The sequence below is a fragment of the Nycticebus coucang genome, chromosome 18 (genome assembly GCF_027406575.1).
Source record: "Nycticebus coucang isolate mNycCou1 chromosome 18, mNycCou1.pri, whole genome shotgun sequence".
Classification (NCBI taxonomy): Eukaryota; Metazoa; Chordata; class Mammalia; order Primates; family Lorisidae; genus Nycticebus; species Nycticebus coucang.
The window spans coordinates 22,419,882-22,489,084 of record NC_069797.1 but is presented as its reverse complement, the minus strand read 5'-3'; the positions used below and the strand labels follow the sequence as shown (position 1 = coordinate 22,489,084).

General features: G+C 48.1%; 2 protein-coding genes and 1 pseudogene across 10 annotated transcripts; 1 reads left to right on the top strand and 2 right to left on the bottom strand.

Annotated features, from left to right (window-relative positions):
• The first annotated feature begins 15,310 nt into the window (after window positions 1-15,310).
• On the top strand, window positions 15,311-42,557 carry DDX11 (DEAD/H-box helicase 11). Of its 7 annotated transcripts, none has more exons than XM_053567607.1 (28): window positions 15,311-15,434; window positions 19,688-19,768; window positions 20,133-20,280; window positions 22,957-23,205; window positions 23,728-23,814; window positions 24,063-24,220; window positions 27,353-27,398; window positions 28,298-28,405; window positions 28,973-29,060; window positions 29,446-29,654; window positions 31,147-31,299; window positions 32,360-32,406; window positions 32,713-32,792; window positions 33,659-33,703; window positions 33,825-33,892; window positions 34,893-34,931; window positions 35,109-35,217; window positions 35,332-35,457; window positions 35,963-36,075; window positions 38,364-38,436; window positions 38,766-38,869; window positions 39,766-39,915; window positions 40,158-40,226; window positions 40,343-40,446; window positions 40,855-40,939; window positions 41,209-41,287; window positions 41,458-41,612; window positions 41,699-42,557. In XM_053567607.1, exons 3-28 carry the CDS (start codon window positions 20,137-20,139, stop codon window positions 41,726-41,728), a joined length of 2,718 nt encoding a protein of 905 aa, XP_053423582.1. In that variant the 5' UTR covers window positions 15,311-15,434; window positions 19,688-19,768; window positions 20,133-20,136; the 3' UTR covers window positions 41,729-42,557. The 7 variants fall into 7 exon arrangements, with proteins under 7 accessions (XP_053423582.1, XP_053423581.1, XP_053423578.1 ...); XM_053567603.1 differs by lacking the exon at window positions 15,311-15,434 and adding an exon at window positions 15,599-15,800 and having other exon boundaries at window positions 31,168-31,299; XM_053567602.1 differs by lacking the exon at window positions 15,311-15,434 and adding an exon at window positions 15,599-15,800 and having other exon boundaries at window positions 31,147-31,284.
• A 25-nt stretch (window positions 42,558-42,582) lies between these two features.
• On the bottom strand, window positions 42,583-67,866 carry WASHC1 (WASH complex subunit 1). Of its 3 annotated transcripts, none has more exons than XM_053567611.1 (11): window positions 67,674-67,866; window positions 56,166-56,319; window positions 46,679-46,790; window positions 46,329-46,475; window positions 46,027-46,163; window positions 45,648-45,783; window positions 45,323-45,524; window positions 45,066-45,227; window positions 44,275-44,433; window positions 43,107-43,175; window positions 42,583-42,967 (listed from the first exon to the last, which is right to left on the bottom strand). In XM_053567611.1, exons 2-11 carry the CDS (start codon window positions 56,312-56,314, stop codon window positions 42,918-42,920), a joined length of 1,323 nt encoding a protein of 440 aa, XP_053423586.1. In that variant the 5' UTR covers window positions 56,315-56,319; window positions 67,674-67,866; the 3' UTR covers window positions 42,583-42,917. The 3 variants fall into 3 exon arrangements, with proteins under 3 accessions (XP_053423586.1, XP_053423584.1, XP_053423585.1); XM_053567609.1 differs by having other exon boundaries at window positions 42,583-42,954; window positions 67,674-67,849; XM_053567610.1 differs by lacking the exon at window positions 67,674-67,866 and adding an exon at window positions 67,322-67,666 and having other exon boundaries at window positions 42,583-42,954.
• LOC128569521 (gem-associated protein 8-like) lies at window positions 47,136-56,303 on the bottom strand (annotated as a pseudogene).
• Window positions 67,867-69,203: the final 1,337 nt, after the last annotated feature.

Genomic DNA, 69,203 nt, shown 5'->3' with positions numbered 1-69,203 from the left:
AGTCTGTGCAGCAAACCATATCTAGTAGTATATTTCAACAACATATAAAGTTGTGGATTGAAATGTCCACATTAAACAAAGTAGCATTTAACATCAAAAGAAAGAAAATGGATAGTAAAGGAGGTTAATGAACCAGTCCAAGGAATGTAACCTGGACAAGGAGAAGGTCCCAGGCTGATCCAGTCAATCATCAGTGAAGCTGTCAGCGTCTTGCAGGGGAGAGTCTTTGATTGTGGCAGAGGCTTCATCTGAAGATACCTAGTTACTCATCACCAGAGAGAGCAAGGACTTCACCATGGAGACAATAGCCCCTACCCAGAAAAGTCCTCCTGTTCATTTTCTAGCTCTTAAGTCACTCGGTGGGGACTGAGAGTAAAGGGTTATGCCATTATCTGATTGGTGTGGTCTGTGAATATCGGGCGCTTGTTGGCATGATGCGTTTGAAAATGAACTCTTTTTCCTAGAGTCAGTGACGTCAAGGATGCTCACTACACAAAGTCTCACTATGTTGCCAGCCTGATCTCCCACTTATGGCCTGTGAGCCTTCTGGTTGGCCTCCCAAAGTGCTGGGATTACAATACGCTTATTTTCTTATTTTACAAAAAGATGGCTCCCTTCTCTGTTCTTAGGGATTAGGGATAATCCCAAACTCTTTCAACTTTCAGGAAAGGTTTCACATGACAAAAAGGAGAGGTAGGGTGGCAGAACCACATGGTACTTAGTTTTCAATCCCTTTTCCGCCTCCTCACGTGTTGGATGAGACTCAGAGGCTCCACACACTTCCATGTGAGAGCATAGGAAGGTGGGCTGTGGGTTCTGCACAGAGGAACGTGAAGAACTCCAGTCCACCCTCTCTCACACAAGAAAGCACAGAAGTTGGGTAACTGGAGTTCATCCTAATTTATATTTAAATTGTTCTGAAACTTCAGTTTGAATCCATATTCCCTGTACCACATAATTGTTTTAGGGTTCCCTGATGTTCCCCACTCTTTTTTGATTCAGAAACACAGGGTGCCTCAACTGTTCTATGACCTGACTAGCCCCATGCTTGAGTTCAGCAGGCTTGGATCCAAGCTGGGACCTTGAACATTCCCAGACACGGATAAAGGTGTTTTCCTTGTTGACCAAAACACTGAAAAAAACTGGTCCCAGCCCTGAGTCCAGTTCCTTAAGGCCTCTTACAAACTCTGCACTGTAAGCCCCTGGCTGCGGACATCCATAATAGAGTTCTTTCTCTCCTGTCTACTGCATGGGGCTGTGCCGCTCTGTGTGCAAGCTCCCCTTGTAACTACTCTGGGCTCATCAACCCGGAGTCCAGGGATCTTCCTTTGGAATCCCAATCGGCTCCAACTCGGGATGGTTTGAGGCGCCCCCTGGTGGAGACTCTCCTGCCACTGCTTTTAGGGCGACTACAGCTGTGGGTTTGACCAGGATAGAGCACAGTGATTTCTGATTAGTTCCTTTTTGCTATCCCAGAGCTCTGTGCTTAACTTCCATGTGCCTGATTTTTCATCTACAAAATGGTATTTATAATACCTCCTGTGGGATTGTCCCCCAATGCCCACTCTCCCCTTCTTCCTTTTCTTTAATGCTTGGTGACTAGAATGTGGGCAAGATGGCTGGAGCTAAACACCTACCCTGGACGGTCAGGAGGAAGTGATAACATTAAAGATGGCAAAGCGAAAAGACGGACGGAACCTAGATCGCTTACCATAGCAGAGAGCTAGCTGGCAATTTGCATGTCTTACCTCCAGACTTTGTTCATATGGCATGGAAGTTTATCTCACTTTTTCTGTCAGAGGCAAACCCAATCCTGATGGATTTAACCTTTCAACAATATTCTAAAGCAGTGTTTTTCAATCTTTTTTATCACACATCATATTTGAACCTATAGTTAAACTTCTGTGACACACAAATTATGTTGATAAAAAAAAGTAAAACAGCACAACATTTATAAATGGCTGATGGTACAGCTGGGATTGAACTGTAGCAAACGTCAGCGTCTGACGGTGCATTTTCTGATGCTGATTGTCCTCAAGTTTCCTGTAAGTCAATCTTACTTGAAAAATGTTAGGCTTTTTTTGTTTTTAATGTGATGTCCATGATGTTTTTTTCTCATACCCTACAATAGTGCTTATACTAGAAGAAATGCAATAACCTTTTGTTATCCAGAAGCACCAACTAGTTTTATCCTGGGACTCCAAGGCAGCAAGGAAACTTTTTCACCTGTTCGGAAAGGAAAGGAAAGCTGTTTAAATAATTTTTGTTACATTTGAGGCAAGGCCTTTGAATAACTTAAGTCAGAGATCTCTAATTGTAGCTTCACCTACGGTGCCCACATGAGAGTGTCCGTGCCAGTATTCCCACATCATTTCATTCTCATGCAGAAATTGTGTGACTTCTGAAAATTATAATGTAGCAGGCCCAATTTGCAGTACATTTTTTTTTTTTAAGTAAAAAACCTTTACCTGTCTTCCTGGACATGGCCTGGAGGATGCACTTCTCATCATGTTTGGTATATAATTTCTGGGGTGAAACAAATAATTTTCTTAATGGCTTAAAGAAAACCAAGGTCAGTGAAATGCAAATGAACTCTTAGAAAAGATAAAATGAGTTTTGGGAGCACATGTCTCTTCATATTCTAGTTGAAAGGCGGGGCGGGGAGACAACAAAACCAAAGCCTCATAGCACTGTGTGTTCCTGCCTCTGATCAACACAGAATGGACCATAAGCTAAAATAAGACACAGCACTTTAAGTGACCCTTTCCAGAGCAGGTTTTCACACGCACCTCCATGAGTTTTGGACTTTACCAAATGGCCTACTCGGTCCTAGCTCTGAGGGGTCATCGGCTGCAAGAAGAGGGCAATAATTTATTTTCTAAACTGTGTGCAACATGGGAGACTCTTTTTCAATCGTTTTGAGGCATATACAAGAACAGAATCTTTGGTTACTAGGTTCTAATGTCATTAATGTTATAATCTTTATACAGGATTTCATTGCGATACTGTATTCAACCCCTCATGAAAGAAAAGAAAACTGAGATGTTGAGTAAAAAGTAAAATCAGAAAAGCCGGAGAGAAAAATGAAGGCAGATTTATTGCTACCTTATAAAAAATTCTATTAAGCCCATGGTTAACCCAGCAGGAATGTTTTCTCAAACAGTGGCCTTTGTTTTCATTTTAAGTAGTTGTACATTCTGTGGCCCTTCCCTGTCCTCTCGGTTTCCATTTTAAAAGATATTATGTGTAGGGAAAGGGGTCAGGGTTTCTCATTTAAAGGTAAGCAATTATATTGAATAATTGTGACATCATGATTCTTTTCCTCCTTTTAAGTCCTATGCCACTTAACTGTAAAAACGTAAAATGTGACATTCTTATCTTACAAATAGGTACTTAACACATTTGTTTTTAAATGAAAAAAAAACCCAAGTTTATTGCTTCTCCACACTATTCTTACAGGTTATAAAGCAAAATCTGTATTGAATAACATGTTTCTGGAAACATCCCTTCTTTCATTGCCTTCATTTCAAGATAAAGACGTATCAGAAAAGATAAGCATCATAAGAAAGTATGTTCTTAGACTTGCTGGAAGTGTGTTGAAGTGCATTTGTATTACTTATTAAAAAATGTTCCCTGACTCTTGTCCCGGGAATGCAGTTTCCCATTGTTTGCTTCTAAGTTGGTATAACCTAAATTCCAAAAACCCATAATAGACACTGTTTCAGAAATTATTCTTCACACCAGTGTCTGATACAACTTTGATGTCACCAACAGGAATAGACCCTCACTGCACAAAGGTAGCTGTCTTACGGTATGTTCTTAGGTTCTAGGACAAATCTGTAGTTTTATAGATCACAGATTTTGAGAGCTATGTATGTATATAATCGTGTTTGTATTTTTCCTCAGAGTTATCAAATACTGGCTTTTGTTTAAAAACAGTTTCTTCTGGAGGTAGGATGGGGATGTATGTTAAGGGGAAGGAAAGTTGTATGGACTTAAAAGTATGTCAAGTTCATTCTTTTTAGTTTCCTGTACTGAAGGTTCTTTTTTTTAAGTTCACTTTTCACTTATTTTATTCTTAGTGGGGAAAAATTGCATCTAGGAAAACATAGTTCAAAGACTGTGTATAAGATAATAAAAGTAATTCTCATTATTTAAGTTTGGAAAGTACAAGTTAAAAAATAGAGTAAAAAATGAATATACTTACTATGTTTTGAACGTCTCTCAAAAATAATTTAATTCAGCAGGGTGAAGTGGCTCACACCTATAATCCTGGCCCTCTGGGAGGCCGAGGTCAAGGCAGGTAGATTGCCTGAGCTCAGGAGTTGAGATCAGCCTGAGCAAGAGTGAGACCCTAGTCTGTACTAATAATAGAAAAAGTAGATGGGTGTTGTGGTGGGTGTCTAGTTCTAGCTACTCAGGGGTCTGAGACAAGAGGATTGTTTGAGCCCAAGTGTTTGAGGTTGCTGTGAGCTATGACATGAAGGCACTAAACCCTAGGAAGACTGTGACTCTATCTTAAAAAAAAAAAAAAATTAATTAAGGATCTTTAAAAATTTTTCGCAACACACCTAAGACCTCTCACAGCACACTGCTGCAGCACACCAGTTGGAAATCACTGTTTTAGACCCATTGGAGGTAGAGAAAGACTAATAAGTCCTGTTCTTTTTTTAAGAGTCTTGCTCTGTTGCTGCAGGCTAGAGTGTAGTATTCTCATAGCTCACAGCAAACTCAAACTCCTGGGCTCAAACAATCCTCTTGCCTCAGTCTCCAGATCAGCTGGGATAACAGGTGCCCCTCCACAAAGCCTGGCTAGTTTTTTAATTTTTAGTAGAGATATGGGTCTCACTCTTGCTCTGGCTGGTCTCAAACTCCCGAACTCAAACAATCCATCTGCCTTGGCCTCCCAGAGTGCTAGGATTATGAATGTGAGGCCCCATGCCGGGTCTCAAGTCCTTTTTTTTAGAGACAGAGCCTCCCTTTGTCACCCTTGGTAGAGTGCTATGGCATCACAGCTCACAGCAACCTCCATCTCCTGGGCTTAGGTGATTTTCTTGCCTCAGCGTCCGGAACAGCTGTGACTACAGGCACCCACCACAACACCCAGCTATTTTTGTTGTTGTTGTTGCAGTTTGGCTGGGAATGGATTCAAACCCACCACCCTTGGTATATGGGCCGGTGCCCTACTCACTGAGCCACCGGCGCTGCCCCACAACTCCTATTCTTTTTTTTTTTTCTGGTTTTTGGCCGGGGCTGAACCTGCCATCTCCGGCATATGGGACCAGTGCCCTACTCCTTGAGCCACAGGCACCGCCTCACAAGTCCTATTCTTAATGAGTGTTTAGCTAATCCCCACCCCAAGTGTTTAGACCTCCCAGAGTTAGAGAAAAGACTAACACTCGTAAATGACTCTCTTTACAAATTAAATTAACCTAAGAGATAAGTATTATATTGAAGATGATTTAGGCCAGATCTGGTTGCATTCCTGATCATCTTTTCTGGAACTGAAATAATAAGGAGGGGAAAGGAAGTCAATGAAAAGCCAAACTCTGTAAAATAATTTGAAGATGTTTATTCTGAGCCAAATTTAAGGACAGTGGCCTAGAGCCATGCTCAAGAAGTCTTGAGCAAGTGGACTTGGCTGTGGTAGGGTTACATTTGGTTTTGTACATTTCAGAGAGATAGGAATTACAGGTAAAGCCATAAATCAATACAAGGAAGGCATATATTGGTTTGGCCTGAAAAACGGGGATATCTCAGAGTGGTGGGTAGGCACACAGGTAGGGTTAAAGATTCTTCAGTTGGCTGAGCATGGTGGCTCATGCCTGTAATCCTAGCACTCTGGGAGGCCAAGATGGGCATATTGCTTGAGTTCAGGAGTTTGAGACCAGCCTAAGCAAGAGTGAGGCCCATGTTACTACAAAAGAAGGAAAGAAAGAAAGACAGAAAGAAAGGAGAACTAGACAGATGTTGTGGTAAGCCCTGTAGTCCCAGCAACTTGGGAAACTGAGGCATGAGGATTGACTGAGCTCAGGAGTTTGAGGTTGCTGTGAGCTATGATGATACCATGGCACTCAACTCCAGGATGACAGAGAGAGACTCAAAAAAAAAAAAAAAAGAAAAAAGAAAATCTTCAGTTGACAATTGGCTGAAGGAATGAGGCTCCATCTCAAAGACCAGGAGTTGAAAGCACAGGTAGTGAGAATAAGATGGAGTCAATCAGTCAGGTGAGGGGCAGACATGACACTGCTGGCCTGGTCATTTTTTAGGTCCCCTGTGACCTTCACCTCCTGTTGCTTGTCCCTATTGTTTTACAAATTTAGTTCCCACCCTAAAGATGCCCATCTTGAATAGTTTAGAAGATTGATTTAAGATATTGACTTTTTTTTTTGGAGATAGAGTCTCAGCATGTCGCCCTTGGTAGAGTGCTGTGGCATTGTTGCAGGAAGACAAGGCCCAACAGAGAGAAAGAGCACCCAAACACCACGTTTATAAGAGGAAGGGCTTTATTCACCAGCCGGGAGCTTACGGTAGAAGAATTCCAAATGGCCATGCTCCCCACCGACTGCCTTGGTCTTTTCCTTTTTACTGACAGTCAAAAAGTTCCACCCCACAGGTACCCTTCTCATTGGCCAGTTTGAATCAAGCAAGAGATGCTATTCCCACCCGTACAGAACTACAGGATTTCACAGAACTTGGAAATTTCCAAGTTTCAGGAAGTTAAGTTTACAAATTCCCAAGAGCTGAGTCACTGTGGAGAGGACCCTGCATGTGTATCCTTGTGGTCTCCTTGAGAAGACCTGTTCTTCTAGACCTCACCCTTCTCAGCTATCCTCCCTCATTCCCCCCTTTTGAGACTCTAATATATTTTAATTTGGGGTCTCAATATCAGCTTGTTTCTGCAGGTGCCAATATTAATTACTTTTCAGCACTGAGATTTTAGGGACTGTGACTCTCCTTGGATTCTCTACTCAGGCCTTAATAGTACCATGGTGGTGGGCTAATATACATAGAGTTTTTACTTTTCCCTGTGACATTTCCCCCCTTTTCCCAAAGTTCAAAGTCCAATGAAGACAAGTCCCTCGAGGAGTTTCCTCAGGCTTCAGTCAAGCGTTGACCAGCCAGCTCCCAGTATGTGGCTGGAGCAGGGCATGTTGATTGTCTTAAAAGTTACCTTTACTTTCTAAGGGGCAGTGAAGCCCTATTCAGCCAGCTGTGATGACTCCAGGTGAGGATTCTTTTCACCTTCACTGCTATGCATGTGGTCGGAATGATGGTGTAAAGTACTTTCTACCTTGGTTTCCAGGGGACCAGGTTCTGATTCCAGACCTAGACTTGGTCCCCTTGACCTTCCAGACAGAAAAGATGTACAGACACAAAAAACTAAACAGAACACAGTTAATTACCCCAGTGGAGATTTTCCTTGTTATTCTTTCTAGGGTTTTTGTCTATCCAGTTCAGTCTTTTCCAGTTCTTTTAGGAGTTCCTGCTAAATTGCAGAGAATTAACAGAGGCCTCTTTGAACAACACCAGTGGCACAGGCTGCATCCAGTTAAGCTTTACTTCCTGGCAGAGTTTACCACAGCACTCTACCCAGGACGACAGCTTGAGGCTCTGTCACAAAAAAAAAAAAAAAAGAATGACTTTGAGTTAATTCAATGAATGGCATCATCTCAAGGTGTTTAATAAAAAAATGCTGACGTGGTTCCTAATTTAACCTTTGGAACCACTGGGACTCAGAAACTGATATCCCCAAATAGGTGCTTGGACATGCTGAAGTGAAGAAGCCTCCGGGTCTCTCTGACCTCCGTTTCTCCCGTGTCCCACCCAAAGAAGTTAAAATTTCTGTTTCCTCCTAAGATCTAGAGCCCCCAGGGGAAAAACTGTTCTTTTTTCCTTCCTCTCCCTATAAGACTCAGAATGTAATCACTCCTAAAGTCCTGCTCCTCACGCTCATTCAAATGCCAAAGAGAATTCCTTACCTATTAATTTATGTTCCCCAATCATTCTTTCTAGTTATCATTTATTGCCCCCAAACAGAACCTTGGTTAAGGTTCGCTGAAAGATCAACTCACAATTACGGTAGATTAATGGCTCAAGGAGTAGGGCGCCGGTCCCATATGCCGGAGGTGGCGGGTTCAAACCCAGCCCCGGCCAAAAACCAAAAAAAAAAAAAAATAAATTAAAAAAAAAAAATAAGAGAAAGGTTTATTTCCAAATATGTGCATGTGGGGAACCACAAGAATGACTGTGGTTCCACCCAAAGTCTCAGTGATGGTCAGAGACCTTTATAGATGCCTTTTGGAAGGGAGGGAGGGAAAAATGTGCAAAATATAGATGCAGCAAGTGGTTGGTGGGGGGGGAATGTGAGTAGATGGGTGGAAACAGATTGATTTGTAGATTAACCTGAGAGTTCTCAAGCTTCAAATGACCTTGGGGCCAGATCTATTAGCAGGTAATAAGGAAGTCAGCAGCCCCTTCGGATTCCAAATCAGGTTACTCAGGTTTTACGCAGCTAGAGGAAAGGCCTCCACTAATGCTTCCTGATCATGAATGGCCTTTAATTCAAAATATTCTTTATATCAAGGAGTCATATTTTGGGGCAAAAATTTCCTTAGCTCCTTCATCCCCATCCTTTCTGTGACCTCATCAGGGTCTGTATCTCACTGGGAGGGTTTGGTCTTCATTCTGAAAGCTCCTGGATATACACCTTAAGTAGATTTTTATGCCTTTTCTCCTGTTAATCAAGCTGCCTCCTATCAGTGACTCTCAGTGAACCAGGGCCTTGACCCTCACAAGACAAAGCCCAGGGTCTAATGTTATGAGTGTAGGTCTCTAAATATTAAGCCTCTGGTATTGCAGGAAGACGAGGCCCAATGGAGAGAAAGAGCACCCAAAGAGGAAGGGCTTTATTCACTGGCCAGGAGCTTATGGCATAGACGAATTCCAAATGGCCATGCTCCCTGACTGGCTTGGTCTTTCCCTTTTTATCTCCAGTCAAAAGATGGGGGGGATGATAAAAATGTTCTAAAATGGGGCAGCGCCTGTGGCTCAGTCGGTAGGGCGCCAGCCCCATATACCGAGGGTGGCGGGTTCTAAACCCGGCCCCGGCCAAACTGCAACCAAAAAATAGCCGGGCGTTGTGGCGGGCGCCTGTAGTCCCAGCTACTCGGGAGGCTGAGGCAAGAGAATCGCTTAAGCCCAGGAGTTGGAGGTTGCTGTGAGCTGCGTGATGCCATGGCACTCTACCGAGGGCCATAAAGTGAGACTCTGTCTCTACAAAAAAAAAAAAAAAGAAAGAAAAAATGTTCTAAAATTATATAGTGTTGATGGTTTCACATCACTGTGAATATGCTATAACCATGAAAGTGTACACCTCAAATGAGGGAACTGCATAATATGTAAATTATTTCTCAATGAAGCATTAAAATAAATTTTCAAAAGACAAAAAAAAAAGTTCTAATGCATAGGTACCTTTTTCATTGGTCAGTTTGAATGAAGTGGGAGATGCTGTTCCAGTCCCCACAGAACTACAGAATTTCACAGAAGTGGAAATTTCCAAGTTCCAGGTAGTTAAGTCTACAAATTCCCAAGAGCTGAGTCACTATTGAGAGGACCCTGCAGGTGTATCCTTGGGGTCTTCTTGAGAAGCCCTGTTCTCCTAGACTTCACCTTTTTCAGGTATCCTCCGTCAGCTTGGTCTTTGCCTTTTTATCTCCAGTCAAAAAGTTCCAACCCATAGGTACCTTTCTCATTGGTCAGTTTGAATCAAGCTGGAGAAGTGGTTCTAGCCCACACAGAACTACAGGATTTCACTGTAGTGGGAATTTCCAGGTCCCAGGAAGTTAAGTCTACAAATTTCTAAGAGCTGAGTCGCCATGGAGAGGAGCCTGCAGGTGTCCTTGGGGAAACCTTGGGGTCTCCTTGAGAAGACCTCTGTTCTCCCAGAACTCACCCTTCCTGGGTATCCTCTCTCACTGGGATGGGAGTGAGAGGAGGCTAGACAGACACATCCAGATTCACAGGATAACTATCTTTATCCTGTGAATAAAACCTCTCCAGTTTTATTGACACTCTTGAGGTCCAAGTCCCTGTGGCATGGTCTGATTCACTACATAGCCTAACTTGGTGCTTGTTTCTGGTCTCTTCCAGAAACTAAAAACAAGCCATCCTTCATACTGCTTCTGCCTTAACATTTCTAGGACACTGCAATTTTATCACTCTGTTTAAAAATGTTTCCATGACTTGCAAATGTTTTAGAGTATGAAGTGTAAACTTACTGGCTTGCTGTTGAAAGCAGTTTACAACCAGCTCCTGACAGACTCCCAGATGATCAACTTAAGGTGGAGGATTCATCCCTTATTGCAGTGGTTCTCAACCTTCCTAATGTGGCAACCCTTTAATACAGTTCCTGTGGGTCGTGACCCACAGGTTGAGAACCACTGCCCTAGTGAAGTCAGAAAAGTGGCCTGCAAGATGGAGTCTGAGAAACCAAGTCAAAGCAGTACAGCTGACCTAGTCTGCTCAGCTCCTACCCCTCCACCCGTGTTTATCGAGTTAAGGTTTCACTGTGATTGTGAGGATGTTTGTCTCAGGAGACTCTGAAAAAAGTCACACATAGATAATAAGTAAGGATTACTCTGATGATACGTTGTTTTCTCTGATGATTCTCTGTTATTTTGTTAAAATGAAAATCACGTTTCTGTTATTTAAACATTTTGCATTTTTAGAATGGAGATTACTTGGATGTTACTTCCTACCAGATAAAGTTAAAATTTTTCTAGGTTGGTTTCTTTGTATTTCATTATAAAAGTTATTAGAATTGTAACCGAGGCAGAATAGAATTGAGAGGCTACTCCCTCTGTTCTCGTCACTGGCCTTCTGACAAAATAAGGACCTAAATATCGTCTCTGCATATTGGCTGGACAGTGACAGGCAGCAGGGCCCTGTTCTTCCATTAACACTAGGACTGAGGGAGAGGATGAGGATTTGAAGCAACAGGGTAAAGCCTAGTGTGTCCTCTACTCTGAGGTGTCAATTCACCAGACAACAGTTACTTTAAAACATTTTTTATGGTGAAGCAAGCATAGATGTTACAGAGTGTAATGCAGTGTTTACATGAATTTTAAAGTTAATACTAAGATTAGGCAGCACCTGTGGCTCAAAGGAGTAGGCCACCGGCCCCATATACCTGAGGTGGCAGGTTCAGACCCAGCCCCGGCCAAAAACTGGGAAAAAAAAAAAAAGCTAATACTAAGATTTTACACATCTTTGAATGATGTTGCTAGGCCATGTTCCAACACCCTGAATTGTATCAGTGCCTTGCCCCCTCCAAACTGCCCCAGTCAGTGGTACTTAGAAACAGATGACAAACATCTGACCCTGGAATAACCTTTTGTAAATTCCTACCTCCGAGCTTTCAGACAGCCTATAGCACTGGCTCCTCTCCTTGAAAGCCTTTTCTTCAAGTCCCAGCCCTAGTGGGAAGTCACACCATGGACCAAAGTCAGAAGAGGAATACTTAGCACAAAATGCTCCCTGTGATCATTTGACAGACCAGTTTCAGAAAAGTTCTTGAGGCTGTCTAGCCCGATTCACCCCACAAACAAAGGAGAAACCAAATACAGGGAGGTGAGAGAGATGCATTTTTTCCTCCTGGGGAGCTTGCTAGGACAGGGCTGGTGTTTTATCTGCTTAGCTCTCTGGAAGGTTGTACCTGGCACGCTTCCATAAACTCATCATCAGAAGAATGCTTTCACTACACCATTGCTCCACATGGAAGAGATAATAAGGTGTGCAGGACAGGTATCGTCGGCTTTAGAAGTAAAATAACTGAGGTCCAACCTCTATGTCTTGCCCCAAATCACGTAGGTGGCAGTGAAGAGCGCGGCCTCAGGTTGCCTGTTAGGGGAAGAGTGAGCACAGGAAGAGCTACCAAGAAACACACTCGCTAGAGTCATCAGGTGCTCAGCATTCCCATGTGCCAGTGCTCTGGGCCATGTATCTGACATCCATGAAGTCTGTGGGTCTGGAAGGAGACGGAACCACAGAGGCCCAGCACTCAAAGGCCAAGGATGTGTCTGCCAGGTCTGCCTGTGAACAATGTAAAAGACAAATTTGAACAGTATAAAAGAGACTGATAAATTACCCACTAGTCCTGGGCTCAATGGTGAAGGAGCTAAGAAAATTTCACTCCAAAATATGATTCCTTGGTATGAAGAATATTTCCAGTGGGCGGCGCCTGTGGCTCAGCGGGTAGGACGCCGGCCCCATATGCCGAGTGTGGCGGGTTCAAACCCAGCCCTGGCCAAACTGCAACAAAAAAAATAGCCGGGCGTTGTGGCGGGCGCCTGTGGTCCCAGCTACTCGGGAGGCTGAGGCAAGAGAATCGCCTAAGCCCAAGGATTTGGAGGTTGCTGTGAGCTGTGTGACACCACGGCACTCTACCGAGGGCGATAAAGTGAGATTCTGTCTCTACAAAAAAAAAAAATATTTTCAGTGAAAAGGCCATTTTTGATTAGAAAGTACCAGCTTCTCCTCTATAAAACCTGAGTAACCTAATTGAGAATCAGAAAAGGGGCTGCTGGACTCCTTATCACATAGACCTGGCCTAAGGTCATTTGAAGCACTAGACCTGTTTCTCAGGTTAATCAGCAAATTATGTTTCTACCTATCAACACACATTCCCCCTAGCAACCAAATGCTACATATACTTTCTCCACGCTTTACCCTCCCTTCTAAAAGGCATCTTTAAAAGCCACTGACAGCACCCGTAGCTCAGTGTAGCTCAAGTGGTTAGAGTGTCGGCCACATACACCAGGACTGGTGGGTTTGAACCCAGCCCGGGCCTGCTAAACAACAACAAAAAATAGCCGGGCATTGTGGTGGGCGCTTATAGTCACAGCTACTTGGGAGGCTGAGGCAAGAGAATTGCTTAAGCACAGGAGTTTGAGGTTGCTGTGAGCTGTGACACCAGAGCACTTAACCGAGGGCAATGTAGTGAGCCTCTGTCTCAAAAAATAATTAAAAAGCCACTGGCTATCACTGAAACTTTGGGAAATCATTCTTGAATTTCCACCTATGCACATGGTATTTGGAAATAAACCTTTCTCTTATTAATCTACTGTAACTGTGAGTTGATCTTTTCAGTGAACCAACCTAGGGGAAAAGTGCAAGTTTCCCTGTGACTCCTTCAGTGGCTCATGCCTGTAGTCTTAGCACTCTGGTAGGTCGAGGTAGGTGTATCATTTGAGCTCAGGAGTTCGGAACCAGCCTGAGCAAGAGCAAGACCCCTTCTCTACTAAAAATAGAAAAAATTAGCTGGTGTGGTGGTGTGAGCCTGTAGTCCCAACTACTTGGGAGGCAAAGGCAAGGGGATAGCTGGAGCCCAGGGGTTTGAGGTTAATATGTGCTATGATGCCATGACACTCTACCCAGGGTGACAGAGTAAGACTCTGTATCAAAATAAATAAATAAAGGCTTGGCGCCCGTAGCACAAGTTATGGTGCCAGCTATATACACTGAGGGTGGTGGGTTAGAACCCGGCCTGGGCCAGTTAAACAATGACAATTGCAACAAAAAATCACGGGGCCTTGTGGTGGGCGCTTGAGGCAAAATAATTGCTTAGGCCCAAGAGTTTGAAGTTGCTGTGAGCTGTGACGTCACAGCACTCCACCAACAACATAGTGAGACTCTGTCTCAAAAAAAAAAAAAAATTACCCATCAGTAGTAATAAACCTCAACTATGGGAACAAAGTGTCTGATATGCTCAGGGAATTAGGAATGCTGTCAAGTCTCCCAAGATCTTCAAGTGAAATAAAATAACATAAAGCACCCATTTGCTCTTCATGGAAAACAATGAGTATAGGCAGCCAAAAAATTCATGTGTGTGCATCTACTCCAGTGCATGGGGTGTGATCTGGACCCCTGCCTTTCTGCCTTCCCTTTGAGATTCATGAAACAGAAGGAGGAGCCAAGAACAGAAGACAGGTGGCAAAAAGGAAATTCACTGCTCACAGGTAATGTGCTTACTTTGTGGATGTGGAGACTAATACAAAGATGAAGTCTTTCACCTTGGAGAACCAATGGATGACAGAATATACTAGGTGTCTGACACCAACTGATTAAGATAGAATTTTTCTAAGGGGATTTGTAAAACATTGTTTTATTCTGATGAACATTGGTCACTTACGTTAGCAGCAGGCCAGACAGCTGACGCTATACACATTGGGTTATTTATGAAGATAATTACATTTATTTGTATTTTAATTCAGCATAACCTCCATGTAGACTGATATTTAAGAATTATGTGGGCTGGATGAGGATCATTTTTTCCCCTTTTATCTAGGTACTTTTTATGTAACAGTTCAATAGTTCAAATACATTCCAGTAGATAAAATGCCAATGTATTATGTGTGCAGAATAAAGACTAGTTCCCTTAAAAAGAAAACAAACAAAAAACTGAGGTCTAGACAAGAATTGGGACAGAAACCAGGTAGTGCTTGGAGGTGTTTGCTAAATATCCTATTTGATCAAGTCAATCATCTGTCCAGCGCTTTGTACAGGGTACTAACAGGTGGATCTATCAAACTGATACAGGGATCCCCATTTTCTAAGCATGGGCAAAACGGACGGTTTATCCCAAACCGTACTCTCCGGACACAAGCAGGATTTCATCCTGACGGCCCCTCCCGGAGTGAAAGTCACAAATCCTGCTTGCTTTGTCCAGCACAGGAACTAGGAGGACCTCATTCATTTGCTAATAGATTCTGTCCCTAATCTACATGCACGGGATATTTGCCCGCCGCTGGGCCGAGCGTGACTTACCTTCCCCGGACAATTTCCTCCTCCACCCGCAAGCGGTATATGAACCCCTAGACAAAAGACCACGAGGGTCTACGCGTTTGGGAATTTCTACCCCTCCGCTGCCAGAGGCTTTGTTACCCTTCTATGTTCTCTGTAAAATAAACTTTGTCCTGTCGCTCACCCCTATGCTCTGAGGTTTTCGTTCCTGAATCTCCAAGATCAAAGACCCATCGCAGAAAAAATATTGGTAACAAAACGATCGGTATTTGGCGGGAAGGCAAAGGGAGTGAGTGTGTTAGTAGTTGTGGTCAAGATTCCTTATCACACCCTTAGAAGACACCCCCCTCAAATCCTCCACTGTTTGAACCAGAAAAGGTTTGCCCCCGCCCTTCCGGCCGCCGCGCGAGCGCCGAGATGCAGCTCACATGTAAACCACTCCCCAAACCTGGCGGCCGCCACTACTTGCAAAACACGCACTACGCACGCGCAGAGGGGCGGAGGGCGTGGTAACCCGACAGGCTCCCCGGAGGACTAAAGTTAATTGAGTGCGGCCGCGATTTATAATTTGGCGGGGTTAGCCTGGTTTCTCGCCTGCCTTTCCTCAGCTAAGCAGTCCTGCTGGTGAAGCGGTGAGCGCAGTGCCTTGTGGTGACCGAGCTGAGGAGGAGATGGAGATGAGCAAGGATAGACTGGTGGAAAGGCACAGTAGGGGGCACAGCGTGCGCGGGACCTCTGTGCGAAGGGAGGGTGGAGTGGACCGCGGGAAAATTCCTGCGGAACTGAAGGGGCGGGCCAGCGTGTGATTGACAGGCGAGAGACCCCGGCCGGGGAAAGGGCGCGCTAAAGAAGGCGCCCTTTGCTATTGAGCTGCTATTGAACTGGAGCAGCCGCTAGGAGTAATGACAGCAGGTGACACGTCAGGTTTTTCAGTTTGGCCCAGCGATGGCAAGCACTTTTCATAAAGTATCTTATTTAAGGTCACTGCAACTTGATGAGTGAGTACTATTACCCGTCTCTATTTTACAGATGCAGAAACAGAGCCTTAAGGAGATAGTAACTAAAGCAAGGATACAGCTGCGATTCCAAATTTGGGAATCGCACCCTAGAGCCCATCTATTATTATTTTTGCAGTTATTGGTCAGGGTCGGATTTGAACCCGTCACCTCTAGTATGTGGGGCCGGCACCCCACTCCTTTGAGCCGCAGGCACCGCCCCTTAGAGTCCATCTTGTTAACATCTCTACACTTCTGCCCCTTAGAGCGGGAGTCAAGGCGGAGCAGGGTCCCTTAAAGAGGAATGTGGTGAATGCAATTGACCAAATTGTTGGCTTGGGTGTCACAGAACTGGACATAAATACTAAAAAATAACTGGTTGGGTTCCGGACAATATGGGAACTCAGAGGATGGAGATGGGAGGAGAGACAATGTGGATGTTATGAGCCAGACTATGCCCCAGCTGGTGGAGCATTGCCTGAGTGACTTGGCTCTGGATTAATAGCAGGTGCAGAAAAGCTTTTGTCTGGAGGGCCATGGAGTTTCCAGGTGTGTGAAGTTAAAACATTTTTAGGAGCACAGCAGTATTATAGTACTTGGAACAAAGTTGCCTGGGACTGGGTGGCTTAGAAATTGGTTTTCTCACAGTCCTGGATGATGGGAAGTCCAAGATCAATGTGCTGGCAGATTTGGTTCCTTGCAGACAGCCACCTTATATCTGTGTACTCACCTCGTGGACAGAGATCTCTCTTTTTTTTTCTGAGACTGTCTCACTTTGTTGATCTGGCTAGCATTACAGTGGCATCATCATAGCTCACTGCAACTTCAAACTTCAGGGCTCAAGTGATCCTCCTGCCACAGTCTTATGAGTAATTGGGACTACAGGTGTGCACCACCATGCCTGGCTAATTTTTTTACTTTCAGTAGAGACAGGTTTTTATTTTTGTTTGTTTTGTTTTCAGTGAACAGGGGGTCTTGCCCTTGCTCAGACTGGTCTTGAACTCCAAAACTCAGGCAGTCCTCCTGCATCAGGCTCCCAGAGTGCTAGGATTACAGGGGGGAGCCACTGTGTTCAGTGAAGATTTCTTTTTATTTCTCTTCTTAAAATACCATCAGTCCTGTTGGTTTAGGATCACACCCTCATGACTTCATTTAACCTCAGTTATCTCCTTAGAGACTTTATCTCCAAATGTAGTCACAGTGGGAGTTGGGTCTTTCCCACATGAATTTTGGTGGGGAGGGGGCACAGTTCATTGTATAGCCATAGTTGATAGTAAGTAAGTAGGGAGTGATAATTGTAACTGAAGAAAATGAACACTTTGAGAACTCACATGCCCCTGAAGTGCTCTCACAAATCCTACCTGCATTCTTGGGCACGAGATTTGCTGTGCAGTGGAGGAGCATTCTGAGAACTTGGGTGGGAGGTCATGGTTGTCTGAGAAAGTCACACCTCATGTCCTTGATGACACTTAGTGAATCCATTATTCTCACATTGATCCAAACCTTTCTTCTACTATGCTGCTTCTGAAATAATGAGAGCCATCATGACCTTGCCCACGGATATAAAATAGTAATTACTTTGTTCTGTATTATTCCACATTGTCACTTCGAGTTTGGTAACCAAACCTTGCCTTGTTGGTAGGAAGGGTCCTACTACCCTACAAAGCTGAAGGGCCTGGGGGTCTGGCAGAAGGTTCCAGTCCTGGATTCAGCCTCCTGTTCTGTTGAGTGACCTTGGATAAGTCAGTTAACTTTTCTGAATCTCAGTTTGTTCATCTATAAAATAGAGCTAAGAAAAATACTGACCATACAGCATTGTTGTGAGGTCATATGAAAACAGTCTGAAACCATTAGACAACCCTTGGGCTAGCTACTCAAGTCATGGGACCCCTGTCCACCAGTGTGAACTTGTGAAGAACAGAAACCTCTACCTACAGGCCCCACGTCTGGCTGGCTGTTCATTCGTTCATCTGGTTTTTATTGACAGCCTGTGAGATGCTAGAGCCCCTAGTTCTGGGTCTTGAGACCAGGGAAGAACAAGCCAGACAAGGTCTACTCACTAATGTGGTTTATATTCCAGGGGGGGGAGACAGAAATAAAATGGGTCAGGTAGTTTTAAGAGGTATAATGAAATTAAATATAGATAGTCCCTGGGTTATGAATCGAATAGGTTCTGTAGGTTTTTACTTAAGTTGGATTTGTATGTAAGTTGGAACAGGTACGAACAGCCTCCGTTTGTGAATTGTATGTCAGTCAAATGTTTGCAACTCAGGCACTTACTGCAATAGCCTTTGTTCATAAGTGTGAGTTGTATATAAGTTGGACATTTGTAATACAAGAACTTTCTGTGCAGGATAATATGCTGAAAGAGTGACTGAAAGCAGTGTGTGTGTGTGTGTGTGTAGGGGCGGCCAAGTAGAGGGGGAGACTTCTCTGACAAGGGAGCTGAGTCCTCATCATGGCTGGGCTGGGGAGCAGCAGGTGCGAGGCTCTGCTGGTTAGATCAGATAGGTGCTGACCAATCACTCAGTCTGTAGGCTGCCAAGGGCTCTGTCTTAAAAGGAGAGGAGATGCAGATGTGACTTTTCCCTTGGCACTTAGGACTATGAAATGTGAAAAAAATTTTCACATGGCACTGGGAGCTGAAGCTAAAAGAGAGAGTGGTGAAGCTTTGGGGTAAGCAGAAAGTCTGAGTCAGCTAAGGGAGTGACGTTATGGCTCCATCTGGCACCTGAGCAGGAGAATGAAAATTTGTGGGTATTTAACTGTCAGTGAGGCTCCCAGATAGTCTCCCTCCATTCTTACTCTCTCACTTTGTATCATTTCACTTAACCTCTCTTTTACTTATGCTGATTCTCTCTTGCAACCAGATGAACTTTGAAACAGAACCACGTTGAACCCTGGTTGTCCTTTCGTTAGCTGTGACTTTGAGCAATTATTTAGTTTCTGTAAGCATCAGTATCCAACAGCTGTATCCTTGTGGTGCTATACAGATCAAAGGGGCTAAATTTTCATTGCTGCTAAATTATAACTTAAGAACATCATGTTAACTACCTTTCCTCTCTGTTTTTTCTTTTTTTCTTCTGAGGCAGTCTCACTATGTCACCCTCAGTAGAGTGCTGTGGCGTCACAGCTCACAACCTCAAACTCTTGGGCTTAAGCGATTCTTCTGCCTCAGCCTCCGAAGTAGCTGAGACTAGAGGTGCCTGCCACAACGCCTGGCTATATTTTTGTTGCAGTTGTCATTGTTGATTTTAGCTGGCCTAGGCTGGGTTCGAAACCACTGGCCTTGGTGTATGTGGTCGGCACCCTACCCACTGACCTACGGGCGCTGCCTACCTTCCCTCTCTTAAATGGATTGGCACTGTCTCTGATGTTGTTGACGCCAGGATAGTAAAGATGGATTTTAGATCTATTAATATTAGTAAAGCGGGTTTTAGACTTATTAACATTTGTAGTTTGTTCTCCCAAATAGTCTGGAGCAGTGGTGTCCCAAAAAGAGGGTGTAGGAACCAGGATGAAAGAGTCAGTCACTACTCCAGATGAAGTAGTGACTGACTCTGAAAGAGTAGGTAAAAGCTAGCAATCATGGACCAAAGGTGCCTTGCTGATCTTGGTCTAGCAAGCAAAGAGAAATGTGGTGGTCTTAATTTTGAGAAGTTGTTCCAGCCAGAGTTCGGTGGCTGTGAAGAGAACTCTCCAGTCCAGAGCCAGAGAGCTCTCATTTCTTGAGGCCAGTGCAAGTATTAGAAGGAGACTGTGGTTTGTACTGGAAATAGAGGCCGGGGTAAAGTAATGAGCAGAGTAAAGATACTGGTAAGGGTATGGATGCACATACACGCTCTCTTGTGCTGTCTAAGCAAGCTGCTCTGTGTGCCCTGATTTTCCAGGTCCTCACAACAGGATGAAGTGAGGCAGCTTTGGCATACGAATGCTGCAGTGCAGAGGCATAAGAGAAGATTTCTGCAAAAGTAATTACAGGGAATCACTTTGATCCCAGGGCTGCACATCTTCAAGAGGATATCGCTGAGCCTTTTATAGGACTATTAGAAAGGTATTTAAGCAGCAACTGAATGGCAGTAGAGATTCCATTTGGGGGCTGTCCTAGGCTGTGTTGTGCTGTAGCCATTAATTGTCCCTGGATGCATTGCCTGATTCTGGCGTTGGCGTCATGTGGGCCTGAAAGGATGGAGAGATCATGGTCTCTTACCATTTTTTGACCCAACCTAAGTCGAAATTCTGTAACAAGTATGGAGATTTTAGGTTCTGCTGTAGATGTCAGGTCCCTTCTCCCTGTGTCACTGGAGAGCTACTATATTTATTTATTTTTCCTAGGACCATGGCGCATAGAACCCAGAAGATTGATGGCATCCATTTTCCCTTTCCCTTCACACCCTATTCCATCCAGAAAGACTTCATGGCACAGCTGTACCAGGTTTTGGAGGCTGGCAAGATTGGGATATTTGAGAGTCCAACTGGCACTGTGAGTATGAACAGGGAGAGACTGTGATTAAGAAAACTTAGAGGCAGTCTTACTTCTACTAGTAGCTTATGCAGGGATTGTCATGGTTTGAAGTTGGGCAAAGTAACATGTCAGTCTCTCTTTCTGAGTAATAGTCACTTCCCCTATTAAAAGTGTTAAACACAGCGGCAGGCTCTGCAAAACACGATGCTCAAGGCAAATGAGGATCGGAATGGCCGTGGAAGCCATACCCCCTAACACAAAAACTTTCCAGATTTCTCAGGGCACATAGTGCTTTGATATTGAGAAAGAGAAATTGTTTTGGCATTTGCAGTGATTAAATGTATTGTTTTAGTCTCCAGGAACTGGGTTACTGAGCTCTGGAGGGATCTGATCAAATGCCCTTGGTTTTTTTCCCTTGGCTGGAAACAGGGGAGGTGTTTATTAGAAGTTATTGGTTGAGGAGAAGTTGGGCTGTGGCAGTGGCCCCCTGGTCTCTCTTTTCTTTTGTTATCACCCTTTATAGCAAGTACTATGTGATGGTAAAATGTGTGTTGCTGTGAAGAGCCCCCACCTAGTCTGGGACCTCCTAGAGGAGAAGATCCTGTGAGCCACCTCGCCGTGTCCCTGTTCTCTAATGGAGCTTATCAAGGTTGGCCCTTGGAATGCTCTTAATCTGTGGGTGCTGAGGGAAGGAAAAAGAGAAGGTGACTCATCCCTGTTCTCTCACTTGCTGATGGGAGCATGTCACTCTTTGTGGAGGTGACACAGGGATCTCCTGGGACAGGAAGAGTATAGACCCAGATATTCTGTTGTTCCGTTTTGTTCTTTCATACACAGTGTATGAAAGACAGTAAGTCCTGTCAATTAACTTAGAGTGGGTCTTGAATATGGCATGCAGGTTTTCTTAGTATTCTGTTAGCATTCCTGCCGTTTAAACCCAGTGTCGTGCTGCCACCCCTGACTTGAGAAACACATAATTTTTCTCCCCACACTGGGTGCTCTGAGCTCCCCGTGGGGTTGAACATGTTCTGGGAGCTGACTCCCTGGCCCAGCCTGGTCTCTGGCTTCTCCAGAGACTCACCTGACCAGATCCTCCCTTTGGACCCTCCATGCCTGGTGGAACGCACTACAGAATCCTCTCTAGGAGAACTATGTGAGTCTTCTAGGCTGCCATGACATAGGCTCACAAGCTGGATGGCTTAAACAGCAGAAACCTGGCCTCTCATGGCTCTGGACCCTGGAAGTCTGATGAAGGTGTCAGCAAGGTCGATTCCTCCTGCAGGTCGTGAGGGAAGGTTCTGCTCTGACCCCACACTTGGCTTGTGCGTTGCCTTCTCTCTGTGTCGCATCACATCCCCTTCCCTCAATGCGTGTCTGTGTGCAAATTTCCCTTTTTATAAGCAGTCCTTATAAAGGTCTAGGGCCCACCATGGTGGCTTCATCTTACTGGATTACATCTGTGATGATCCTCTTTCCAAATAAGGTCACATGGTGAGATACTGGGGTTAGGACTTCAATGTAGGAATTAGGTCAAGGGAAACACAGTTCAACTCATAAAGCCTACAGGGAAAATTCTGGTCTTTAAGTCAAGAGTATTATTTTGCAGAGCTATTAATTTGCTTTAAAAAAAATTGTAAACCCTGACATTCCTGTGACTGATCATGTGGTGTCTACATATCAGTTGCCTAAAAGCTGAGAGACCACGGCGGCCCCCCTTGGCAAGTAGGTGGGATTTTATGCTGTACATTTTTTGGCCTTAATTCTTTATGGGGGTTATTTATCTAATTTATCACCTTCTACTTTTATTAACTTGCAGTATTTATATATAACATGGTAAACTACATTAAACCTTTTTTTTCAGGTTTGGCACCTGTAGCACGGTGGTTACAGCCTTGGCCACATACTGGCCACAGTACAGGCTGGAGGGTTCGAACCCAGCCTGGGTCAGCTAAACAGCAATGGCAACAGCAACAAAAAAATAGCTGGGCATTGTGGTGGGCTCCTGTAGTCCCAGCTATTTGAGGGGCTGAGGCAAGAGAATTGTTTAAGCCCAAGAGTTGGAGGTTGTGGTGAGCTGTGATGCCCTGGCACTCTACCGAGAGCAGCATAGTGAGACTCCGTCTCAAAAAAAAATTTTTTTTTATTTAGAACAGTGAACTGTATAATTAAACAAAGAAGCTCTTTCTAGCTTCTAGAGCCCAGTTTTTATTTCCTCCTTTTTCTTGTTTTTACTGGCTATTCTATAGCTAGTTCCATTCCTTCCTTTCCTAGTGTAGTCTTAGAGCATCCTCTAATGTTTAAAACCAGATCTTCTTTGAAGCCCTTACTAAAACGGGGAATGATCATTTGGGAAGCTTCCTTTTTTCTCTCTCTTTCTTTCTTTCTTTTTGAGACAGAGTTACCCTGGGTAGAGTGCCGTGGCATCATACACTCACAGCAACCTCAAACTCTTGGGCTCAAGCGATACTCTTGCCTCATCCTCCCAGGTAGCTGGGACTACAGGCGCCCGCCACAATGCTCCACTAGTTTTTCTATTTTTAGTAGAGATGGGGGTCTCGCTCTTGCTCACGCTGGTCTCGAACTCGTGAGCTCAAACAATCCACCTGCCTCAGCCTCCCAGAGTGCTAGGATTATAGGAATGAGACACTGCACCTGGCCTCCTTCTATTTCTGAAGATCATTTTTCTTCCTGCAGGGAAAGTCTTTGAGTCTTATTTGTGGGTCCCTCTCCTGGCTCCGTGACTTTGAACAGAAGAAGCAGCAAGAAGAGGCACGTATCCTGGAAACTGAAACTGGCCCTGCATGGAATAAAAAAGACCCACCCCCAGTTATCTCATCTTCCTGTGGGGAGACTGCAGGTACCCCGAGGCCCGCTGGAGAACCAGACTGGATTACTCAGTTTGTGCAGAAGAAAGAAGAAAGGGATATGGTGGCCCGACTGAAGGTGAGATCTGGAGTAAGAAGATAGTGATCAAGGAAGTAGCTTCAGCGGTTATTTTGGGGTGATCCCAAGACTCAGGTAGCAAGTGTTCCTCTTTGCCTTCACTGTGCCCCCAGCTCTTCCTCAGCTTTCTAGAGGCGATGGTGTGACCCCTGCTGTCTTTTTTCAGCTGATGTCAATAGGCCTTCTCCAGACAAGGGGCTGGTGGTTCCCATTTGGTGCTCACTTAGGAAAGGACCTAATCATTGCCATTGACAGCATGTTTCAGTGGCTGCAAACTCAGTTAAGGAATCAATGCGATGAGAGCCCGTGGCTTTGGTAGAGAGGATACAGATTGCCCGCCGGGAGCAGTGAGGCTGGGGCCTGTGGAGGTGGAGGGTCTGGGGAGGGGAGGCTGCAGCAGCTTGAGTGTTGGCAGGGCAGGTGCTGCGCAGAGGTGTGGACTGAGTAGTTCAGAGGCTTTAGGAAAGGCCAGGTTTGGGGGCTTCCTGCATGAGTTTCCTTTATGGCTGCCTCACCTTTCAGGAGGAACAGATCCGGAGGAAGAAGCGGGAAGAACGCCTGCAGCAGATCCAGCACAACGTGCAGCTCAAGTATGCAGCCAAACGCCTGGTGAGTGTCATCTCAGGGAGGGACCAGGTCGTGTCCAGGCAGAGTCACACTGCGCTGTGCAGACTCTGTCTCTGCTCCCCGAGTCCCACTGGCTAAGTTCTCCTCATCCAGGAGCTGGGCAGTGTGAAGAGAGGAGGCCCAGGTTTCTTCTTCTGAGCTCAGGAGCATCAGGCCGGGGGCTGGCTCTGCGGGAGTGGGTGTCCCTGTGCTGAGTTGTCGTCCTCTCCCATCTCCAATACCCTGTCCAGAGACAGGAAGAAGAGGATACCGAGAGTCTCCTCCGCCTCAGCAGGGAGATGCTGGAAGCAGGAACGGGGGCTGAGCAGCTGGAGCCACTGGAGTCTGGGGAGGAGGAGCTGGTCCTTGCCGAGTACGAGAGTGATGATGAGAAGAGAGCAGCTCGAGGGTGAGACAGCTGCTGCCACTTCACCCCCAGGTGTCTGCACTCTGTACCCGAGGAAGCTGCGGAACAGCGATGGGATATGTCTTTGCTGAGGTCACGAGGCTAGTGAGTGGAGAGCTAGGACCAGCGACCTAGCCAGGCTGGTTCTTAAATGTCAACCACACTGTGTGAAAACCATCAAGGCATCCTTAGCCTGAGTTTTTTCTTTCACCATATGGCTGCCTCTGATCCAGGCTGATAGGTTTTTTACTTGATGAGCCAAGCCATAACCTACTAGGTGAATTAGAAAATGCCAGAGAGAATAGGCAGGCCATTTTTGGGTACCCCTGTGAGAACCCCGTTTCCATTCACACTTTGACCTCACTCGCACCTTTCGACTGCTCTGGTGTGCTGTCAAGATGCTGTGTGTGTAGAGATGAATAGGACAGGATGGCCCCTGCCCTTGGAGAGCTTGCATTTCTGTGGTGAGAGACAGACAATAAATGTGAAAACTAATAGCTTCTATTTGAAATCACATTTGCCTATGAGGAGAATGAAAAAGGGTATAGTGGATAGAGTGTGGGGCTGCCCATCTGGGGAAGAGGTCAGGGAAGGCCCTCTTGGGAGCTGACAGTGAGCCAAACCCTGTAGGGCAAGCAGGACCCAGGGAAAGACCTGGGGGACAGTTGCAGACAGAGGCCTGCCAGTGCAGCGGACAGAAGTGAGGACAGGTGTGGTGTGGGAGGGGCTCAAGGCCCAGGTGCTGCAGCAAAGGTGAATGAGGGGAGAAAGGAAGAGGAAGCAGCTGGCATGTCGGTAGGCTCTGCAGGGGTCCTCAAACTGCGGCCCACGGGCCACATGAGGCGGTGTGATTGTATTTGTTCCCGTTTTGTTTTTTTACTTCAAAATAAGATATGTGCAGTGTGCATAGGAATTTGTTCATAGTTTTTTTTTTTTCTTTTTAAACTATAGTCCGGCCCTCCAATGATCTGAGGGACAGTGAATTGGCCCCCTGTTTAAAAAGTTTGAGGATGTCTGCTCTAGAGGCTAGGGAAGGGCTGGATGTCACTCTCATGCTGAGGGAGGCAAGGTGGTGATGTGATCTGATTTGCACACTAGCTTCTGGCTTTGAAAATCATGGCTTATCTCCAAAGGCATGAAGATTCCTATGGATTCTTCCCTCTTAGGGCCCCAGCTTGGGAGAGGGGTCTCTTCTGCTTCTCTAAAGGTGATGACAGGTTCCACGTTCATTGGTACTGGGGTCACCATGTCTGTCTGAAACCCTGCTTCGACTCTCATGAATGATAGTTTACACCCCCATGAGTTCAACTTCATCCTCTCTCTACCTTTCTTAAATGTGCCAGGCTTCCCCTATAGTATCCAAGGATTTGCATGTGTCCTTCTCTCTTTCTAGAACCACACCTTCCTTCCTTGGCAACTGTTTTCATCTCCTTTAAAGGTGTCTTAGTGGGCGGCACCTGTAGCTCAGTGGGTAGGGCACTGGTCCCATATACCGAGGGTGGCGGGTTCAAACCCAACCTCGGCCAAACTGCAACAAAAAAAATTGTCAGGCATTGTGGCGGGTGCCTGTGGTCCCAGCTACCAGGCAGGAGAATCGCCTAAGCTCCAGGAGTTGGAGGTTGCTGTGAGCTGTGTGACACCACGGCACTCTACTGAGGGTGATAGAGTGAGACTCTGTCTCTACAAAAAAAAAGAAAAATTGTGTCTTGGTGATCCCCGTGTCAGCTCCTCTCTGCTTTGCTCATGGACCTGTTTTGTGTTTTAGCTGTTTTCCCCTCCTCTGCCTTGCTGGACTGTAAGCTGTTCATGGCAGGAGCCAAATCTTTTTGATTTTCATATTTCCAGAGCTGACCTCGTGTTTGGCATTATAGTGAGCTCAGTAGCTAGTTGGCTTGAACAGAATCCTGAAGTATAATTACAGCTGAGAATTTCAGAAATGCCAAGGGTCAGGGGTCTAGGTGGGCTGAAGGAGGCTAGGGGCTCTCATGGGATTGTTTGCAGAAGTTGTACACAGGCACTTTCTACTGGTAGGAGAGGGTCTGTGGTTATCATTCTGTTGGCAGAAGGTCTGTGAGCTTGCAGAGAGCCTTTAAGAACTCCTGAACCTGGCGGCACCCATAGCTCAGTGGCTAGGGTGCTGCCCATATACACGGAGGCTGGTGGGTTCAAACCCCACCTGGGCCAGCTGAAACAGTAATGACGATTGCAACAGAAAGATGGCTGGGTGTTGTGGTGGGCGCCTGTAGTCTCAGCTACTTGGGAGACTGAGGCAGGAGAATCGCTTGAGCCTAGGAGTTTGAGGTTGCTGTGAGCTGTGACGCCACTCTACCCAGGGCGACAGCTTGAGACTCTGTCTCAAAAAAAAAAGAATTCCTGAACCAGACTCCCAGCAGCCGAGCAGCCTTGGGCTACTTCACCTTCCATCTTCCTACTAGCAGTCGTTAACAGTTGTGAGCATGGCCCGCAAGCCTAGAGAGTCTCTGAGCAGGCTCAAGAGAATATGCTCATTTTCCCACTTCCACTTACAACTTTCTGGAAGAGAAAATAGAGCCACATTTGTGTAGATTTTTTTTATTTTTTTGAGACAGTCTTACTATGTCACCCTTAGTAGAGTATGTGGTGTCACAGCTCATAGCAACCTCCACCTCTTGGGCTTAAATGATTCTCTTGCCTCAGCCTCCCAAGTAGCTGGGACTACAGGCACCTGCCACAACACCTGGCTATTTTTTTTTGTTGTTGCAGTTGTCATTGTTGTCTTAGCAGGCCGGGTCTGGGTTTGAACCCGCCAGCCCCGGTGTAGGTGCCTGGCACCCTAACCACTGAGCTACAGGTGCCAAGCCTGTGTAGATTGTTTTTGATTATCATTTTCAACCCCTGGAAGGTCCTGCTCACCTTTTCCTCCTTTACTAAAGTGCTTCCCAGGATCCTTGAGGGAAGGAAAGTGGGGCCTTCGGGATGGGTGGGGGATGGCAGTGCTACAGGGGCCTGTGCTGAGGCACAGATTTCTCCATCTGACTCAGGGGTCAGTGGATGTCCAGGACTGGTTGTGGGGGCTCAGTAGACGCTCAGCAGGTGGTGTGTAGCGGACCTGAGTGTGCTGAGGGAAGACCGTTCTCTCTGTTCTCTCGTATGTAGAGTGGACGAGGACGAGGATGACCTGGAAGAGGAACATGTGACTAAGGTAAGACCCATGTGCTCAGGTGCTGCTCTGTCTGGGCCCGTGTCCCACTCTAGGGAGAGTGCTAGAGTCACTCGGCTGCTGCTTACCCTCTGGTCAACAAAGGAGGAATGTCCAGCCTGTGGGCTCTGTGGCCTTCCAGACGCAGCCTGACCCCTCGTTGCTCGCCTGGCTGGCTGGGCCCTGGGAGCGAGGCCTGCGTTTGTAGCCCCAGCATGTTGAGGAGCAGCCACTGTGGGCTGAGCTCCAGGGTGGCTCCTGTCTCCTCAGGGTGGCGGTGGTGGGAGATGTGGGGAGGACAGGCAGAAGCGTACCCCCTCCATTGTCTCTTGGTGTGTTTCTGTTCTTCTCTGTGTTTCTTTTTGCATGGAGAGCTGTGTGCGGTATGTGTGGTCTGACCCTTTTCAAATTTACACATACTTGGTTTCATTTATTTAAGACTTTAGTTTTCTACTAAAAGTAGGTATTTTTCCCTATTTTTCTCTTTTGCAAGCCTTACTGCAGTAGAGACAGAGTATCCAGCTCAGCTTCCTCCTCTCACCTTGGGGATGTATATAAAACACCCCACTCCTACCCCCATGCACATTCCCTAGAGGGGGAATCTTTGCCATGTTAAGAATCACTACACAGGGAAAATACACTTTCTGAAGGTTGCCAGACCTTCCAATAGCGGTCGGATTAGAAGCTGAGTATGACTGACGGAAAGAGTTACCTCTTGTGGGTATTCTCTGGAACTTCTGGAGCTGCAGGAAACTGAGGGTCCCTGGACCCTTGTTAGATGAGACCTGACCTGACCTGCCTCAGTGTACATTTGTAGCCTCCGCCTCTTAGGTGACAGTGTGCTTGGTGTGCAGGCATGTCAGAGTCCCCTCTTTGAAATGCCTTTCTTCTCCCCCGAGCAGATTTATTACTGCAGTCGGACACACTCCCAGCTGGCCCAGTTTGTGCACGAAGTACAGAAGAGCCCCTTTGGCAAGGACGTCCGGCTCGTCTCCCTCGGCTCTCGGCAGGTAAACAGTGGCAAGGTATCTCAACCCAGGTGCCATCCTGCTCCCTTTCCTGTGCCTTTTTCTTTCTTTTTCTTTCTTTTCTTTCCTTTCTTTCTTTTTTTTTCCTTTCTTTCTTTCCTTTCTTTTCCTAGAGACAGAGTCTTACTTTGTCGCCCTTGGTAGAGTGCTTGTGGCGTCATAGCTCATAGCAACTTCCGGCTCTTGGGCTTAGGCGATTCTCCTGCCTCAGCCTCCTGAGTAGCTGGGACTACAGTGCCCGCCACGACACCCAGCTATTTTTTTGTTGTTGCAGTTTGGCTGGGGCCGGGTTTGAACCCGCCACCCTCGGTATATGGGGCCGGTGCTCTGCTCACTGAGCCACAGGCACTGCCCTCCTGTGCCTTTTTCTTGTCCAGGCCCAGAAAGGTGCTGGGTATGAGGCAGCTGCTCAGCCCCTTCCCTGGCCTGGCTGGTGGGTTGTTGGAAGGAAAAAAAGAGGTGGGCTGGGCTGGGCGGGTCTATCTGGGTTGCTTGTGTATCATTTGGCTAACACCATCTCTTTGCCTTTTTTTTCCTCTTATCTTGTAGAACCTTTGTGTAAACCAAGATGTGAAGCGCCTGGGTTCTGTGCAGCTCATTAACGACCGCTGCATGGACATGCAGAGAAGCAAGCATGGTAGTCACTCGGACTCCAGCGCAGCCGTGTGGGCCTGGGGAGAGTGGGGCTGGGCTGGAAGTGACCTAGGAACTGGGGCAGGTTGGGCCAGGGACATGGGAAATGAAGCCCATAGGTGTTTTAAATATGAAGAATGGCAGAGCAGATGCTGTCCTGGGGAAGGGAGTTCCTGCTTTCTGGCTCAGTGTCTAGTTCGCATCCCTGGCTTGGAGACGATTTTATATGCTCTTTATGGAGAACATAGAGTTAAATCCCAGAGTGTCCTGGTGGCCACATGAGCAGTCTTCAGAGGCCCCCACCCCCTGGAAATGACAGACCCACTCTTGGCCCCATGGACAGCTGTTGTCCTGTCTCTGTGCTCCCCTTGTGTGTGTGCCACCTTCAGGGAAGAGGAATGAAGCCAAGGAGGAGCAACCAAAGAGGAGGAGGCAGGAGAAGCGGGCTGCCTGTCCCTTCTACAGCTACGAGCACATGCACCTCCTGCGGGATGAGATCCTGGCAGAGGTGAAGGACATTGAGCAGCTGGTGGCCCTTGGGAAGGAGGCCCAGGCCTGTCCTTATTATGGGAGCCGGTTTGCCATTCCTGCAGCTCAGGTGAGGACTCTGGAGGGTGGGAAGCAGATCGTGGCTCTAACTGTGGCCTAGGCTGTGGGGATTCCTTACTCTGTAGACTGGGAGGAAGCCATGCACCGTGGTTAGGCTGTCAGCTGCACTGCTGCAGATGGCACTTCACCCATTCGCCCTAGTACGTGGGTCAGAGGAGGCCCGTGGATCCCTTGGTGGGTATGGGCTGCAGGGCCAATTGGTGTTATTGGGGACAGCAGATAGGAGTCAGGAGAGAGTGTGCATTTCTTGTGGAACCATAGTGAGAGGATGCCAGAAGTGGAGAGGAAGGCAGCAAGGGTGCTGCGGAACATGGCTGCATTTCCAAATGGCTTTTCATTTTCCGTGGCACATGAGAATACTGTCTTATTTAAGCAGTTTTAGGAAAAACTACTAATTTGGCAGGTCAGAATTGGTGTCTTACTTTTACTTGATGGATATGATTTAACTCTTTTCCTGCTATTTCCTTAACTCAAGTGGGCTTTGGAAACAGGATATGACTTGAGGAGTATTCCATGTAATCCAGGAAAGATAGAAGTAAGTTTTTAAAGACACAGGAACTGTGTTATTAAACATTTTCCACTGCAGCTATGTGCTCCCCAGCGCACCATCGTAACTGAGCATGGGCACCCACAGAGTCAGGGGAGCACGCAGTCCCCAGTGTCATTTTGTGTCCTCCTTCTGGACTGTCTCAGAGCAAGACCAGTGTTGGAGCCATTTATGTACAAATACCATAGGATGGGCTGAAATTGTTATGACCATGAATTTTTAAAGCAGTTTCACCTCATTTTGCCTTTCTGGTATTCCAGTGAAATGGCTGCATTCTGTTCATTGGGACCCTAGGTCCTAGAAAGATTATGTGGTCCACGTGTTTTCTCAGTGTGAGTGGAGATCGGAGGCAGTACTAACACCTAGGCCCTATGTTTCCAGTTTTCTGGATTTTCGTTTTGTATATCTGCTTTTTTTTTAACTGGAAAATCTTCATAACAACATGTACTTAAAAACTTAAGGATGCTTGTATTTTTCTTACCCCTACCTCTACTCCTATCCCTTATGTAAGATAGTGTTTCAGGCCCATTTTGCAGATGAGAAAGCTGAGAGAGGTTAGAACTTTTCCACAGCCACACAGCTGGGAAGTAACAATTCCAAGGCTGCTTTCTGGTGCACCTAGAGGCTTGGCAGTGTTGGAAGTTTGGGGGTCTCCAGAGCTATCTGCACAAAGGAGGTGAAGTAGTGGGGGTTCCGGTGTCCCCCACTCCTGCTCTTGGTTTGGTCAGGAGTCAGCTCAGCCCTAGTTGACGTATTTTGTACGCTTGACTTTGCACACAGAACTTTTGAGGGAAGGGTCTGTCACTGCCCATACAGTATCCCCATACATGGTGTAGGCGGGAAACAGAAGAGTTCATCCAGGAGCTCGGGAGGGGAGGCCAGTCCATGTGGGTGGAGTCCTGCCTTGCTCAGGCAGCTGCATTTCTCCTGCTAGCTTGTGGTGCTGCCCTACCAGATGCTGCTGCATGCCGCTACCCGGGAGGCGGCGGGCATCCAGCTGCAGGGCCAGGTGGTGATCATTGACGAGGCACACAACCTGATCGACGCCATCACAGGCATCCACAGTGTGGAGGTCAGCGGCTCCCAGGTCGGTTCGCTTCCCCTCCCAGGCCAAGGACTTATATCGGGCAAAGGGACATGGATCCTTTCTCCAAATACCTGGGCTTGGAACTCCTCCGGAGATGGGGCTTGGGAGAGGGTGTCAAGCTGAGTTAAGGTGGGGACTTGTCAGAAGCTGACTGGGGTTTTCTAGCAATCTCAGAGCTCTGGGGACCCAGCACTAATAAGGTCTGCCTGTCCTGCATGTGCCCTTGTCATCCTGAGTCCCCCAGCCTAGGACACTGCTCTTGTAACCTGGGCTGATGACCAGAGAGAAGCAGGAGTCCTCCTGGGGATAGTCTTATTATTATTGATGTGGCTTTGAGGGTATTTAACTGATGAATGCTCAAGATCTCCACAAGTCACTCTTTTTTTTTTTTTTAATTATTTATTTATTTATTTTTGCAGTTTTTGGCCAGGGCTGGGTTTGAACCCACCACCTCTGGTATATGGGGCTGGCGCCCTACTCCTTGAGCCACAGGTGCCACCCTCCACAAGTCACTCTTAAAATCTCCTTCAGTGTGCCCTGCACTACACTAGGTATATGCCATGGGAGTGGTATTCCTCTTTTGTATCAGGAACTCAACAATAGTTAAGCAATGTTCCTTAAGCAGTTCTGCCTAAGGTCACACAGCTCGTGATGCGGAGCTGAGATGTGACCACTGGTTTCTCTGATGGTGAAACTCTGATGAATTCCTACCACGTCTACTGACCAGGATGCGATGGTGACCTTGAACCATCACTCCTGGAGACCCCAGGTCTTTTCTTCAACCTAGTACAAACTAGCAGGGAGATACTCCTCCCTGACTCAAAATGGACACTTGAGCAGAACTTCCCTTCTTTCTCTTCCTTCCCCTCTCTCAGCTCCTACCAGACTAAGACCCTTTAAAACCCATCCCCTTTGCCCCCTCCCCTCACTTGGATTGCCTCCTGTGTGTCTGGGGCTGGCATCTTCTAGGCATAGTTTAAGATTTCACTGGCAGCCCTCAGCTGCTTGCCCAGAGCCTCGTCTGCCTTCACACTGGTCATTCTTGGTGTTGTCTCCCCAGCTCTGCCAGGCCCATTCCCAGTTGCTCCAGTATATGGAACGATATGGGTGAGATACTGCCCTCTGAGGTAGACGGGAGAATGCCATACGGCCTCAGTGGCCCCTAAGCTGGCCTCTGAGAGGAAAGGGGGGGTGGTACTCAGCCTTGTGCCCTCAGTGGGGTGTTGGGTCATTGTGCCGTCCATGTCCTCGGTCCGTCATGGGTACTCCCCACACAGGCCTGGGATGCTAGGGGCAGAGCCTCAGGCTCTGAGGGCTTGGGGCCATAGCTTGTGACTCCGGGTCTCTAGGTGGGGAGGCCATGGGCACGGTGTCATTGCAGCACTGCCTCTGTGTCCACTGCTCTCTCCCCAGGAAGCGTCTAAAGGCCAAGAACCTGATGTACATCAAACAGATCCTGTATGTGCTGGAGAAATTTGTGGCTGCGCTGGGGGGTAAGAGACGTCCCCTGCCCCATGGTAACCAGCCTGCAAAACTTGCTGATCTTCTCATCCCTTAGATGCCAGGCTGGATGCCTAGATTTTCTGTGTCCTTAAAAATTGTTTTGCTTGTTAATTAAGAAAATTCTTATTCTTTATAGCTTAGTTTTCTGACTTGAGATCTTTTCTCTAGTTATTTGCCCATGTTCTGAGTTCTTTTTATTTTGCAGGGCGTAATGACACGCCTTGATGTGAATATGGGACATTCTGTCACAGTTGCAGAGCTTTGGGGTCTTCAGGGCACTTGGGCATTGCCAGTGTTGTCTGCAGTGTAGGAGGGCAGCAGGCATTTTAGCCCTTACAGACCAGCAAACTGCAGCTCAAGCAAGGGCTGCTGGTGGTTCAGGAGCCTGTCGGCAACACTGGACTCTGGCTTTAGCCCCCGTGCCATGTGTGTTCTTCTGGGCCACATGCCCTCCCTGTGTCATGTGGCCATCCCTCAGAAGTGTAAAAATGAAGGGCAGAAAGCCTGTGGGGTCTCCTGAGGGGTCTGGTCTCGTGCTGGTGTCCTTCACCAACACCTCTCCTTTGCTGCTAGCTTGCTATGTGGGCTTGCATAAAATGGCTGGGTCCTTTGTCCCTGCCTCCTGGAGCAGGTGTCACAAGAACAAACTGACAAGGCTTTGGTTCCAAACACGTGGGCCCGACATGAGAGACCCCTGAAAGCTCCTGTCCTGTCCGTGGGCTCCTTGTGTGTATAAAGGGCAGAGAGCAGAACAGAAGCTGTTCACACATGCCTGCTCTTCTGACTGATGGGTACAGGGAGAGAAGATGGGGAAGTGGGGAGCTTCCATCCTGATCTGTTGGGATTCTCTTTTCAGGGAACATTAAGCAAAACCCCAGCACACAGAGCCTCCTGCAGAAAGGTGAGAGTCACTCTTAGAGGGCCCAGGGCTGTGACCTGAGCCTTTTCTGAGCTTAACTCTGGGACTCAATCCCAGGGCTTTGGGGTAAGGATCCCAAAGGCCTTTTTTTGTCTCCTCTCAGGGGTGGAGCTGAAGACCATCAATGACTTTCTTTTTCAGAGCCAGATTGACAATATCAACCTGTTCAAGGTAGAGGCTTTCTCCTTTGTATGTTACCCATCAAATTTCTTTCTTGTCACCTCCTGTGGCAGAGTACTATGTTACGAGAGAGAAGGAATAAGAAGCAAATTCCTGTCGTCTAGCAGTGTAAAGTCTGAGGGTTTAAAGCACAGATGGATGGGGTATGGCCACTGGCCCTCGATCCCAACCTAGTAATTTAGAAACAGTGACTGTCTCTATGATGGAGTACTAACTATATTCTAGGCAGTGCCCCAGGTTCTGTGGCTCTGAGATATTAAGTCCTGTTACACTTGTGAGTACAGAAAACCAAAGCTCACAGGTCACCTTGGGAAGGTGATGTGCACAGGCCTCCCACCAGTGAGCCGATGGTGCATGGCTCAGCTGGTATACCAGCCTGGCTGTACTGATTTGGCCCTGCCTTCTTTCTGGAAAAACCAACCTTCCCCTGGCTTACCCATTTTGGTCCTTTTCTCTGCCATTGTTCCTGTTAGACAGCCCGGAAATCCAGGTCATCTTAGATACTTTTCTCCCTTTTCGTCTCACACCCACACAGCCACCAGGCTGAGAGCCTCAGACAGGTCTGAATTTCCCCCTGGTTACCCCCCAGCTGTGACTTCCTCTTGCTGGCCTCCCACTCCCCTTGCTTCTGTCCTCTCTTCTCATATGCTTTGTGAACCGCCATCTAGTGAATGTTCATTGCAGTATGACACTCTTTAGAAAGCTTGAAAGGCCCCAAACCTCTCAGTTCTGCCTGCCATGCTGAGATCTGGCACCAAAGTACTTGAACTGTGCACCCCAAAACCCACCTCTCCCGAGCAGGCCCCAGCTCACCTCCTCTCTGCCAGGTCAGATGCTGTCACCAGTAAGGCATAACTCTTATGGAACATCTTTAGAGAGAGGAGGCAGTGGGCTGTGCTCCCGGGTTGGAGGAAGGTGGTGACCTTTCCTTGCAAACATAGATAACACTCGCTCTGTGTGTGCACCTGCCTGCAGCTGATGGGTTTTACAGGTGCAGCGGTACTGTGAGAAGAGCATGGTCAGCAGAAAGGTACCTGCTCCCTGTCCTGGGCCTGCCCTTGAGGGACTCCAGAGTGCCCTGGGTTCCCTTGTTGCAGAGCAGCCTTGCTGGGGTGGAGGGACGTGGCCTGGTAGAGCCTCTGGTGCACCCAGTCTCTTTTCCCTGCTGTTGTTCATGCGGTGCACTGTGCTCTCCATCCCGGCCTAGCTCTTTGGCTTCACAGAACGGTACGGAGCAGTCCTCTCCTCCCAGGAGAAGCCCAGACTGACAGGGTTTCAGGAATTCCTACAGCGCCTGCAGCCTGGGGTGACTGAGGGTAAGTCAGGAAGGTGGCAGGGCCGGGCTGGCTGCAGGCCCTGGGCTGAGCATCCCTTTCTTGTGTATGGCCAGACTTCAGGGAGCCCTCTTCCCCCTTGCCTGCTCTGTGCAGCCCCTGCAGCTCCTGTAGATGAGGGCCAGGCCAGGGCTCCCACTTCCCCACTGATGCACATTGAAGGCTTCCTCACAGCTCTCACCACAGCTAATCAGGACGGCAGGGTCATCTTGAACCACCAAGGTAATGAGGTACTTCATGTCCAGGCTCTGTCCCCAAGCGGTGCCAACCTGAATCATGGGAGCCACGTCATGAAAGGAGTCTATCTGTCCATCCTGACCCCTTCCTGGGCCAGGAAGAGGAAATAGGGCAGCCTCCTGCAACCTGGGGCCAGCAGTGGAGGCGGGGAGGGCCAAAGAGGTGCTGGGAGATCAGGGCCTGTTGGGCAAGATTCCTAGAAATGCCCTGTGGCCTAGTGGTTAAAGTGAGGTGGGCTTTGGTTTGAGTCATTTGTTGTTTCTGTCACCTGTGAGCTGTATGACATGGACCAGCGTCTCTGAAGCTCAGTGTCCATATGTGGAAAGGGAGGCAATAGTACTGTCTCTCTCAGAGGGGTGGTTGATCTAGAGGTTAAATGGGATGGAATTGATGCTGGCTCTTGTGCCATGGGCATGCCCCTTCACCCTGACCCTGAAATCTGGGTGGGCCTGCACCCACCCCTTCCTCATTGTTGCTGTCCTCTTTTCAGGCATCCTCAGTCAGAGCAGTCTTAAATTCTTGCTGCTGAATCCAGCCGTGCACTTTGCCCAGGTGGTGAAGGAGTGCCGGGCTGTGGTCATTGCAGGGGGCACCCTGCAGCCGGTAAGGACACCAGTCCAGCCTCTTGTGCTCCAGGTCCCCAAAACAGAAATGGGCTGGCTCAAGCAGTGTTTACTAGGTGGCCCTGGGGTTCCATCCTTAGGCTGGAGGGAGAGTGGGGCTGCTCTGGACTACCCATGGGGTCAGATCAGACTTTTCCTGGGAAAGCCCATCTCTAGTTCATAGTCTCATGTAGGCACCTCAGTGCCATTCCCTTGCCCTGCCACCATAAGTCAACCTTCTCTCAGAAACCTAAAATGTACTTTTTTAATAAAAGTATTATGGGGCGGCACCTGTGGCTCAGTGAGTAGGGCACCGGCCCCATATACCAAGGGTGGTGGGTTCAAACCCGGCCCCGGCCAAACTGCAACAAAAAAATAGCCGGGCGTTGTGGCGGGTGCCTGTCGTCCCAGCTACTCGGGAGGCTGAGGCAAGAGAATCGCTTAAGCCCAAGAGCTGGAGGTTGTTGTGAGCTGTGACACCACGGCACTGTACCGAGGGCAACAAAGTGAGACTCTGTCTCTAAATAAATAAATAAATAAAAACATATAAAAGTATTATATTTTCATTGTGGAAAGCTGAGATGAGCAAAAACAAGAAAAGTACAATTCTACCAACGAAAGATTCATTTTGGTGTATAACATTATAGTCTTTCTGTGCATAGTTTTTACATATGTTTCACACATATTTTAAAACAAAAACAAAAATGGTGTTATCGGCTTGGCGCCTGTGGCTCAAGCGCCTAAGGCACCAGCCACATACACCTGAGCTGGTGGGTTCACATCCAGCCCGGGCCCACCAAACAACAATGATGGCTGCAACCAAGAAATAGCCGGGCGTTGTGGCGGGCGCCTGTAGTCCCAGCTATTTGGGAGGCGGAGGCAGGAAACTCGCTTGAGCCCAGGAGTTGGAGGTTGCTGTGATGCCATGGCACTCTACCCAGGGCGACAGCTTGAGGCTCTGTCTCAAAAAAAAAATAAATAAAAATAAATAAATAAATGGTGTTATCCTTACATGCTATTGTTTACTTTTTTTTCACTGAGCACCAATGTGTCGTACACATTTTTACCTGTCAGTAAGTATGCATTTATTCACTGTGCCTGCTGTACTCCGGCTGCAGCATGTTCCAGTCATACGTATATTTCACACAACCAGTCATCTTGGTAGATACTTAGGCCATCTCCAGTTTTGCTCTATTTGAAACAATACTGTGTTAATTATAACCAAATCTCTGCACAGTGATGATTTCAGCCTAGAAAAGGATGAAATGCCGTTCAGAATCCAAAAGAAGTAGTTCACAGCTACCTGTAGCTTTTTTATTTTTCCATTTTTCATGTAGATTGACGGATTTTTCATAGATTTTTATTCATTCCATGTATTAAAGTTGTTTATACTCATTGTTTTTGAGGCTCATATTTTCTCAGACTTGACTGGTCGGAACTCCATCCTACCTCTGTTCCTTTTTTGGGGGGCAGGGTTAGGGTTTCTGTCGCCCAGGCTGGAGTGCAGTAGTGCCATCTCATTTCAGCCTCCCGAGTAGCTAAGAGTACAGGTACATGCCACCATGCCAGGCTAATTTTTAAATTTTGTGTAGAGACGGGATCTTGATACATTGCCCAAACTGGTCTTCATTCTGGCTTCAAACAGGCCTCCTGCCTCAGCCTCCCAAAGTGTTGGGCTGAGATTATAGGTGTGAACCACGGCACCTGGCCCTCTGCTCCTTTTAACACAACCCCATCAGTCTTGCTTTCCAGCACAACTGAATGTCGCAGGCTCAGCATGTAAGTTCCTTCCCCAGAACCAGACTCATTCAGTTTTCCAAGAGCCTTGTTTTTTTTCTACTGGGGAATGATGTTTAGAAATCAAGACCTGGGTGCTAGGGTGTTTGTAGCGCTCCTAGATTGTGCTGTTTATAGGGAATCAGTAGACAGACCTAGGAAAAGTGTTTTAAAAAATAAGTTCATATTGATATTTCTAAATAAAAATTAAATTTATTCCCACTAGTGATCTGGTGGGTTGAGAATCAGATGTGTCGAATTCCCTTCACTATTCCTACACGTAGTTTAAATGTGACTGTCAATGCTGGACGTTGTTAACATTTTTTTTCTTTTTGCCAGTTTGTTGCTGCCTTTTACCTCTTTGTTCTGTTCATGTGTATTTTTGCTACCTCTTAGCCCAGATTGCTCTCTTTTCTGTTCTCTCTTTCCTGCCCCTCTACCCCAACTCAGGACTGGGTCCCTTTCTCCTGGTCTTCTGGGAGGTCAACAAGGCCTTGACGTTGTGGTCTACAGGTGTCAGACTTCCGGGAGCAGCTGCTGGCCTGTGCAGGAGTGGAAGCAGAGCGAGTGGTGGAGTTTTCATGTGGTAAGGAGCTGTGTCTGGGGTGGGACGTGCTTGAGCCAAGCACTTCGCAGTCTGGCCCCTGCTGTGCGAGTGTGACCACCCACTGTTACCAAGCCCTGGGCTGAGGAGACCCCAGGGTGGGAGTCCCTCTGTGTCCTGGCTTTCTCGGGAGCTGAGCTTCCCTCTGCAAACACCCTCCCCCTGCCATCTGTTTGCCCCATTCTGCTGTGGTGATGGGGTTTGTGGGCCAGTGTTATCCATCACTCTTCCTAGTCCGGAGGATGATAGGGCTGGGCTCTATCTTGTAAAGCATCTGCACCTCCAGTCTTCAGCTCCCTGGGTCTCACCAGGTCACGTGATCCCTCCAGACAACATCCTGCCTATTGTCATCAGCACGGGCATCTCCAACCAGCCGCTGGATTTTAAGTACCAGCACAGGGAGCTGCCACAGATGGTTAGTCTTGGCCAGCCTGCCTTACCATGGCCATGGTTGGGGAGGGAGCTTCTCAGTTGGGGGCTGCTGTGATCCATCCTGAGGTGTTCGTCTGGGAGCCTGCTCTGGGTGAGCAATGTCTGTTCAGATGTTTATCAGGTCTGAGTATGCCCACCCACCCCTGCCCATCAGGCTGCCAAATAAGTTTTCTGAAAACCTCTGGACATTCCCTTCAGCACAAAGCAGACTTGTCTCCTTTGTATCTGCCCCTGCCCAGGTCTTGATGCACATCTCTGTAGTATGCCTGGGGTGTTCAGTGCTTGGCCTGCCATAGTGGGTGCCCATCAGGACAATGGCAGTTGAAGAAGGGGGGACTAAGGGCCATGGCAATAGGAAGTCTTATCTCTGGGGCATGACCACCATGAGGGGTCACAAAGAAGGTGGTCAGTCATTAGAAGCAGCAACTGGGGCTCAGCACCTGTAGCTTAGCAGCTAGGGCGCAGAGCTGGTGGGTTTGAATCCAGCCTGGGCCTGCCAAACAACAATGACAACTACAACCAAAAAATAGCCGGGCGCTGTGGTGGGTGCCTGTGGTCCCAGCTACTTGGGAGTCTGAGGCAAGAGAATTGCTTAAGCCCAAGAGTTTGACATTGCTGTGAGCTGTGGTGCTATAGCCCTCTACAGAGGATGACAAAGTTAAACTGCCTCAAAAAAAAAAAAAAAAAAGGCAACAGAGAGTGTCAGGTGTGGGGTGGGTGTCTCACAGTCTACTGATTTCCCACCGAGGGAGCCACTGGGCAAAGTTCTCCTCCCTGGCTTTAGTCACACTACGAGTCCCTCAGGTTTGAATCCCAAGATAAAGATGAAATTTATGGGGGGAATTTCACAGCCTTTGGGGGGTTCTTTGTCTTCCTTAGATGGATGAAGCAGGTCGCATTCTCTTTTGCTTGTGCAATGTGATTCCTGGGGGAGTGGTCTGTTTCTTCCCCTCCTATGAGTACCAGCGCCAAGTCCATGCCTACTGGGAGAAAAGTGGCGTGCTATGCCGCCTGGCCTCCAGGAAGAAGGTGAGTTGCTAGAGGCCACACCTCCTGCTCATGGGGACAGGGCCACCCACGTTTCTTCGTGGGATTTCTCATTCTAAGTGAGGAAGGTTAGGCTTCTCCTGGTCCCCGACTACAGAGGATTTCCCCACAACCTGTAATACTGAGGCTCTCCAGTCCCCCAGCTAGAAAATACAGGGCCTGATGGAGACCCGAGACCCAGTGCTCTGACTCATATCTGGGAGACATGCTCTGTCTGCTTTCAGATTTTCCAGGAACCCAAGAGTACAAACCAGGTGGAGCAGGTGCTGACAGACTATTCCAAGTGCATTAAGGTGAGAGGTGTCACTCTGAGGCTTAGGTCTGGAGACCGGGGGGATTCACAGGTGAAAATATTTTAGGTGACATCCAAGCTATGTCTCAGCAACTCTGGGCTGGGTCTGTCCCATAGAACTGTGGCCAGGTGAGAGGCAAGATGGTGACTGGGGCCCTGTTACTGTCCGTGGTTGGAGGAAAGATGAGTGAAGGGATCAACTTCTCTGACAACCTAGGCCGGTAAGTAGTGGTCCCCTCTCATCTCCTGGGGCTATAATACACAGCTGCTGTGCGTTCATTGCTGCTGGACCCCTGCCTTCTATCTGCTGCCCTCTGAGTCTGGCCAGGCTGTGCGTACTCAGGGTTCCTTAGCAGTGGAGGAATGTTTCAGCCAACTTGATCTGTCCCTTGAAGAACAGGTGGGGAATTAGGCAGACCACAACTTTACTGGGACTCAATTCATTGGCCTAGACTGGATCTCAGTACACGAGGCAGATTTGTTCCAGGTGTTAGGTATGAAAGCTGGAGTGGCAGATGGCAGAGGGACAGCGCAGCTAGAGAGGCTCAAGGAGAGAGAGAACGTAGCAGCGGGCGGCATGGGTTGAGGACTCTGGCAGGGCCTGATGCCCTCGCTCATCTCCACCCTAGGTGTGTGGTCATGGTGGGCATGCCCTACCCCAACATCAGGTCTCCAGAGCTACAAGAGAAGATGGCCTATTTGGATCAGACCCTTGTGAGTGCCTCCATTATTTTAGAGGATGCAAGAAAAGCAGGGGTGGCAGTGTCACCTTAGGTTGAGAGGGCACGGCCCACTAACCCGTCTTCCTGTCTACTCTAGAGGTTTGGCTGCACCTCCACACCTTCTTAATCTCCTCTATGGTGTCACTAGTGGCATCTGCTATTGGCGTTGGCCCTTGAAGCCTCCTGGTCTGTTTGCCCAGGGAGAACTGGGACACTAGGCAGGAATCAACCCTCACAGGTCATCCCCTTTACCCTCTCTAGCCCAGAATCCCAGGGAAGGGCCCCCCAGGGAAGGCTTTGGCGGAGAACCTGTGCATGAGGGCTGTCAACCAGTCCATAGGTAAGCCCAGGAGTGCTCCTGGCTAACGAAGTGGGTGGGTGGAGAATGCAGTAACAGCAATATAAGAGGGGCTCACTTGCCCCATCCCTCGTCTGAGGGCTGAGGAAGGGGAGAAGAAACCCTGTGGGGATGGCAGGTTGGCCTTAGAGCTCCAGCCCATGCCCATTCAGGAAGGGCCATCAGGCACCAGCGGGATTTTGCCAGTATTGTGTTCCTGGACCAGCGCTATGCCCAGCCCCCAGTCCTGGCCAAAATGCCAGGCTGGATCAGAGAGCGTGTGAAGACCAAAGCCACCTTTGGCTCTGCCATTGCCATGTTGCAGAAGGTGAGTCCTACTGCTTCCTTCCCCCACCCCCTGAGACTTCCTCCTGCCCTGAGGTCTGGTTTGTCACTGCCTTCTGTTCCCTGCAGTTCCATCGGGAGAAGTCTGCCTCTTCCTGATGCACAGTCGTACCATCTCCAGTGGGCAGGTGAAGGAAGGGTCTGGCACCAGTGGTGGTGTTTGCCTTGGGCCTTCCTGGGAAGAGGAAGCCCAGAGGGAGTGTGGAGTGCAGGATGCTGCCAGGGCCCAGACACAGGTAGAAGAGGCCATGGGAGACAACTGGCCTAAACCTGAACAAATGGGGTCTTGGCCATCCTTGGACATGTCCCAGGGCAGCCCCCTCCCTAGAATTTGAATCTTTCCTCCCATTCAGTGTGGCTATGAGGTCACCCCTGCTGCCTTCTCTTTTTTTTGCAGTTTTTGGCTGGGCATGGGTTTGAACCCGCCACCTCCGGCATATGGGGCCGGCGCCCTACTCCTTTGAGCCAGGCGCCATGCTCCCCCCACCCCCCCTTCTTATGCCTACCTGCCTACCTACCTCTGCCCTTTGTACCTTTGCACTGCATGGTCAGCTAAAATGAGCTGTTCTAGACTTTTCACCCTCTTCTAAATTTAAGCTGTTTCCCATATCCAGCCCCTCGTGGCCCTAGGGCTCCTGCTCCCCAGGGGATTCTGAGTGTCCCTGGATGTCCTCTTTCTGGCCTAGCTCCAATTCTCCCTCCAAGTCCCCCTCCCTGCCTGTCAACCACTTGAGCAAACTCCAAAACAACTTCTCTGTGGCATCATCAATTATGCCAAGGGCCTTTAGCTTCTTAGCATGACCATTTGAGACCCCCATGTTTGTCACTGAGACACTTTTTTCTGTGGGAATATATGCCTGCACCAGCTGCCTCTGCTGGCTGTACCTCCTGTGTTTGACCCCAGAGGACGGGGCCCTGTTCTTGAATAAAAGAGCACTGTTGGTTTCTGCTGTTCTGATCAATTCTTTATTGACCCACTATCTGCATTATTATTCTCCTCAAAATCTCCTCAGGGAAGAGCACTCTGGTGAGGGGTGGGAAGCATAATCACAGGGTGGGGGCTTGGCAGCTGTAGGTCCCCCAGCCAGCCTCCCTCAATGAAGAAGGTCCAGGCATCCTCCATCTTGGCCCCTGTGTGTGTGGGCGGCAGCCCAGGCCTGGTGTCAGGAGGGATGACACAGGCCTCTAGGACTCCCAGTCATCCTCGTCCTCCTCTCCCTGTGGTTGCTGAGGGGGTGGCAGAGGTGGGATGGAGTCTGACACTCGAGCGAAGGCACCTCCTGGGCCCTCACTGGCCCCTGACCCAGGTCCTTTCCCGGAGATCCCTGAGGGAAAAGGCTATGAGTGAGGGAGGTCAGAGGGGAGACAAGTTCACCTGTCCCCAGAGACTTACAGACAGGTGGGAAAAAGCAGGAGGATATGGGAGATGCACAGTACATCCCCAGACTTGGCCCAAGGAAGGCCGCTGGACCCCTACCTTTGCGCCGCATGGCTAGCTTATTAAAGAGATCCGACATCAGGTCCCCACCTTGGCTTGTGGCCCTCACTGCAACACAGAAGCCATGGTTGGGGGGGTTCAGTGACACAGGCGCTCCTGGCTCAATGTCCCGCCAGCTACTTTCCAGCCACCATGTTCACCATGAGCTCTTGGAGCTTCAATCTGTCCCTGGACCCAGCATAGAGCGCTGGGTGACATTTGACTCTCATAGCCACCCTGAACAATGGCACCCTGCAAGCAGACCCACTGCATGGAGAAAACTGGCCCAGAGCAGTTAGGTAGCTCATCTGGGGCCATAGGGCCCGTAAGAGGTGGGACTGGGCTGCTAGGACACCACTGCCTATGCCAGTGTTGGGGCTTCACAGCAGACGTACTCTGTAGGCGTAAGAGGCTTCTTACAGAAGCAGGACTGAGCTTACCCTCAGGTCCTGTTTTTAAAAATCCTTGACCGTGGGATGGTGCCTGTGGCTCAAGGACTATGGCACCAGTCCCATATATTGGGCGTGGCGGGTTCAAGCCCAGCCCCAGCCAAAAATTGCAAAAAAAAAAAACAAAAACCCTTACCATGGCTCAATGCTTGTAGCTCAGTGGCTAGGGTGCTAGCCACATACACTGGAGCTAGTGAGTTTGAACCCAGCCTGGGCCTGCCAAACAACAATGACAACTACAACCAAAAAATAGCTGGTGGTTGTAGTGGGCGCCTGTAGTCCTAGATACTTGGGAGGCTGAGGAGTTGAGCCCAGGAGTTTGAGGTTGCTGTGAGCTGTGATGCTACAGCAGTCCACAGAGGGCAGCAAAGTGAGACTGTCCAAAAAAAAAAACAATCTTTGACCATTTCTTTGGATAACTCTCGGCAGATTCCCTTTTGTCCTACTGTAAGCTGGGTGAGCATAGAGAGGAAAGCTGTACTAAGCAGGCTCCCAAACTAGGAAGTGGCCCATGACCCAGGAAGGAAGGATGAGGATGGCAGAGGTGGCTGCCCAGGGTTTCCTACAAGTGCTCTCAGGGAAGCACAGGGCAGGCAGTGGGCAGGGGCATGAACCTCACCCATGGGGCTGGGCAGGGAGCACCATGGTGGACTGGGTGGTATGGGCGGGGAAGGCAGTATTTCATAGGGAGCTTCATACTGCAGTGGCGGTCCGCTCACCTTGCTCCTGCTCCTTCTGTTTCTTCTTTTCCAGCTTGCGCTCCTTGACACTGCGCAGCTTGGCCTTGCCAATGCCCCCAGCTTGGCGGATGGATTCCAACAGAGTGGCCCGGCCACTGGAGGGCTCCGCCACCTCCTTGGGAGCTCCCTGGACTGGCGCTGGGAGGGGAGAGGGTGTTAGCAGGAAGGACTGGGTTGTGGGGCAGCCTTGCAGGGCTGCTGCAGTTGGTGGGATGTGCTTTCAGAGCCTGTTCAGGCCTAGACACCAACTTCTGCGGCTACTGGAGTTCAGGAGTCTGTGTGCAGGCCCTCCTTATCCTTCCCTCTCTGCCCTGTGGTGATCACGTGCCACCTGCGATGGGGGCTCTGTGAGTTATCCCTGAGCTGACAATGCCTCAACATATGAGCTGGCAGAGGGTTTGTGTGTGATTTCTGGATGGTGGAGACTGGGAGATAAAATGTTAAAACTGAAGTTTTGTAATTTCAGGGACACTGAATATGGTGTAGCTATAGTTTTCCATTGGTTTTTTTAGCAGACCTCTTTCTTCCATTGGTTTAACTGGGGTGGGGAACCCAGCTCCAAGGTTTTGGAGTTCAGAATTCCAGAGCTCTACAATTTGAAAATCATTATTTTACGAACCTAATGGAATAAGACATTTGAAATGAGAACTATTCTGAAAGTCTAGGATTTATGACTACTTAACACACCTATAAAAGACCCTTCAGGGATCCATAAAGTAGAGGTACCCTCAAAAAGAGCCCCCACCCCCATCTCCTGGCACCATTCCCACCTGTAGGAGACACACTGCTGCCACCGTCATCCTCTCTGGTGCCTTGGCCTGCAGGGGCCATGGTCTGGGCTGGGGCCATGCTGACCAGTGTTGCAGGGGCTGGGGGAGGTGGAGGTGGCGGTGGGGGGGGTGGGGGTGCTATAAGCACCACATCTTCTAGGTCTGAAAAGGAATTATGAGAAGGTGTGAGATGCCAGGGAAGGAGGTGGCAGTACAGGGAGATCCTGGGCCCAGCTCCCTCCCAGGGCCCAGCTCACCTGGCTTGAAAGGCTCAGCTACCTCTGTGTGGAAGGTGGGCAATTCTGGTATGGGTCCAGGGGCAGAGGGGGCAATGCCAGGGCCCAGGTCAGCGCTGTATGTGAGGTCATCTGCAATGCCAGGCAGGTCAGGCAGGTAGGATGGCACATCGATCTCAGGAACCTGGCCTAGGTCTGGCACATAAAAGTAGTTCTCTGGAACCTGCAGGGTCAGGTGGGGCATGTGAGTGATGACAGGGATCTGCACAGGCAGCCAGCAGGGCCTGGTGCACACCCATGAAGCTGGGTGGGACATGGGCTTCAAGGAGCCCTCACCACCTCCCACCTGCTGCTCCAGCTGCTCTCTCTTGCTGATGGATAAGGGGGCATCAAACAGCTTCTCCTCTGCCTCTGCCCCCAGCATCACATGGGTCTTTGTGACAGCACCAGCCAGGGGGTCCAGGAGGACATACTTCTTATACCTGTAGGGGTGGGGTTGGGGCAGGCAGGCTGCTGTCTGTCCTAGGCCTGAGGTCTGCACCTACAGTTCCCACTTCCTTGGGGCACAGTGTGTGCTGGGATCCCTCAGCCGCCCAAACCCCATGGTCAGGTCCTGGCTCCCAGACTCATGCTACGGCCAGCTGGAGTCTGCTGCCCCCAGGGACCCTGCTAAGCCAGGCAAGCCACCCCCTAGGCCCCGCAGCCCTGCCACCATCTGGCCATACAGGTTCTCAGTGGTGTTGAAGAGCAGCAAGGAGCTGACAGAGCTGATGTTGCTGGGAAGGGCCCCGAGCCCCTCCTCAGCGGCATCCTCAGGCTGTGGCTTGGTGTTCACACACACGGGGAAGTACTGCAGCTTCTCCTGGGGAGGGCCGAGGTGACAGAATGGTGGAGATGGCAGTGCTGGCCAAGGTAACCCACCCCATCCCAGTCAGCATCGTTTTGGGGGACAGAGTCCAGGTTGGGCCCTAAGCCCCTCCCCATCAGTGGCATCCCGGTGTGTGTGGAGGTGGGGTGGACCTCACACCTGCAGGGCCCGCCCGTCCAGGGTCCGGTGCTTGCTCTGGATCCTGTGGCGGGGACGTCTCTGCAGGCCAGGGTCCTGGGCGCCTGTGAAGATGGAGCTGTGTTCCTGCAGGCGCTCTGGGGCCGGGTACTTGGCACTGGAGAACACCTGTGGACATGGGCCAGCCTGAGGGCCTGGCAGGCCCAGATGGCCTAGGGTTGGTTGGCATGCAGGGCTGGGGCTGGGGCAGGGGCCCCAGGCAGGAGAAAAGCCCGAGATCATTGGACAGCAGGGGCAGGGATATGGGCAACCTCAGACATAGGGAGAGGGAGGCACTGCCCACCAGCCATGGACATGGGCACGTGGGCTACCTTGATGGCCTTCTTGCTGCCCTTGATCTTCTCAATCTTGGCCTGGGCCAAGGAGACTCTCTCCCCAATGGCCTGCAGCTGGCTCCGGCTCAGCTCTACTCTCTGGGAGATCCTGCCATGAAAAAGATCCCCGAGGCTTGGACTGCTGTCCAATCTTTGCAGTCAGCTGGTCGGGTAGGTTTTCTGGCGCACCTCTCCTCTGACAGCCTACCTGTGAGGCCAGAGCCTCGGCCAAGGGCTCTTATGTCAGTGCTAACTGCTTCTCAGGGCTGATCTTGGTGCTGCCCAGGCACTGTACTGAGTCCTTGGAGCTCTTGGAGGGGATGGGACCATCAAGCAGGAGCACACAGTGAGGATAGTGACTGCTTACATATGCCATACGTAGCTGTTTACAGTTGGCAAAGCATTGCCACAGACCCTCAGGACCACGTGAAGGAGACAAAGCTGGCCACTGCAGAAGAGGATACTGACATTCAGAGAGGCCAAGAGACTGGCAAAGCTGGACCTAAATGCCATCATCTGAATACAGACCCTAGACCTGCGGATGATGCCCCTGCAAGTGACAAATGGTGCACAGAGTCTGTGTGGTCTGGCTCCTCACCTGCCCCCACTTGCCCCAGATGAGGGCACCAACCACCCACTATTCCATGCACATGCCAAACACATTTTTTCCTGGCCTCTGCATCCAGTGCAACACTGTGGTGCAGACACACATGTGGATCCTCCATGTCACCGGGTCTGCTCCTCAGGGAGGCCCTTCTGATTTGGAATCCGGAGATGCGCCTGTCAGCCCCTATACTTGCTGTGCTTCTGCCCATAAAGCATCTCTTGCCTGTGTGTGTGCTCTTGTCCAGGGGGTCAGGGCTGGCTTTTGTTCCCTGCTGATTCTCAGAGCCTGGGACAGTGCCTGGCATACGCTAGGGCTTTACTCTAAGGAATGACTGAGGTTCAGATGCCTTTTGCTTAATGGCCCAAGGCTCACTCACACTTTTCCACATTGTTTTGCCACAGCAAGGTTCCTTTCATTGCAAAGTGAACTCTGACTCGGTGCTGTCCTCCCAATTGTCCTGTAGCTCCCCTACTCCAAAGAGCCTCAGCCCTTTGCCATGACAGCCGTGCTCCATGTCCAGAGTAGTCACATCAGCATGACCCACAAGAAAGAGTGTGCGAGAAGCACAAGAACAAGGGGGCAGGGTCTTCAGTGTAAATCATGGGGAAAGGCAGGAGGGTAAGGTGGGGTGGCAGAGGAACCCCTCTGTTTCCAGGGCCAGAGACCCCAGGACCAGGGATCTCCCTAAGGGTTGAAATACACGGTCAGGAATCTGGCCCAACCTGGCCACTCTCACCAATTCTGGAAGGTCTTGGTTTCCAGAAAACCTACCTGACCAGCCAATTTCATAATCTAAGAGTCTCCATGCCCTGATGAAGCTGTCCTGATTTCTCCTGGATTCTCATGTGTGGGGAGCACAGAGAGGGGATGGGGCTGAACTTCACAGGCACCAGAGTAGCTTTGTTTTCCCTACAGCCATCCAGGTAGGGCACAGGAGGGTACCGCCCCTTCTTATGAGAGGAAGCAGCACAGGCACATGCCTCCCGAGGGGAGAGGTCTTCATCTGCTATAAGGCAGGTGTCCTCAAACTTCTTAAACAGGGGGCCAATTCACTGTCCCTCAGACAGTTGGAGGGCTGGACTATAGTTAAAAAAAAAAAACACTATGAACAAATTCCTATGCACACTGCACATATCTTATTTTGAAGTAAAAAACAAAACGGGAACAAACACAATTCACACCACTTCATGTGGCCCACAGGCTGCAGTTTGAGGATGCCTGACTGTAAGGGCTACTTGAGCACAGGCTATTTTAATGCAACCTAGTTCCCAAGGCAGGCACATTCTGCCCCTAGGTGCTGAGAGGAGCTGATGGCTCAAAGAGGCAGACAGTAAGCTGAATGAGCCCTAGCACATTTTTCAAGTGGATTATTAAACAGAAGGTCTGCAAGTCCCAGGGGCCAGCTCTATGTTCAGTTCCTAGCTTTTCTACTTAGGACAGGGTTATCAGACTGGTGTGTCAGGAGAAACCCCAAACCCAATGCACCGTGATTCAGGCGGGATTTTTGACAGTTCCTAACAAAACCCTGTGGAAAAAAATGGCACTATTGGGGCTGAAGGTGAGTACATATGGGACAAATCAGACCAGATGGACCTCAGCCCTGTTAAAAAGGGGACTGATCTCAGCCCTGGGTGTGGGGTACTGGCAGGGCACGTCCACTTCACCCAATGTCTGATTAGGAAGCTGAGCACATCAGATGGGGGAGGGTCCAACGGCTTACAAGATAACTTGAATAATGCTGAAAGCCAGGAAAGGCAGCCATCCATGAGATGGAATTCTTGAAAAATGAATGTGGAGATGCTTTAGATTTAAACAGCTGCAGGCACAAATACAGAAGGTAGAGGGAGCTTTGTTTAGCAGCAGTTCAGGCGAAAAAAGACCTTGAAGTTTCAAGGAAGGATAAGCTTGGGAAAGGGGCTAATGGGATGGGAAACATGGGAAGCGTCTAAAGGCAAGAAATGAGCTCTCAGGGCTCCCCGCTCCTCGCCCTTCTCCCTCCCTACTTCCTTTTGCTCTCCTGGAGGCTCAGAGGAGCAGTGAGAGCCAGGCCCTCGTCTTGGCCACTGTGCCCCTGGACACTAGATCCACAGTGTGAGAGGACTTGACTTCCCCTGCAGACTGCAGAGAGGCCTGTTCATTGCTGTGCCTCTAGCCCTGGGATGATACCTGACAGGTAACAAACAAAAAGTGACAAATGAACAAACGTCTAAAGGAGGGTGCTGAGGATGGTGATGAGTGAAAAACGCATGTCATTTGAACAAAACTTACAGAAGTTCTGGCTGAAAAGGAGATGACTTTGCAAATATGATCATTCTCTTCAAATATCAAAAGGGCTGTCAGGTGGAATAGTGACTGGAAACATATACTCTGCCATCCCAGAGGGCTGCACTGGGACCAGTGGGTGGGGTTACAAGGATGAGATCTCAGTTCTCATAGGCAAACTTTCTAGTGAACAGCTGAGTGGCTTTGCAAAGCAATCACACTCCAGCTGCATGACCAACTGTCAGAGTGCGTCAGGGGAGGCCTGCCTATGGCAGAGGACAGGCATAACTCTGGGGGTCTTTCCTTACCTGAGACCCTATAGGACTAAGTGCTGGCTTGGTTGTGCACAAAGTTCCTGGATAGTCTAATCTCTTACAGGCACACGCCATAATGCCATGCGACAGTACAGACCCAGGATGAGAAAGAGGTTTCAATGGGTTTGCTGTCTCAATGGATGGGTGGTGGTGCTCTGGAAGGCTGTGTTAGTAGAGGCTCTAGGCCATGTTGGTGGCTGGGATGTTGATAAACAACGTCTACTGTGCGGGGAGCGTGTTTGCCATTGTAGGTCTAGACACTCCTGGCTTGGTGGCCTACTGTAAATTAGAGTATGCCACAGAGGATAGTGTCAAGCAACAGCAAGCTCCTCTGCCACAGCATGAGGCGTTCAAGGAGGCCCGTGGGGACCACTTGCCTCCCAGCATGGCATAATGGCATAGGGTTGGCCAGGATGGTGTTTGGGCTTCCTGCCCCACCATCATTAAAGACAATCCCTCCCTCCCCCATTCCCTGTGAGAATATTTCCTATGAAGCTAGGCAGGCCCCAGCCCCAGAAGGGCCACCACTGGCCCGTCACAACCACTGTAGTCCCTAGGAGCTTCAGGGGAGGAAGGAGCCGCATCTCCTCCCCTCACCTGTCATGACATGAAGGATGCAGACCCTGAACCTGTGCTCTTGCCTTCACCTTTACCTCAACCCTCTGCGAAATTAAGAATGATCAGCAGCTGCGACATCAGCTGACTGAGTCCTGGGTGTCTTTGGTGGCCACTAGGAGGAAGTGAGTAAGGAGGGAATAAGGACAAGGGGAATAGACAGGAGAGGCTAAAAGAAGGGAGAAAATGGAGGAAGGAAGAGGAAAGAAGGAAGAAGAGAGGAGAGAAAGGACAGACAACCTCATAGAGACCACTGCCCTTTTCCTGGGAGGAAGGAGCTGGAAAGTGGCTACTGCGTCAGGCCAGGGAGGACAGATGCAGTATCCAAACTCCCACATACAGGAGTTGTCTAGCTTCCCTTCTCTAGGCCACCCCAACCCGTCTTGCCTTGTCATCCATGTCATGTGGAGCAGGAAACATCTCCGGGCAAGTGTTTGGAGGCCTAGCCTCTCCAAGGTGAAGTCACAGCAGATGCAGGGGCCGGAATCTTATAGGCGGGAGGAGGTGGCAGGGAGGGGCTGGCAAGAGCAGCTCCAGGAGACACCTGTCCTGCTCTCCTGTCTGCATGGCTCCATGCAGTGATAGAGTGGGAGGAAGGAGCCCAGGTTGCAATGGCAAACTGCCATGAGCTCACCTACCTGTGTCACTGGGCCCAGGCCTTGGCCTGCAAGGGGTTGCTGTGGGGAGTACCTGTGCTTTACCCACCTGTCCCTTCTTTGAAAGAGTAGAAGCAGGAGGAGCAAGTTTGAGGGGGGTAGAGTCTATGCTGCTCACATCCCACCAAAAAAGCCCATGAAAAATGAAAAGCCCATGAGCTTGTCAACTGCTGCAGGTTGGGGGGACAGGGGACAAGGATGGGTGTAGGCCTCCCTGCCCCATGCCCCCATCACTCACTCCTCCTCTCCTCCATCCTTGTCCCCAGTGTGTCACACGTTCTGTCACTGTTTCCTTTCCAATGTCTCATCCAGCCCTGCCCATGTGCATGGCCCTTGAACTATGGGTTAATACCTTTTACGTCCTGACTACAGCAAATGTCCACAACTTCTGGGGGACCTAGAAACTGCCTTCTCCTTCTTGTCCACTTTGTGACAGCTGCCTGATGAACCATCCCAGAAGTCTCTGTCTCATAATCTCCCTCCTGCAAGGACCTACTGTGGCTGCCTAAGAATCAAGCTCAAAGTCCTATTTTATTACAAGGACCCCCACAGAACCTCACTTACAATTTTTCACTCCTCACCCACCTGCCCTTCCCTGCCGCAGAGCACTCCTACAGCACTGTGGAGGACACAGGAAATGCAGGACACATACCCCAGAAGGAAGCGAGGCCCACAGGCCCATCAAAGTCACCTGTTCACACCTTGTTCTGTAGTGCAGGAACTGAGCATAAGGGACAGGTGGCATGTCTATGCTCCCTGCGCAGAAGCAGCCCCCCTCAGGCCAGCCTCCCCCTGCTGCCTGTGATTCCCCATGTTCCAGGCCACATCCAGGCTTCTCTCCCAGTCTGTGGCTCCCGTGTCCAGATGCCCCCTGATGAGTGACACACCCACCTTCCCAGCCCTGGCCTCCTCCAGGAGCCCCTGGTCCTGTGCACTGGGTGAGCAGTTTTCTCCAGCACTTCCTTCCTTCTTATTCAAGTAACAGCCCCATTTTCTCAGGGGAACCCATGTCTCCTTCAGACTCAGTCCCTTGTGCTTTAGTGGAAGCTATGCCCAGGGCTCAGGGTGGAGGCAGCACCCAGGTCTAAGCCAATCAGGGAGTCACATCCTCCTGCCCCCACGAACTGATTCTGAGTAGACATGAGAACCACACGAGGCCACAGGGGGTGATGGTAACTTCTGGGGGAAGTGCTGGCCCACTGGGGAGCAGTCATTCCTCAAGCCCTGACCCTGACTGCGTGAGCTCTGGCCCTACTAGCTGTCACCTTCCACCCGTAGCTCAAGGCCTTCTGTAAGGGAGCCAACACAAAAGAACCAAGGTGAAGTGGAGTTGAAAGCAAAACCAGGTCCTGAGGGAATCATCTATACCCTTCAGCTTCACATCCTGTTCTCTTGACTGGTTACTTTCTGTTTAACCTGGTTTGGAGAGTCCTAACTAGCAGGGGTGGCACTAAGTCTTATTCCTCTCCTCTCTCGAAGTCTAGAAGTCCACACAGTTCATGCTGGGCAGTAAGAACCAAACATCCCTGTGCTTTCCCTCCAGACTGTAGCTCCTTGAGGACACCACGCCATGCACGCCTTTGGTATCCCCTAGATCTAGCATGACACCAGCACACAGTAGGAGACTGATGTGGTGACCTGGACCTCAGTGTGAGAGAGCTGGATTCAGGCCCAGGTTCCTGAGAAGCTCTGGCCCTCCCTGGGCTGTGCCAATAATCTGGAGAGCCTGCACCCACACTCAGCTAAGTCACTGCTCCCTTCCCCAGGACATGGCCTTTCCTCAGCCCATCCCAGGGCACGAGGACAAAGCACTATCCACAGGGTGGCAAATATCGGGATCAGAAAGAAAACTGCCTCAACACCCAAAGCTCTCAGAGAAGGGTAAGTGTGCAGCCCACCCTGGTGAGGACACACAGTAACTTCGGAGGGAATGGCTGCTGGGGTGGCCATCATCTGGGTCTGATGGATCTTTTTTTTTTTCTAGACAAGAACTTTAATGAACTGAACAGTTATCAGCATCAGAAACCAATGCAGGAGATACAAAATTATCATCTTATGTCAGAAAATTTCTCATGCTGGCAACAGAATAGGTCCTGCTGAATTCCAAGTGACTGGCTTATTACCTCTACCCCATGAGGGCCCACTGGGACTCTGGTGAACATGGTAGTATCTCAACATAAAGTTCCTTTTCCCTGACAACTGTAGGGAAGGAGAGATGAAGGGAGTGTACCCAAAAGAAGGGGGTGAGTTGGGGACCCTGTGCAGACAGCACTCACAGGGGTCCCTGAGCCCAGGGCTTAGAACTTCAGGGGAATGACAGGCCAGTACTTGGGCTGCTTTCTGTCACAGTGCTTGTCAAAGCTCAGCTGCACTGCAGCCTCCATGGCCTGGATCTTGGCAGAGCTGTCTCCATATAAGCGCTTCATTTCAGCCTTGCGCTGCTCGCCCAGCCTCTCAGTCGGCGGTTCGACTGACCTGGGGGGGGGTTGTAGCGTAGGCCATGGTCGGCATTCACATAGTCATCCAGGCGCTGTGCGTCCAGCTGCTGCTGCCGCCGTCACTCTTCTCTGTGCCTCTCGGTCTCTGCAAAGTACTGGCGGAGCTCCTCCGTGATTTCCATGTGGCTCAGGTCACATTCTACCCCTCCGTCTGACTCAGTCTCTACCTCCTCATCTTCGGAGGAAGTTTGGTCTTCTCTTGAGGATACCTGGAACCTCCTGCTAACGTGTCGCTGCTTCCTAGACCTTCTGAAATGTGAACTGCAGCGGTAGTCCTGCTGGGCTAAGTGATGGTCACTGAAAGACTGAGGATCTCTAGCCTCATTATCACAAGAGCTTTGGGAAGAAATTGCAGAAGAGAGATGCCATGGAAAACTGAAATAGAATTGCATGGCCTTTCTGTAGGCATTCTGGTGGTTTCGCATCCAAGCCATTGCTTGATAATGTCAGTATCTTGCATATGCTGGGTGAGAATACCAAGACTCAGAAGCTTTTGATGTTGACGCCTGGGCTGCCATCCTTGTGAAAGTCCAAATGGGCACTGAATCTCCCCTGGGAGTATCTCTTACTCTTTGAAGACACAAACCTTCATGCACTGAACAGCAACCTCTAATGGGCTGGCATAGCTCGTGGGCACGTAGTTTGTAGATCCTCGGTGGTGGATGAGAAGGTGCCTAATTTTCAGGGGAGAGACAGAGGAGAAGGGGACTGGGAAGGGGATACCGCAGGAGGTACTGGACGGGTCTGATGGATCTTAAAGGCCTATGTCCATTGGACATCTTAAAGGCCTATGTCCATTGGACATATTCAGCTCAAAGATTAGCACAATGGGGGCATCTAGCACTTGTTGTAACGTTTGACAGTAGGGTGATGAACGGCCACCATGGGCAGCCAGTGGGCAGAGATGACATCAGCAGGAAAGAGCTGACATTTCCTGAATGCTTACTGCGTGCCAGGCATGGTTTCATTCCTTTGCATATTTTAATTCATCTAATCTTTACCACAAGCCTATGCGGAGCATACCATTATTACCACAGTTTTATAGATGACAGCATCGAGGCTTTTGACTTACCCAAATACAGAGCAAGCAAATGGGGGAGCTAGAAGTGTTCTGCTCCAGAGCGAGCCCTGGGCCACTCAGTGCCCCTTGGTTACAGGGATATTGCGGACAGGTCTGGGGCAGGCCGGGGGGTGTCAGAGGGCAGAGAAGCAACGAGAGAGCAGGAGAGTCAGGAGAATCTGGTATTTACACCAAGTCTAGCTAGAGGCAATGCCCCCGTCCCAACTGGGGAGGCTTTGGGGAGAGGCGTGAGGGAGAAGGGGACTTCAGGTCTGGCATCCCACCAGGGGTAGCGGAGGTGATTTAGACACTGACAGGAACCTGAGTTACACTTCACGCTGGATGGGAAGAAAGGCCCCTGTGTGTGAGGCACAGGGTGGGCACCCAGGAAGGAGGTCAAGCTTCATTTCAGGTTGTTTCTGGCCCTACAGAGACAGGACCTGCACACTACACACAACCTGGGACCTCTGCAAGGCAACAGCATACACTGTGTACTCATCCATGCTGAATGAGCACTGAGTGTGCTGGGGCAGTGCTGGAGACAGAGGCTGCAGCTCAGAGCTGCCAAGGGTGCCTGAGGTCCCACCTGCCCCACCATCCTCCCCTTGCTCTGGGCATACCCGCTTCCTTTCATGCCTCTTCTCGACCTATCCTCTCACCCCTGAGACCTTACCATAAATGTTAGTTACTCACACACACTTCCCCTGATCTCCCCAGACCAAGCCACGCCCCTATCACAAGACCTACAGCACATGTCCCCTCCACAGACAGATGGTAACAGCCCCATAGAATCTGAACCTTGGCTCTGCCATGTGGCCAAGTCTCTCAGCCTTTCTGTACCTCAGTTTCCTCATCTATAAATTGGAGGTAACAACAGGACATCTTCATAGACTATAGCAAGCGTTAAATGAATTAATGCATGTGGGTCAATGGTGGTGCATACCTAATTTATATAAATATTAGTAATCACAAAAATACTGTCAATAGGTCTTATCATAATTGTAATTAAATAACTCATCATGCAATTGGTTATTTAAGTTTGTCTCTCTTGTCAACTATGTACTCTAGTAGGACAGGGATGCTGCGTCATTCTTGTTGTATCTAGAGAGATTAGCATAGTGCTTGCGCACAGGCAGTCTTGAGTAAATATTTGCTGGCTGCAGGAATAAATGAAGGAGCAGGGCCTCATGGTGGGGGGGTGAGCATGAGCTGGGAGAGCAGAGCCACCACTGGGGCCTGTGGGACCCACAGGAAGCCATAAGGCCAAGGCAGGGTGTAGGCAGTGAGGAGAAATGGCTTCTATGCTGGACTGCTGCCCTGGACCCCTCCTGCACAGGGAAGCCAGTTGGGTCCTCAGGACCTAGAATCACCAAAGGGGCTGCTCCAAGAGGATGCATTCCTGGGACTAGAGAGGGGACTACTGGGTCAGGCTGGAGCCATTTGATTAGGCGGGGGCAGGTGGCAGCACCCACCTGCTAAAGATGTCTGTGGAGACTTTCTGGAGGTACTGCAAGGCATCTGCCACCTGCTGGATGGCCTCCTCTCGCCGAAGGTCTGGTTGGATGAGGGGCACGGCATAGGTCTGAACTGCCAAGCAGTGCTGGGTCCTCCCAGGAGTCATGGTGCCTGTGTGTGGGAACAAAAGCATCAGGACCAGCCAAGTCACCCTACCCACCCAGTATAGCCTTTATCTCAACTCCCTTCCTGGGAGGGAGGACACCTAGTGGGAGGCCAGGAGTTCCCAGGAAGCAGGATTCAGTGGCTGCCTGAGGTAGGAAGCAGGCAGGATCAGGGACTGGGGAGTTGGTAGGGAGTAGCAATAGGGAGTTCAGAGAAAGGGAACATTCCCGCCTAGATGGTATATGGGACCTGTGAGGAACTCTTCCCACACATTATCTCAGTTCAATTCCCCACACTTGGATAAACAAGAAAGAAACCCTGGCTGCAAGGCTGAAAAGAAGATGTATGCAAAGGGATGGATGGAGGAGGGAGTAAGGGAATTGCCTGAATCAAACAACATGTTGCTAAGATCTGGAAAAGCATAGACAATGTACTCAACTTGGGTTCTTCCCACTTGAACCCCTGGGAACTTGAGGCCTGCTCCTGAGATAGACTAAGCAGTGGCTAGTGACTCTAGGTACAGGAGTGTCCAGGCTCTGCTCACCTAGGCTACAGCAAAGGGGACCAGGAGGAAGAAGGTACACGTGCTGGCAAAGGACAGGAAGGAAAAACATTCCTTGAATTGCAAGGTGGGAGATTTATATTAGATTTAATGAACTCCTCTCTCTGGTGCCCCTAAGGCAGCAACCACACTGCAGATGGCACTGATGTGATTGGCAAGAGATGTGCCAAGTCCCTATAATCAGGTCTAATCACAGCACCTCACTGAAAGACAGTGAGGATGAATTCCCTGGTAGTGACCACATCTAAAGTAGCAAGTTTGTTAAGAAGTAAGAGTTGGCCAGGCACATGCCTGTAATCCCATTTTAGGAGACTGAGGCAGAAGGCATGCTTGAGGCCAGGAGTTTGAGCCCAGCCTGGGCAAAATAGCAAGAAAATACAAGAAAAATTAGCTGGACATGGTGGCACGTGCCTGTAGTCCCAGCTACTTGGGAGGTTGAGGCAAGAAGAGCAGGAGTTGAGCCCAGGAGTTTGAGACGACAGTGATTATAATGATGCCACTGCACTCTAGGTTGGACAACAGAGCAAGACCCTGTGTCTATTAAAAAAAAGAGCCCAGTCATGGTGGCTCACGCCTATGATCATAGCATATCTGGGAGGCCGAGGCCAGTGGATTGCCTGAGCTCAGAAGTTTGAAAGCAGCCTGACCCAGAGCCAGACCTCATCTCTAAAAATAGCCAGGCGTTGTGGAAGGTGCCTGTAGTCCCAGCTACTTGGAAGGCTGAGGCAAGAGAATGGCTTAATCCTAAGAGTTTGAGCTTGCTGTGAGCTGTGACGCCACGGTACTCTACCAAGGGTGACAAAGTGAGATCTGTCTCAATAAAATAAAATAAAAATAAAAAGAATGAAGATCCCTAGTATAGCTGATTAGTGGTATTAGGTGATATGTTCTGATTACCTATTAGGTATAGGAGTGATCACAACAAAGATGTTAAGACACCACATGAGCCAGGAAGATTCCTCAGAAACAATGAAATCCCATGTGATAGGCACTGTAATCCAGCCACAAATACAGTGCTAAGGAATGATAAATCCCTTTTAAGATTAGGAGAGTTGGAAGAACTTCCTAGCAGAATCTATACTTTCTACTAGGCCTAGGGAGAGGGTGCAAAGAGAGCATCTCAGGTAAAAGGAACAGCTTGAACAAAGGTGTGTAGAGGAATGGCAAATGGTCTTGAGTGTGAGGATACAATCATCTTTGGGTAAGTATTAAGAAAATGAATGATAAAGACAGGCCAAGACTGCAAAAAACACTGAACAACAAGGCTAGGAATTTGGAGTGGAGCCAGGAATGAAATCTTTAGATGTGTGCTATCCAATAAGTGGCCACCAGTTACATGTGGCTATTAAGTACTTAAAATGTGGCTAGTCCCAATGGAGATGTACTGTAAATATAAAATACACACCAAATTTCAAAGACTTAGTAGGAAAAAAGAATATGAAATATCTCATTAAAATTTTTGTATTAATGACATGCTGATATAACCATATTTTAGATATACTAGATCAAAGAAAATGTATTTCTAATTTTACCTGTTCCTTTTTACTTTTACACCTTTCTTTTTCTTTCTTTTTTTTTGTAGAGACAGAGTCTCATCCTATGGCCCTTGGTAGAGTGCCGTGGCGTCACACAGCCCACAGCAACCTCCAACTCCTGGGCTTAGGCGATTCTCTTGCCTCAGCCTCCCGAGTAGCTGGGACTATAGGCGCCCACCACAACACCCGGCTATTTTTTGGTTGCAGTTTGGCCGGGGCTGGGTTTGAACCCGCCACCCTCGGTATATGGGGCCGGCGCCCTACCTACTGAGCCACAGGCGCTGCCCCTTCTACGAGGAGTCAGTCTCCTGGGATTCCACACTTGATCTTAGCCAAAAGGCCAAGAAGCCATCCGTTTTCTATGATTCTAAAGAAACAAGTCTTGGGTGATAAGAGCAAGATGGTGGACCAGAAGGATGGTTCAGCTGAGCTCTCCTAGAACGACTGGGGAAAAAGAGAGAACGCAGCCATACCTGGTGCAGAGACCTTACCCAGAGTCATAGCTCAGGGAGCACAGCCAGGAGGTGGTGAGCTAGATACAGCATATAATCTGGAGCAGTGAAAATCTGATGAATTGGGCAAGTGATTGCAACCAGCTAGGATCGACTGGCTGCCCAGAGGTCCAGGATGGGAAAGAAGCCTTTCCTGAGTTTTAAGTTGTTGGGGAAGGTGTGCATTAAGTGGAAAGCTTGGAAGAGTGGGCAGACCCGAACAGCATACAGCCATATTTAAATGCCAGTTGGAGTAGATTTGCAATAGGTTTGGTGGATGGTGAGGCAGCCATACCGAGAAGGTCTCTGCGGCCAGGGGGCTGCCATTGTGGGAAGTTCACAAGAAGGTCTTAGCAGGGGTCTAAAGCATGCCTGTTTTAATTCCACCTGCAAGGATGAGAACTCCACTCTTTGGACAGGCTGAAGGACTCTCATACCCATGGGAACTGAAGTCAGGGAGCTCTGTGAGACTTGCCCCTGAATGATTCTTCTGAGTATAAAGATCCCAACACAGTAGGGTCTGAATGCTGAGGAAACAATCAGGCAATAACCAAAGGCAACTAAGTTTGGAATAAGAATCATAAAGGTTGCTGGCTGAGGTGTCATCTAAAGAAACAACTGTGCCACCTGGTGTCCGTAACATATTGCAACATACTGCCATCAAGAACAAGGACTTCTTTTGTTTCTGTTTGAAACAAAGGAGGCAGTGAGAAGGAAAAGGGGAGACAAGAAGGTGAACAAGATGATAGAACACAGGAGGAAGACCCAATAGAAAAATTCAGGCAACATGAGAAACCAAAACAGAGGAAATCCCTCAATGAACCACGAGGCAGGTATAGCAGAAGACTCTGACTATAAAGAATTATGGACTTGACAGAAAGGGAATTTAAAATATGGATGATAAAGACAATAAAAGGAATGGATAAGAAAATGGAAAGACAGAACCAAAAGTCAGACAAGAAATATAAAGAATATAGAAAGGATATGGTGGAGCTTAAGGAAATAAAGGAGACAATCAGGGAATGTAAAGATGCAGTAAAAAGTATCAAAAATAGGTTAGACCATGGAGAAAAAAGAACCTCAGAGCTATAGGATAAAGTTTTCGAGTTAACCCAGGTAGTTAAAGAGGAAGAAAAGAAGAGAGAAAGAAGAATAGGTGCTTAGAGAACTACGAGACTCCATAAAGCATTCAAACATACAAACAATAGGAATTCCTGAAGGGGGAGAAGACTGTCCCAAAGGAATGGAAGCCCTACTGGAGTCCATCACAAATGAAAATTTCCCAAGTTTTATTAAAGATCCTGACATACTCCTTTCAGATGGATGTCAAACCCTGGGCCATTTCATCTCAAATAGAATACACTGTAATGAGAATGTGTTCTCCAAGACACATTGTAATGAACCTGTCCAAAGTCAAGATGAAAGAAAAAATTCTGCAAGCAGCCAGAACTAAGCACCAACAGACCCACGGAGGCAGAGCCATTAGGATGCAGCAGACTTCAACTGAAACCTTCTAAGACAGAAGAGCATGGTCATCCACCTTCAAAATTCTTTTTTTTTTTCTTTTTGAGACAGTCTCACTTTGTCACCCTTGGCAGAGTGCCCTGGCTCACACCAACCTCAAACTCTTGGGCTTAAGCGATTCTCTTGTCTCAGCCTCCCAAGTAGCTGGGACTACAGGCACCCGCCACAAGATCTGGCTATTTTTTAGAGATGGGGTCTTGCTCTTGCTCAGGCTGGTCTCAAACTCACGAGCTCAGGCAATCTACTGGCCTCAGTTACCTAAATTCTGGGATTACAGGCATGAGCCACCATGCCCAGCCACCTTCAACATTGTTTTTTTTTTTGGAGACTATGTCTCACTATGTCACCCTGGGTAGAGTACCGTGGCATCACAGCTCACAGCAACCTCAAACTCTTGGGCTTAAGTGATTCTCTTGCCTCAGCCTCCCAAGTAGCTGGGACTACAGGAGCCCACCACAATACGTGGCTATTTTTTTCATTGTAGTTGTTGTTGTTTGGCAGGCCTGGGCTGGATTCAAACCCACCAACTCCATTGTATGTGATTGGTGCCCTAGTCGCTGAGCTACAAGTGCCAACCCACCTCCAATATTCTTAAACAAAACAATTTTTATCCCAGAATTCTGTATCCTGCTAAACAAAGCTTTAAAATTGATGGAGAAATCAAATCTTTTGCAGATATACAAGTACTGAGGAAATTCACCACAATGAGACCAGCTCTACAGGAAATACTTAGACCTATTCTCAACACTGATCACTACAACGGACCACCAGGAAAATAAACACTCAGAAGTTAAAGATCAAAACTTAGCTTCCACAATAGCGCAAAGGATAAAACTATACAACAGACTTTCAGAAAATAAGATCAACAGACTCCACCACACTTATCAATTTGCTCAATAAATGTCAACGGACTGAATTCACCACTGAAGAGACACAGGTTGGCTGACTGGATAAAAAAGCACAAAAACCATCCATATGCTGTCTCCAGGAGACACACCTAGCCTTGAAGGACAAATCAAGACTCAGAGTTAAGGGCTGGAAAATAGTATTTCAAGCAAATGGAAGTCAGAAGAAAGGAGAGATTGCAATCTTATTTTCAGATACAAGCAGATTTAAAGCAACTAAAGTTAAAAAAGACAAAGATGGACATTTTATACTGGTCAAAGAAACAATATGACAAGAAGACATTTCAATTTTAAATATTTATGCACCCAACTTAAATGCTCCCAGATTTATGAAACAGACCTTTATGGGTCTGAGCAATATGATATCCCATAACACCATAATAGCTGGGGACTTTAACACCCCTCTGACAGAACTGGACAGATCCTCTAAACAAAGATACAAAAGACTTAAATATAACTCTAGAACAAATGGGATTAATTAATAGACATATACAGAACAGACCATCCCAGAGCTAAAGAATATACATTTTTCTTGTCAGCCCATGATATGTACTCCAAAATTGACCACATCCCAGGATACAAATCAAACCTCAGCAAAATTAAAAGAATAGAAATTGTACTTTGTATCTTCTCAGACCACAAGGCACTAAAGGTGGAACTCAACTCCAACAAAAATATTCATCCCCGGGCGGCGCCTGTGGCTCAGTGAGTAGGGCGCCGGCCCCATATGCTGAGGGTGGTGGGTTCAAACCCGGCCCTGGCCAAAAACTGCAACAAAAAGAAAAAATAGCCAGGTGTTGTGGCGGGCACCTGTAGTCCCAGCTACTCGGGAGGCTGAGGCAAGAGAATTGCATAAGCCCAAGAGTTAGAGGTTGCTGTGAGCCGTGTGACGCCACGGCACTCTACCTGAGGGCGGTACAGTGAGACTCTGTCTCTACAAAAAAAAAAAATAATAATAAAATAAAATAAAAATATTCATCCCCACATAAAGACTTACAAACTAAACAACCTTGTGCTGAATGACAGTTGGATTCAGGAAGAGTTGAAAGAGGAAATTGTTAAATTCCCCAAACATAACAACAGCGAAGACACAAGTTACCAAAACCTGTGGGAAATAGCAAAAGCAGTCTTAAGAGGGAAATATATTGCATTAGATGCCTACACTCAAAAACCAGAAAGAGACCACATTAACAAACTCCTGAACTATCTTACAAAATTGGAAAAAGAAGAACAATCTAATCCCAAATCTAGCAGAAGAAAAGAAATAACCAAAATTAAGTCAGAGATTAATGAAATTGAAAACAAAACAATCATTCAGAAAATTAATGAAACAAGTTGGTTTTCTGAAAAAATAAAATCAATAAACCTTTGGCCAGATTAACTAAAAACAAAAAACTAAAATCTCTAATAACCTCAATCAAATGATAAAGGGGAAATAACAACGGATGCCACAAAGATACAAAAGATCATCTCTGAGTACTATAAGAAACTCTATGCCCAGAAATTTGACAATGTGGAGGAAATAGATTAATAACTGGAATCAAACCCTCTCCTTAGACTTAATCAAGAGGAAATAGATCTCTTGAATAGACTGATTTCAAGAACCAAGATTCAAGAAACAATAAAAAAAAATCTCCCAACAAAAGAAAAAAAGCCCTGGTTTAGATGGCTTCACACCAGAATTCTATCAAACCTTCAAAGAAGAGCTTATATCCATACTGCAGAAATTATTCCAAAAAATTGAGAAGGAAGGAATCTTCCCCCAACATGTTCTATGAAGCAAACATCACCTGATACCCAAAGCAGGAAAAGACTCAACTAAAAAAGAGAACTTCAGACCAATTTCACTAATTAATATAGATGCAAAAATTCTCAATAGAATCCTAGCCAGGGTGGCACCTGTGGCTCAAAGGGGTAGGGCACTGGTCCCATATGCCGGAGGTGGCGGGTTCAAACCCAGCCCTGCCCCCCCCCAAAAAAAACCCCACCCACACACAAAAAAATCCGTAAACATAATTCACTATATCTACAGAAGCAAAAACAAAGAGTATATGATCCTCTCAATAGATGCAGAAAAAGCATTTGATAAAATTCAGCATCCTTTTCTAATTAGAACGCTTAAGAATTTAGGTACAGGTGGCACATTTTTTAATCTGACTGAAGCCATCTACAACAAACACACAGCTAATATTATACTGAATGGAGTAAAACTGAAAGATTTTCCACTTAGAACCAGAACCAGACAAGGTTGTCCTCTATTGCCAGGGCTATTCAGCTTAGTGCTGGAAGTTCTAGCCAATACAATCAGGCAAGAGAAGGAAATAAAGGGCATGAAAATGGGTGCACAGGAGGTCAAACTCTTGCTCTTTGCTGATCATATGATCTTACAATTATAGAATCCCAAAGACTCAACCACAAAACTCCTGGAAGTGATCAAAAAATTTAGCAATCTCTCAGAATATAAAATCGGTGTCCACAAATCAGTAGCTTTTGTATATGCCAATAACAGCCAAGATGAGAAGCTAATCAAGGACACAATTCCCTTCATAGTAGCTTCAAAGAAAATGAAATACCTAGGAATATATCTAACAAACGAGGTAAAGGACCTCTACAAAGAAAATTACAAAACCTAAGAAAAGAAACAGCAGAGGATATTAACAAATGGAAGAACATACCATGCTCATGACTGGGAAGAATTAACATACTTAAAATGTATATATTTCCCAAAGCAATCTACAGATTCAATGCAATCCCCATTAAAATAACATCATCATACTTTCAAAATTTAGAAAAAATAATTCTTCGTTTTGTATGGAAACAGAAGAAACTTCATATAGTCAAGGCAATTCTTAGTAATAAAAACAAAACCAGGGGTATCACCCTACCAGACTTTCAGCTGTACTACAAGACCACAGTGATCAACACAGGATGGTATTGACACAAAAATAGACACTGACATTTGGAACCAAATAGAAAACCATGAGATGAAATTAACCTCTTACCGCCACCTGATCTTTATAAACCAAACAAGAACATACACTGGGGAAAAGAATCCCTATTCAATAAATGGTGCTGGGAGAACTGGATAACCACATGTAAAAGACTGAAACTGGACCCACACCTCTCACCACTTACAAAAAATGATTCAAATCTAAGGCATGAAACAATAAAAATCCTCAAAGTGTGGGGAAAACACTTGAAGATACCGGCCTGGGGAAAGATTTTATGAAGAAGACTTCGTGGCAATTGCAACAACAAAAATAAACAAATGGGACTTAATTAAACTGAAAAGCTTTTGTACAGCTAAGGAAATAACAACCAAAGCAAACAGACAACCTTCAGAATGGGAAAAGATATTTGCATGTTATGAATTGGACAAAAACTTGATAACTAGGATCTACAGAGAACTCAAATTAATCAACAAAAAAGATCCAACAATCTCATATATCAATGGGCAAGAGACATGAATAAAATCTTCTCTAAAACAGACAAATGACTAATCAACATTTAAAAATGCTCATTATCCCTAACCATCAGAGAAATGCAAATCAAAACTACCCTCTGATATCACCTAACCCCATTAAGAATGGCCCACAACACAAAGTCTCAAAGGCGCCGCAGGCACTGGTGTGGATGTGGAGAGAATGGAACACTTTTACACTGCTGGTGGGACTGCAAACTAATATAACCTTTTTGGAAGGAAGTATGGAGAATTCTCAAAGAACTCAAATTAGACCTCCCATTTGATCTTGCAATCCCATTACTGGGCATCTACCTAGAAGAAAAAACATCCTTTTATCATAAGGACATTTGCACTAGACTGTTTATTGCAGCTCAATTCACAATCGCCAAAATACGGAAACAGCCTAAATGCCCACCAACCCAGGAATGGATTAATAAGATGTGGTATGTGTATACCATGGAATACTATTCAGCCTTTAAAAAGTTGGAGACTTTACATCTTTTGTATTAACCTGGATGGAGGTGGAACTCATTCTTGTTAGAAACCGTCAGGAGAATGGAGAAGCAAGAATCCAATGTACTCTATTCTCATATGAAGGCGGATGAGCTTATACAAGTGGGGGGTAGGTGAATGAGCAAGTGGGGAGAGGAGAGGAGGAAGGCAGATGGGAGGGGTCACAGTGTATGGCTTATCTCTTAGGGGCGGGACACAATTGTAAGAGGGACTTTAACAAATGCAATTAGTGTAACCCAGTTCTTCGTACCCTCAATGAATCCCAAACAATAAAAATGTATACATACATAAATAAATAAAGGAATGAATTTCTGTTCTTTTCAGGCAGGAGATGTCCTAATCATCAAAATTAATCATAACCTTATTGCCTTTCCTCATTTCTGACAGGTCTTAAATGATTATCATGAAGATAATCGTCCCTCTGTTGATAGTATTTTCTTATGCTATACTACCAGTGTGATTAGCTTATAATACTAATTACTAATAATTACTATTAGCTAACAGGTAGTGATACCTACATATATTAGAACTATTCTAACTCCTCAAAAATCACCTCATTTAATTCTTAATATATCAATTTATCATCATCTCCAATTTTAGGTAAGGAAATGAAACCGGAAAGAACAAATAACATTTTTGTCAATATCAAAACACTAGCTTTGGATCAAGCCCAGTCTTTAATCTACGTTGTCTCAATGCTCAGCTTGTGTTATTTTTCAGTTTGTTTTATTGTTTTCATACTTTAAAAAAGCAAATCTTAAGAGTTCAAAAATTTTGTTATCACTCCTGTTGTAAGATACCTTATATTGTCACTCTCTGTCCTTATGTAAACCTAGGTTACATGTAATTTTCGATATTAAGGAAAGAACAAAGGGATCTCACACTGAGCCCCTACTGTGTGGTAAACACTTTCATTACTTCAGCATACATAACCTCAATTGTTTATCTTTTACTATCTATATTTTATTTTTATGAATGAGAAAACCCAGGCACAAAGACATGACTTGACAGTTATCTTTCAAAAAGCCTGCTGTACTCATCTAAAAAGATGGATAACCTCACATTTAGTGAAAAGACACAATAAATATTTGAAGACACGTGGGATTTAGTTGAAAAAAAAGTTGACAAATTTACCAAAAGTAGTCTTCTACTAGGGATTTTTAGAATTAGAAACTCTAATCCCTCAGTTCCATAACAGATGACTGCAATTCATTCTAGGTCTTTGATATTTCCTGCTCATCCATTTTTGTTACTTTTCAATGCTTTCTATAAATACTTTTTTTTTTTTTTTTGGAGACAGAGTCTCACTCTGTCACCCTGGGTAGAATGCCATGGCGTCATGGCTCACAACAACCTACAAATCTTGGGTTTAAAAGATCCTCTGGCCTCAGCCTCCCAAGTAGCTGGGACTACAGGCGTGAGCCACCGCGGCCCAGCCATAAATACATATTCTTTAATAATGGTGCTTTTCTTGCATCTATGCCATGTTCATGAAGATTGTTTTTCAGCTCCTTTTAACTGACAAATAAAAATTATATATTTATAGTGTATTGCACGATAGTTCTACAGGACAACACTGCCTTAGAGAATCTGTAAAAACTACGTACTCTCCCAGAAAAAGTAACTGTACCACACCGCGGTTTATAATTTCAGAAGTGCACGGAATCGTTCCTGCACACTATTCTCTGACACCACGCGCTAGGATCCCTACCCCAAGTTAAAAACCTCAGCGGGGTGCCCCGCAGCCCGAGACTGAGATTGTGGTGAGCTACCACGCCCACTGCACTCTGCTCAGGGGCATAGGGTGGGACCCTGTCTCAACAACAACAACAAAACCTCAACTGTAGGCCACTAGGAACCCAGCAGCGCTCTAGTAGCGTGGGGTCAACTAAAAGGGACAGCGGCCCGCTCGGCAGCGACGGGAACTGCAAAAGGACAGTGCAAGGATTCGGCTCAGCCCAGTTCCCAGCACCCGGACCCAGAGGAAGGGAGGGAAGGCCGGGAAGGCCCCTGACCGTCTCCGGCGGCGCTTGAGGAAAGGAGCTGGGCCTGCAGCCCGCGGTTTCCGCCCCCGCCGGCCTCGGCCTCGCCGCGCAGGCAGTTTTGGGGTCGCGGTGATAGGTGTCGCCGCGGGGAGGACAGTCCCGAGTAGAACGCAGTCGCTCAGCGAGGGCCCAGGCACAGGCGGAAGCGAAGTCTGACGCGAGGCCTGCTGGCGCTCGTTTGTCCTGGTCCGGGAGAGGGGCTGCGGCCGCCAACACAGCTCAGAGCTGGGCTTCCCCGCCAGGAAGAGACACGGCCGCCGCCCAGGACTCCCTTATTTTCCCGCAGCCCCACCCGATTCCCGTGGCGAGCCCCAAGCCCCACCTGCAGCCGGCCTCGGCGCCGCAATTCCCCAGCGCGCGTCCGCGCGCGCGCGCCTGCCGCCGCGCTGCCGCTCCTCCCGCCCCGCCGGGTCCTAGCGCCTGACGCTCCGACCCCCCCACCGAACGCCTCCCGCGAGGCTGCGGGTCCCTGGGCCCCCGGGCTAGGCGCGTCGCCACCCAGAGCAGAATCCTAACCCCCACTCCGTGTTTCCAACGTCCACACTACGCCGATCTCTTGTCTTCTGAGCGCCAGGCCTTCTCCGCCCCCGCGCCCTCAGAGCGGCAGACCCCTCTCCCCACGCCCTTGTCCCCTCTCCGCATCCGGTTAGGTTCACACCTCCTTGTCCGCCGCCCTCGGCTCTTCCAGGCAGCCCGCGCCCAGCAGTGCCCAGGCGCAGGACATCCAGCTCAGGTCCAGAGCTGGCCTCGCCTCCCAGCGCACACACGGTCTGCTCTAGCACATCTTCCTGCCTTTGCCTCTGCGGGCGGCTCTCGCTGTCCACTGAGGTCCCGGCCACCCCGCCCTTTAACAGTGAGATCTAGAAACCAGACGCAGAAGGACAGACATCCTTGATTCCACTAACACGAGGCACCTAGAACAGCCAAATTTGCCGAGACAGAGCATAGTCGGTGGCTGCTGGGACGGGACGCAGGCGGGAGCTGGGCAGGGAGTGTTTGGTGAGCACAGAGGTTCAATTTGAGCAGATGAGACAGTTCTGGAGATGGATGCGCGCCAGGGGGTGCAACCGCAATGCGAAGGGACTTTAAGCTACTAAGTGCGCATTCAAAATGGTTAAATTCTCCATTTCATGTTATGTATATTTAAACACACATACCACAAAAGCTAATAAAAAGCTGGTAAGAAGAAAGAAAAAAGGGCTTAAAAAGTTAAATATATAAAGGAAGCGTCAGTGGAGAGAGGCGGCAGGTCTTCCTGGAATCCACCGGCTTGCCTCAGATTGTCTGGACCTTCTCTTTAGCGTTGCCAGTAGAGATACAGGATGCCCAGTTAATCTGAATTTCAGATAAACAACAATAATATTTTAGCCTAAGCATGTCCCAGACTAAGTGTGGAGATGACATATAACATACTTATTGGTAAAAAAATTAAAATTCGTGCTCAGCGCTTGTAGCTCAGAGGCTAGGGCTCTGGCCACATATACCGGGGCTGGTGGGTTTGAACCCGGCCCGAGCCTGCTAAACAACAATGAGAACTACAACAAAAAAATAGCTGGGCATTGTGGCAGGCACCTGTAGTCCCAGCTACTTGGGAGGCTGAGGCAAGAGAATCACTTAAGCCCAAGAGTTTGAGGTTGCTGTGAGCTGTGATGCCAGAGCACTCTACCCAGGGCGACAGCTTGAGACTCTGTCTCAGAAAATAATAATAATAATGATAATAATAATAAAATAAAATTCGTTGTTTAAAATTCAAAGTTAACTAGACATTTTATTTTTTATTTGCTAGATCTGGCTACTTTGTTCTCTTCCTCTCCTACTCTCCTAGTTTTGTCCTTCTTCCTTGCCCTCTCTT

Bases quoted from the DNA above. Each gene is read 5' to 3' on its own strand.
- DDX11 (XM_053567601.1), top strand. From the start codon at position 15,748: ATGGCAAGCACTTTTCATAAAGTATCTTATTTAAGGTCACTGCAACTT. The intron at 23,206-23,727 runs GTGAGATCTGGA...CTCACCTTTCAG, and splicing joins ATATGGTGGCCCGACTGAAG to GAGGAACAGATCCGGAGGAA. The intron at 40,227-40,342 runs GTGAGAGGTGTC...TCTGTCCCATAG, and splicing joins ACTATTCCAAGTGCATTAAG to AACTGTGGCCAGGTGAGAGG.
- WASHC1 (XM_053567609.1), bottom strand. From the start codon at position 56,314: ATGACTCCTGGGAGGACCCAGCACTGCTTGGCAGTTCAGACCTATGCC. The intron at 45,525-45,647 runs GTGGGAGGTGGT...CTGACCCTGCAG, and splicing joins GAGAGCAGCTGGAGCAGCAG to GTTCCAGAGAACTACTTTTA. The intron at 42,955-43,106 runs GTAGGGGTCCAG...CTTTTCCCTCAG, and splicing joins GCTAGCCATGCGGCGCAAAG to GGATCTCCGGGAAAGGACCT.